This window comes from Pseudorca crassidens, chromosome 7 (genome assembly GCF_039906515.1).
Source record: "Pseudorca crassidens isolate mPseCra1 chromosome 7, mPseCra1.hap1, whole genome shotgun sequence".
In the NCBI taxonomy this organism is placed as follows: Eukaryota; Metazoa; Chordata; class Mammalia; order Artiodactyla; family Delphinidae; genus Pseudorca; species Pseudorca crassidens.
Genome location: NC_090302.1, coordinates 23,116,297 through 23,188,385, shown reverse-complemented (window position 1 = coordinate 23,188,385; position 72,089 = coordinate 23,116,297). Strand labels below are relative to the sequence as shown.

Below are 72,089 nucleotides of genomic sequence, written 5' to 3'. Positions count from 1 at the left end.
GCCCCTGTGCCACAACTACTGAAGCCCCCGCGCCTAGAGCCTGTGTTCCACAATAAGAGAAGCCACCGCAATGAGAAGCTTGCGCACTGCAGCAAAGAGTAGACCCCGCTCGCCACAACCAGAGAAAATGCCACGTGCAGCAATGAAGACCCAACGCAGCCAAAAATAAAAAAATAAACTTACAAAAAACCCCAAAGAATCATTGTAGTAACTTTTACTGGATTCACGTGAGGTCACCTTTGTTTTGCTCATAAAGGATATCTTTACTCCAATAAAGCACTTGGCATTTCCTCAATTCTACTTCACTGCTACTGTCCTGGTTCAGACCACTTCATCTCTTACCTGGACCACAGCCATACCGTCGTGACTCATCCCCCTTCTACCATGCTTGCTCCACTATGATCCATTCTTTACACATCAGTATGTACATCTGATGTACACATCACACCTCTGCTTGAAACCAACCCTTCAATGATCTTTTCATTGCTCCCTGAATAGAACGCAAATACTGCCTACGGTCACAAGAATGGAAAACAGACTTAGACGTGCAGCTCTGATCAGACCTTGTCAGGAGCCAAAATTCCTTGTAGAAATACAAGGACTGAGGAATAGGGGTTTTATCTGTACTTACTTCAAACCCCCTTTGTTTTCTTTTTTGATTGCAGAAACTAATAAATACTTTGTCGAATAACAAAGTGACCTGTTTTATGGTACCAGTTTCCATGGTAACACAATTTAGAAACAGTGGTAGAAACACTGAGCCTTTTCTCCCCTTCAATGTGTCCCTCTCGCAATTTACAGGAAGTTTATTTTAGTGTTACTCACACTTAGTCATTTTTTCTGGAAACACATTTAGAAAATCATTCGTTTTTCTAGTGAAATCTGATAACTTAAACATATAATCTAGCACAGCCCCATCTGCTGACCCCAAACCAAACAAACCAGTGTTTCAATACCATTTAATCTTTTTTTTTCACACCTTTATTGGAGAATAAATGTTTTGTTAGCTTCTGCTATACAACAAAGTGAATCAGCTACGTATATACATATATCCCCATATCCCCTCCCTCTTGAGCCTCCCTCCCACCCTCCCTATCCCATCCCTCTAGGTAGTCACAAAGCATTGAGTTGATCTTGTGCTATGCAGCAGCTTCCCACGAGCCAACCATTTTACATTTGGTAGTGTATATATGTCAATGCTACTCTCTCACTTCATCCCAGCTTCCCCTTCCCTCCCTGTGCCCTCAAGTCCGTTCTATACGTCTGCATCTTTATTCCTGCCCTGTCACTAGGTTCATCAGTACTGCTTTTTAAAATCCCACATATATGTGTTAGCATACGGTATTTGTTTTTCTCTTTCTGACTTACTTCACTCTGTATGACAGCTTCTAGGTCCATCCACATCACTACAAATAACTCAATTTCATTCCTTTTTATGGTTGAGTAATATTCCATTGTATACATGTGCCACATCTTCTTTATCCATTCATCTGTTGATGGACATTTAGGTTGCTTCCACGTCCTGGCTATTGTAAATAGTGCTGCAATGAAAATAGAACTACCATATGACCCAGCAACCCCACTACTCAGCATATACCCTGAGAAAACCATAATTCAATACCATTTGATCTTGAGTTCAGGGCAGGGTTTTGTGAAATAACACTTTCTGAACATTTTCTCAAAATTATTCATAGATCTCAAACAGATAACAATTATATTTAACTTTTAATCATTCCCACCTGAAAACAAGTCATGAACTCTTAGCGGAAATGTGGTCTGACCACCAAACACTTAAATATGAAGCAAAAAATGAACTGCAAGATGACTGAATTAAAAGGCACTTGAGGGACTTCCCTGCCGCTCCAGTGGTTGGGACTCCCCACTTCCACTGCAGGGGTACGGGTTCAATCCCTGATCAGGGAACTAAGATCCCACAAGCTGTGCAGTGCAGCCAAAACTAAAAAAATTAAAAAATAAAAGGCAGTTGGTCTTGTAAATTCTATGATTTTGGAAGAAATTATGCCCCTCAGGAAAAACAAAAACACAAAGAAGTGTGGTTCTGAGTTGCTTCTTTTGGTAAAGCTTCCCAGATTGCTTGGAAAGCAAATACAATATTATAATATTAGAACAAAATAATATTGTAGCCTTTCCATATTGGTTGCTTCCATATTGCTCTTCCCACAATGGCCACATGAGTCTCTAGGGCAAGTAGGAACATTCCTTTGATGGGGAGGAGACAGAGACAGGTGAGGTGATTTGCCTGAAGTTACAGCAGGAGACCCTGGATGAGACTCCACCCAACAGTGATCCAGAGATCCAAGGCCTTGGTCCGAGGCCTGGCTGTGACTATTCTTCATGCTGGACAGTCTCACACTTGCATGTGGAGGGAAAACCAATTGTACCACTTCAGCTCTGTCCCGAGTGACAGGAACACTCTGACCTTAGAAAAGGGAATTTGGCAATTCCAAGGGTAGGTCTGGCTTCAGTTATGACTTGCTGAAGGTTAAGTGATGTTACCAGGACCTAGTTTCTCTTTGATCTTCTGGCCTCTGACTGGCCCTATTTTCAGAAAAGCCTCTTCACTGTGGTAGCAGTTTGGTTGCTACAGTTCTAAACCTAACTTTCTAGCACTTCAAATTCAGTGAAAAAGAGCGAAAATGTTTTTTTCTCAGGAGTCCCAATCCAGGTTTTGTTGTGTCCGGTTGGCTCTGATTGAGTGGGCCAGTCAACATGGCCACGTACTGGGCCAGGATGAGGTCACATCCTCTACCCCTTTGGCTAGGCTGGGACAGGAAGGAGTAGAATCCTATAGAAGGAGCCTTCAGGGACCTCCTCAGCTTCTTCAGTAGAATGGCAGCCTTTGGTTTCACTGTGTCTCTTAGATTTCACATCATGTGGGAGCAATACTTTTCTATGTAGGAATCAGGGGATGACAGAAAAAAGGAATGGCTGCTGAATGTGAAAAAAAATTCACCACCCCTATGTTTTGGGAGCCTGTTCATGTTTGGAATTGTCAATTGTTAAGAGAATGTTTGCTTCATATTTGGCTTCCAGAGTCTTGCCAGCTGTCCCAGTTGTGAGGGAGTGAAGCTGAAAAAGGCTAGAGAGGCTGTGCCCAGCTTATAAGCACCATGTTCAACCTCAGCAAACGACCTATATCATCACTTAATAAGCCAGTAGCCCAAGCACCCCAGTGTCCCCTGGCATGTAGGCAGGGTAGCAAATGTCACCACCTAGAACCAAGATGCTTCTTTCATGATCTAGAGAAGGAAGGAGGGCAGTGTTTCCAGTCTATAACTATTAGTGTAATTAAATTGCTTTATTATACTACCCAATGACAACTGGTAAATTAGCATCAGCCCCCAATCCAAACAGAATCCAGACCATGAATATGTCTTATTCTGGGGACATAAGAAGGTTAATAGGAATACAGTTTAACTTAGGAGCCAGAAAGTATTAATAACGTTTTTCATGCTACAGGTTTTCATTGTATTCTTATTGCTAAACGTAGTAGTAGTGAGATTATGATATATGAAAATAGTTTCGTTTTATTAGTCAGGATAGGCTAAAAGATTGGAAAAGTCCTAGTAAGGGACTTCTGTCTGTTTATGCCAGAATTTTGTTATCCTTAATTTTAAAGTCATTGAACATTCCAGAATTGTTTCTATTTTACCCTTAGGTTAGTTGAAGCAGGAGGCATTGTTGGGAAATTCCTTAAGCCACTGACAAAGAAGAAGCTTGCCAAGCATCCTGTTCTAAGACCCAGACTTCAAAAGGCAGAATGGACTTGAGGATATGGGGAGGGGGAAGGGTAAGCTGTGACAAAGTGAGAGAGAGGCATGGACATATATACACTACCAAACGTAAAATAGATAGCTAGTGGGAAGTAGCCGCATAGCACAAGGAGATCAGCTCCGTGCTTTGTGAGATAGGGAGGGTGGGCGGGAGGGAGATGCAAGAGGGAAGAGATATGGGAACATGTGTATATGTATAACTGATTCACTTTGTTATAAAGCAGAAACTAACACACCATTGTAAAGCAATTATACTCCAATAAAGAAGTTAAAAAAAAAAAAAAGGCAGTATCATGCTACTTCTGCTTTAAAAATGTTCCATTCTCCCTTTGTGTTTCGTACTGACATCAATGCCAAAGGACAGGTTCACATTTTTGTAGTGGGTGTCGAGGTTTGTATTACCAGGGTTCAGAGTTGCGAGCAACCAAAGCTTACACGGTATGATTTATTTGCTCAGGATTTCTGGTCATGATGCAGAACTAGGCTTGGAAACTGAGCAGGAGCCAGGGAGGGAGATAAGCAGGCTGGACCACAACCCCAAAGAAGCCACAAAACCAGTCTGGTGAGGACCCTTCCTCCATTGCCACTGAACACGTGGTTGCCCCTGGAAACTGGATGCCGTTGGATTAGGGCTGTGGGATAAACGTAGGATGCCTAGTTAAAGTTGAATTTTAAACAAACAGTGCATAATTTTTTATGTATAAGTATGTCCTATGCAATATTTGGGACACACACTAAAAAAAAATTATACTAAGAACTATTTTTTTGAAACCTGAAATTTGAATTTAACTGGGTCTCTTGTATTTTCATTTGCTAAACCTGGCAACCCTACACTGGATGTACCATTGCTGGGGCCACTGATGTCCCTGGAAGCCTGCTACCACCTGCCATTCAAATGGATTTTCTAGGAGGTGCCTGGCTCTCTGCCTCAAGGTTCTGAAAAGAACCTGAGATAGTTCTGTGTGATCAGTGGAGCCTCAGTTACATGTCCCTGCTCTTGCCGAGAGAAAGTCAGAAAGCTGATGGTGTCTCCAACATTAACACGAAGTGGCCTCTGTCTTCTGTTAAATCTTGTTTTTCTTTTTTTAGAAGAAGGTGTCATTTTATTTATATTTATTTTTGGCTGTGTTGGGTCTTCGTTGCTGCGTGCAGGTTTTCTCTAGTTGCAGCGAGCGGGGGCTACACTTCGTTGCGGTGTGCAGGCTTCTCATTGCGGTGGCTTCTCTTGTGGCGGAGGATGGGCTTTAGGCGCGTGGGCTTCAGTAATTGTGGCTCATGGGCTCAGTAGTTGTGGCACGTGGGCTCAGTAGTTGTGGCATGCAGGCTCAGTTGCACCGTGGCATGTGGGATCTTCCTGGACCAGGGCTCGAACCCGTGTCCCCTGCATTGGCAGGCAGACTCTCAACTACTGGGCCACCAGGGAAGCCCTCCATCAAATCTTAAATTTCTCAGACATAGGGGTGGGGCAGCAGTGAGGCTCAGATATTGGGGGGAGGAAAAAAAAAGATAAATGCCTACCCTATTTTCTTTTTAACATACGTTCCTTCTTTTTCTCATCTAGTGGTCTGTGAGTTGGGAACCAGGCATGATAATATAATTCCCTTTGCCAGTTTGACTGGTCCAAGAACCCAGGTCTAAGCCAGTTAGCAGATAGAATCTGCTTGACCACCAGGGTCGTTTCAGGATTGGGAATGTGACCCAATCTGGGCTAAGGAGATGAGAGGAAAGTTTGCTAGAAGATTCTGGGGAAAGTTACATTATTCCTGAGATTTGCGTTAAGCAATGATCTCATTTTCCCTCCAGATACTGCTTTTTGTAGTCTTGAGGCCTGGAAATTCTGAGCCATCTTGCTTCCAGCCTGAGATGAAGTACATGGGGGAGAAAACAGGGCAGAAAGCATCATGGTAACTGCAGAGGAGGGCTAGAACCACTGGATGAAATCCCTCCCCACCACCGACACCTCTCCTGCATCTGGACACTCAGTCATGTGCATCAATACATTTTTGTCTGGCTTAAGCAACTTCAAGTTGGATGTTCTAGCACTTATAGCCAAAAACAACCTGACTGGGGAAAAGATTCATGAATATGTGAGCCATTTTTGTAAGCTTATCATCTGCTGAATTCTGAGAATTTAGTATAATGTGGTTTTTTTTTTTTTTTTAGTATAATGTGTTTTGATTGAACTAGGAATTGTTGCTCTTATGAAATTGTGAGGCAAAGATGAGATTTAAATGAATGCAACATAAACAACTAGAGATCTGCTTCATTAGGCCAGGGAAAGAAGTAGTTTATGATTATCACCAGACTCTTGCTCTTTTTGCATGAATGCCCCGAGAGGATGAGCCAGCCCCTCAGGGAGAGAGATACATTTAAATTCCTGGAAAGGCCTCCGGGACAAACATAAATAGTATTTTAGAAAACATTACCCTGCCTCCTTCTCCTTACTTCATGGAGGAGACAGCTGCTGCTTTGGCCTGTCTAGCAACCCTCCCCATTCCTTTGGGTAATGACACCCTGCTCTTCCTCTGGGTAACTCTCTCTCCTCCATTCCCTGTAATCCTGTTAGGACCTGCCCCACCACTAGGCCCAAGGGTGGGCAGCTGACTTCAGGCCAATCAAACTCTCTTAGAAGAGCTCAGCTCTCAAGGGGAGTGATGCAAGAGGGAAAATCATTGGAGTCATCCCTAAAGGGATTCCCCTTGGGTCCCTCCTCCTGAGATCCCTGGAAATGCCTGATTCCTGTCCTTCTTGAGGCTTGATTCTGGAAGCCTCCCCATTTGCTTAAGGTAGCCAGTGTGAATCTCTCTGGCAGGCTGACCCTCTCCACCCAATCAATCCTTGAACACAACCCAGCCTTCGTTTAGGAGTTACACTTTTAATTTTTACTAGGCATGTGTAAATATAAGCCTGTTTATAACAACCTCGATCATATGCCTAAATTGTCAGATAATCAATTATTAACAAAATCTTTACTGGGAACTAAAGTGTTAGAAATTCAAGTAGTTTTATGATTAAAGGGATATTTATAGCACTTACTGTGTCCAAGGCGTTGTTTATTTGTTTAATCATCATTATAATCGAGTGATGTAAATACCATCATTATCCCCATTTTATAGATTTTGAAACTGGAGCACAGAAAATTTAAGTAATGTGCTAAAGGTCACACAGCTAGTAGATGTAGAACTGCAATTCAAACTCTAATAGTCTGACTCCAGTCCCTCCACTGTGCAAACTCTGGCATCAATAGAATGCTGAGACTTTAACTAGAAAATCAACCTCTAATGAATAACATTAGTAATATGCAAAAGCATCTTAATGCTAGAATGTCTTCCAGTCCAGAAGCAAGAGAGAGAAACAGAGTTGGCTGAAGCCCCTGGGTTCCGACTCTCAATTTTGGAGCCAAAGGAGAACTGCTTAGGGTTTCCAGGGGAAAAAATCCTCATCTAATTAGTTAGCAAGCACAAACTAAGTCCAAACACCTGCTACTGTTTTTCTTTCATTGTTGCCAGGTGCTCCCTAAGCAGCCTTGGATCAATAAGTAATTATAATGGAAGCTGAGTATAACTAATTACATAACTTTAACTTATTAAGTTTATCTCCATTAAAATGCCCCATAAAACTGGGATATTTTAAAGGCTATTAAAGAAAAGGGGAGACTATAGGATTAAAGCCTGTTTCACATTTGACTCAGCTGTGAGTCATCTCCTCCCCAGTGTGAATTCTCTCATCTCACTATTATTAACTCTTGTAAATATCTGTGGAGTTATTCACACAATCATTCAACTAGGTGTGTTGAGTACCTGCTAGGTGCCCAGCACTGTCCCAGGCACTGGGATGATGGTGGTGAGCAAGCAGATGAAAATCCTTGCCCTCATGGTACTGGTGTTCTAGTGGGAGTTGTAATTTCCCAGCTGCACAGTTGAAAAAGCCTGAATTTCTCCCAGCTCCTGATTGTTTCCATTACTATAATGAATGAAAGAATGAGTTCATCTGAGGGCTGTGCCTAGTCTGTGCGACGTCAGCTGGCCTCGTCCTTCCAGAGGTGTCCAAGGAAGGACACTGAGGCTAAAGGGAAGGACACTGAGGCTAACGGCTGCCTGGCAGAGGCGGTCATTCCTGCCAGGAGATGATGATGCTTCATTATTGTGCGCCCAGGATTTTAGCTGAATAAACCATGCACTTTGGATTTTTGAACACAATTCTCACAACAACCTAAGATCTGAACGCAGTAGCATTTAGACCGCTGCCTTGGCCTCACGCTCTCTTCTTTTGGCCCCCTTCCCTTCACCCCACATCTTGGATGGGAACTTCCTGCCTGAGGACTGTGAAGACTAACTCGTTTGAAAACAGAAAACCAAGAACCAACAGATTCTTCCCAAATACCAAAACAGTCTGTTATTTCAGAGGAGTTAATTTCAGAAGGACAACAGATCAAGCTTGAAAAAACTTACATGGATCCTACTGGTAAAATAGGCACTTGGGAGACCGTGAAGCAGACAACCAGGAAAGGACAGTGGCAGTTTTCTCTGAGCTGCAAAGAAGTCTTCATTATAAGTGCATCGTCCTGGCGAAGGAAGCAGTTCCGACCACCAATGGGAGGCTAATGCCTAGAATTCTCTGCAGGTGTCGCAGATGGTAATGAGAGCCCAGAAGCAGCTGCTCTTCGGGAGCTAGAGGAAGAAACTGGCTCTAAAGGGTGATGGAATGTCACTCAGCCATAGGAAAGAATGAAATAATGCCATTTGCAGCAACATGGATGGACCTAGAGATTATCATACTAAGTGAAGTAAGTCAGACAGAGAAAGACAAATATCAATATGATATCACTTATATGTGGAATCTAAAGAAAAATGATACAAATGAACTTATTTACAAAACAGAAACAGACACATAGACTTTGAAAACAAACTTGTGCTTACCAAAGGGGAAACATGGTGGGGGAAGAGGGATAAATTAGGAGTTTGGGAATAACATATACACACTACTATATATAAAATAGGTAATCAACAAGGACCAACTGTATAGCACAGGGAACTCTATTCAATATTCAATATTCTGTAATAACCTATATGGGAAAGAATCTGAAAAAGAATGGATATATGTATATGCATAACTGAATCACTTAGCTGTACACCTGAAACTAACACAATATTGTATATCAACTATACTCCAATATAAAATAAAAATTAAATTAAAAAGAATTCCACAGGGCTTCCCTGGTGGCGCAGTGGTTGAGAGTCTGCCTGCCGATGCAGGGGACACGGGTTCATGCCCCGGTCCGGGAAGATCCCACATGCCGCGGAGCGGCTGGGCCCGTGAGCCATGGCTACTGAGCCTGCATGTCTGGAGCCTGTGCTCTGCAACGGGAGAGGCCACAACAGTGAGACGCCCGCATACCGCAAAAAAAAAAAAATTCTTTCTCATAGCTCTGGAGGCTGGAAGTCCAAGATCAGGGTGCAGACACAGTCGGGTAAGGGACCTCTCCTGGGCTGCAGACTTCTTTGTGTCCTCATGTGGCAGAAGAAAGCTCTGTGGGATCTCTTTTTATTAGACTGTTAATCCCTTTCATGAGGGCCCCACCATCAGGACACAATCACCCCCCAAAGGCCCTATCTCCTAATAACATTACCTTTGGGGGTTAGGATTTCAACATATGAACTGAGGACGGGGTTGGGGGAGGCGGAGCAGACATTCAGACCACAGCAATGGTCCTCTAGATTTGTAAATTATGATGTATAAAAAGATAGTTGAAACAAAGTTTATTTGCCTTTATACAAACATGTGGCATAGAGAGATGTATGCGATGAAGCGAGATCATACATATTAAACATACCTTAATTAACTCAAAGATGCATATTGTTTTCACTGAAATTATGGTATGTCTTAGAACTGAAGCATATCCCACACTAAGTGTCAGCATTTTTTTCTTTCTTCGTGATACATACTAACCTTCCCATTGGTAGTGTCTCAGAATCAGTGAAGTAAAGGGCACAAGTTCCTAGACAGGTATTGGGGTTTATACAATTTATTGAGGGTGCTCTATTCAAAAAATCCTGTGAGGGAGGGAATCAAGCATGAGAGGGACAGGGACGGAGCCAAACAAAATCTTAGGTCAGGACTAGCCTCTGGCGGATCCATTGGAAGTGGGCTCCGGAGTGCAAGCCCCACCGCAGTTTTACTCCCAAATTACTTATTGACTACGGGTTGCCTTTAGAGGGGTTATAACCACCTGGGCAAAGGGCTCCCATCAGCCACGGATAATTCTCAGGAGAAGTGGGGCAGCTGGTAGCCATTATCAGCCAATAACCACAACAACTGGGGTTTGGGGACCTCCACTTGGTGTAGGGGGTCTGGGGGGACATGACAGCATCTGCTATAGGACTCCTGCTCAGATTCATGGTTCACAGGGCCCAGAGAGTAAAACCCAGCTTCTCTCAAGAAGAATCATCATTCTCCTGTTACAGTGTGATTTCACAGGTCCTCAATAATATCCTTAGAGTAGACTCCTCACCAAAGGTCCTAGGGCTGTTTCTGCCGGGTCTCCTGAGGACAGGGCAACCAGATGCCGTCAGAAGCCACACATGCCACAGGCACAGAGCTCTTCTGATGTATGTGTGACAGACCCAGCTCCCAAGGTACTCCACAAACTGTTAATATCTGGGGTGGACGAGGGGCAGTAGCCCAGAGGTGAAACCATGAAGTGGGGCATATCTTCTCTGTCCCCTGCCCCACCTTTCTAGAATCTTGTCCCCCATCTTAGCATCCTTTCCTCTTACCCACTTCACCAACACACTTCCTCTAGCTGACCTCTAACTTTAAACTGTTCTCAGGATATTTCTTTCTTTTTTTCCCCCCAAAGAACTTACCTTAAAAAAAGTGTTAGGAATTTGATGTCTTACCACCTGGGTATATCCACATTTTAAAGACCACTGGGAGAGGATACTGTTTACCATAAGGAAATGAATAACTATTGGTGTAACTGAAGGCATCTGGAGTCCTTTAAATCATTCAGTATGGACAAGCTCCTCATACAAACTACACACATGGGGTGACTGAATAAGAAAACAGAGAAAAGTTGGGGAATATCGAATTCTGCTCTCATCAGTCTAGGCTGTTACTCTTAGCTGATTCTTCCTCTCCTTTCCTGTATCTTGGCTTTCTCTGCACAAAAGAGCAGCTGGGTGGGCATTGCCATGCTCAATCAAGGGCATAGACAAGGATGGAATAATTCCAATATATTAATTTTCCCCATTGCAGTTATAACAACAGTAACAGCAATGACACAACAACTACTGTATGTTTCCTAGGTGTCAGGCCCCTTTCAATCTCCAAGCCTTGTGAAAGAAGCTGTCAGTGGACTTCCTGGTTAATAAGAGGTAAACCTCAATCTTGGGATCCTTTGTTACCTGGATCAGCTTGAGTACACATTAGAGCTGACCTAGAAATGAATGTGAAAATGGTGAGAAAAAATAATTTGACCAATGCATTCTTTCACAGACTTAGACTCAGCATGGGGGGCGGGGGGTGGGTGGGACTCCGGATCAACTAAGGGAGATGTGGTGACAAAACAGAAGGCTAGGATCCTAAGGATACAGAGCTAAAAGGGAGCTTAGAGACCACACCATTCCAACCTTCTCATTGTACAGGTGAAAAAATTCCATCCCAGGTAAACTGTTCAAAGCCACAGAGTTCCAAGAAGATGATTGTGTGTGTGTGTGTGTGAGAGAGACATGGTTATAAAGGCAGGTGTCAATGAGGAATATGCTAGGTTTACGTGAAGGTATCTTAATATGGAAATACAAATTTAATGATAGCTATAGTTAAATGAAGCTAGGAATGACTAAGAATTAAGATTGGAGAAGGCATGGAGAAAAGTATGGAGGTTCCTTAAAAAACTAAAAATAGAACTACCATATGATCCAGCAATCCCACTACTGGGCATATACCCTGAGAAAACCATAATTCAAAAAGACACATGTGGGCTTCCCTGGTGGTGCAATGGTTGAGAATCTGCCTGCTAATGTAGGGGACACAGGTTCGAGCCCTCGTCTGGGAAGATCCCACATGCCGCGGAGCAACTAGGCCCGTGAGCCACAACTACTGAGCCTGCGCGTCTGGAGCCTGTGCTCCGCAACAAGAGAGGCCACAACAGTGAGAGGCCCGTGCATCACGATGAAGAGTGGCCCCCACTTGCCACAACTAGAGAAAGCCCTTGCATAGAAACGAAGACCCAACACAGCCAAAAAAAAAAAAAAAAAAAAAAAAAAAAAAGATACATGCACCCCAATGTTCATTGCAGCACTATTTACAATAGCCAGGTCATGGAAGCAACCTAAATGTCCACTGACAGATGAATGGATAAAGAAGATGTGGTACATATATACAATTGAATATTACTCTGCCATAAAAAGGAATGAAACTGGGTCATTTGTAGAGACGTGGATGGATCTAGAGACTGTCATACAGAGCGAAGTAAGTCAGAAAGAGAAAAACAAATACCATATGTTAACGCACATATGTGGAACCTAGAAAAATGGTATAGACGAACTGGTTTGCAGGGCAGAAATACAGACACAGATGTAGAGAACAAACATATGGACACCAAGGGGGGTAAAGTGGCAGGGGTGGTGGTGGTGGTATGATGAATTGGGAGATCAAGATTGACATATATACACTAATATGTATAAAATAGATAACTAATAAGAACCTGCTGTATAAAAAAATAAAATTCAAAGGAAATAAAACTAAAGAAAATTGAAACAAAAAAAAAAGAGTCATGTACCACAATGTTCACTGCAGCACTATTTACAATAGCCAGGTCATGGAAGCAACCTAGATGCCCATCAACAGACAAATGGATAAAGAAGATGTGGCACATATACACAATGGAATATTACTCTGCCATAAAAAGAAACGAAACTGAGTTATTTGCAGTGAGGTGGATGGACCTAGAATCTGCCATACAGAGTGAAGTAAGAAAGAGAAAAACAAATACCATATGCTAACACATATATATGGAATCTAAAAAAAAAAAAAGGTTCTGAAGAACCTAAGGGCAGGACAGGAATAAAGACGCAGACGTAGAGAATGGACTTGAGGACACGGGGAGGGGGAAGGGTAAGCTGGGACGAAGTGAGAGAGTAGCATGGACATATATACACTACCAAATGTAAAATAGCTAGTGGGAAGCAGCCGCATAGCACAGGGAGATCAGCTGGGTGCTTTGTGACCACCTAGAGGGATGGGATAGGGAGGGTGGGAGGGACACACAAGAGGGAGGGGATATGGGGATATATGTATACATGTAGCTGATTCACTTTGTTATACAGCAGAAACTAACATAACAATGTAAAGCAATTATACTCCAATAAAGATGTTAAAAAAAAAAGAAAACAAAAAAGATTGGAGAAGGCCTTTTAAATGGTAAGTATTCATTTGCTGAGAGTAGATTATCAATCATTCTGAACTCATTTTCCTGAGCAGCTGGTGAGAAGGGCAACCATCACCTCATAGAGGTATGTTCCGGATGGTGGGTACCTGTGATTAGGGCACACAATCCAATAGAACATCTTGGCAGGAAATGTGAGAATGGCAGTTTTTATGCGAAAACTGTTGTTTACTATTTTAAGAAGGACGTGCCTACTTCTTTATATCTCTAGTATTTCTTATCTGCCCAGACTTAGTCTGTCAAGGATTTATGAAAGACGATGTGCAGTCCACGAGTCACCTACAAAGGTTAATTTTTGGCCCTTCCCTACCCTACTGTGGTTAAACACTGTCAGATTTCTGAAAGGCCCTAAAACACTGAACATTTTAAAAACTTTGGTCTCTTTTGACGTCTCTAGGATGAAAAATCTTTATTGCATATGGTACTAGAGGCTGTTGGACCATACAAAAAAAAGTGAAAATAAAGAAATCAGTTCAATATGTTCAAAGAGATTCCATTCTGGCTGGAACAGTAGAAATAAAAACATCATCATCGTTATCCCCATCCTCACTGGAACACTTGCTGTGAACAGGTCCCATACAATCGCCTCATGTACACTATTCCATTTAATACTCACCTCAACCTTTGGGAGGTATCCACGATAGCCTAGTTTACAGATGAGAAAACTGAGCCCCAGCGAGGCCTCTGGCCTGGCAGTGGCTGAGTCATAACTGCAAATCCAGGTTTATCTGACTTTAGAGCCTGTGATTTCTTCCATCAGCACACACCGCCCTCACAGGAAGGCCTGAAAGCAAAACATGGTGATTCATTGCCTACCTGAATAATAGGGACAGAACTGGCCCTAACATGGAGTAGATTTGTTCTTGTCTGTGGCTACTATTCATCATGCCTGGCTTTGGATTCAGTAGACCAAGTTCTCACCCTCATAATGTGATCTGTGTGGGAGCCGACTATAGACCTGTAAAGGCTATAGAAACCAAGCCGTCTGTGACTTGTTTTTATATGTGTTGAAGACAAGCTAGAGAACAATGTAGACAGCTTCGCTCCTTCTAGTTTGTAGATTATGAATGTATGAGATTTGAGCACATTATCTTTCCCTCTTCCAAACCTGCATTTCTAGGCAGGAATAGAAATGTATTCCTGGCATTATTTGCAATCTTAGGGTTTCCTGTGTGAGTTTGGGCAGAAGTCATTCATGCCGCCATTTCTCCATCTAATAGTTACCAAGCTTCTACTAAGTGCTTGGTAATGTCCTTGGTGCTGCATGCACAGGGATGGAAAGCTACCACCCTTTTCCTAGGAAGCTAAGTCTCACGGGAGACAAACACAGGGTTGCTAGGTTTAGCAAATAAAAAATACAGGACACCCAGTTAAATACTACATGGGACATACTTACACTAAAAATTATCCTTTGTTTACCCGAAAGTCAAAGTTTACTAGGCACCGTGTATTTTATCTGGTACCCTAGGCAGATGTAAAAATCCATCACACCCCACAAAAGATGGTGGCTCTAGTGGTTGTGCACACACAGCTCCACAGACACCCAAGAGAAAGAACGCTCTCCCCATCTGGGATAGCCGAGGGGGGCTTCACATGACTGTGTGGGCCCATTTGAAGGAATGGTGTGTGTGCTGGGTGATCCTGAAGAAGATTTGACAGGCAGAGATGTGGGGAGGAAATTCCAGATGCAGGGAAGAGTACAGAGTTTGACATAATGATAATGCCTGGGGTCTGTGGGCAATGGCAGGAGGGCAAACATGAACATGAGGACCAGATCACGAACGGCTTTGGCAGAAAGATGAGTGATTCACAACTTCATTCTGCCATCAACAGGAAACCATCCCATCTCTGCTTTTTCCTCTTATTTTTTCATATAATCAGACGTTGGCTACGTTTTCACAAAATGGAAGCCATGGACCCATGTGACCACGAGAGGTAATTTCAGGTAGTAATTTCTGATGATTTGGGGTAGTATGGGGAATGCAGCATTAAATAGCCTTGACTCATTCAGGGAGAATGTTAGTCCTTTTTGTTGTTGTTCAATTTAAAACTCTTAATTTTATTTTTATGAGTACACTTAAAAAAATTAATAGGCTTTTTTTCTTAAGAGTTTTAGGTTTAAGAGATATTGAGCAGAAAGTACAGGGAGTTTCCATATACCCCCTCTTGATACCTTTTTTATTCTCTTTCAATACTGATCACTCAAGAAGAAAGTCTTAATTTGGTGCTATTCTATCTTTAACACCTCTCTAATAGTTGTTCATCCTGTTGGAAGAGAGAAAGAAAAGAGAGGAGGAGAGGGGAGGGGAGGGGAGAGTAAGCACTCAGCCTTTGAGTCTTTGACTGGCCACATACCAAATTTCATCATTGAATGATTTTGTTTCAATGTATTTGCTTATTAAGTTTTTTTTCCTTCTGAGAACAATACTGGTCTTCTATTTAAGGTATGCTGACATTGACAGATGGATAAAAAATGGATAATAGATAAAGAAGATGTGGTATGTAGTACACAATGGAATACTACTCAGCCATAAAAAAGAAGGAAATATTGCCATTTGCAGCAACATGGATGGACCTAGAGATTATCATACTAAGTGAAGTAAATCAGACAGAGAAAGACAAATACCATATGATATCACTTACATGTGGAATCTAAAAAAATGATACGAACAAAGTTATTTACAAAATGGAAATAGACTCACAGACATAGAAAACAAACTTATGGTTACCAAAGGGAAAAGGGTGGGGGAGGGATAAATTAGGAGTTTGGGATTAAAATATACACACACACACATATATATATACAGACATATAATAGATAACCAACAAGGACCTACTGTATAGCACAGGGAGTTATACTCAATATCTTGTAATAAATAACGTATAATGGAAGAGAATCTAAAAACGAATATATGTGTGTGTGTGTGTGTGTGTGTGTGTGTGTGTGTGTATCTGAATCACTGTGCTGTATACCTGAAACTAATATAAATCAACTATTTTTCAATAATAATTTTAGAAAACGGTGTGTTGATAAAAAGATTTGTTGCAAAATAAATGTATTCATATACAAGTAGTGAATAGGAGAAGTAAATGATAATTAAATTGGCAGGCAAATGACAAAAGCTTGGAAAATTTAGGGCTAAGGAATCCTGGCTGAGGTTGCGTTCTTACCTGGTGACAAGTTCCCACCCAGCCTTTTCCATATTGATGGAGGAGTTTTCTGGAGAAAAGCCCCATTGTTTTTAGGAGAATGAATAAGGCTCATCTGGGGGAGCAGTGGCTTTATAGAAATCCAGTACAGTCCGCCCTTCATATTCATGGGTTCTGCATCCACAGATAAAACCAGATACATACAGAAAATATTAAAAAAAAAATTCCAGAAAGTTCCGAACAGCAAGACTTGCATTTGCTGCATGAAAGCAACTATTTACACAGCATTTATGTTGTATTTACATCTATGTATATAATTTACATTGTTTTAGGTAATACAAGTAATCTAGACATGATTAGATACCCTTTGTACCCTGTCTGCAGGGTATATACAAAGTCCATGCCATTTTATACAAGGGACTTGAGCAGCCATGGATTTTGGTATCTGAGGGAGGTGTTGGAATTAATCCTCCATGGGTACCAAGGGGGCTGTTACTGATATCATAGGTTTGCTTGAGGATTAAATAAGATAGTGTGTGAAATTAATAAGCCTCATGACTGATCATAAGAGTTGCAAATTGTTTTTGTCATTCCTCTTTGGTTCTAATGCCTCACTGATGGTTTGTTTGTTTTTAGTGTTTCCTTGCTTTATTTAAAAACCATCATGGCAGGAACTTCCCTTGTGGTCCAGTGGTTAAGAATCTACCTTCCAATGCAAGAGACGCAGGTTTGATCCCTGGTCGAGGAACTAAGATCCCACATGCCATGGGATAACTGCATGCTTGCGCTCCACAACTAGAGAGCCCACACACCACAACTAGAGAGCCCACACACCACAACTAGAGAGCCCACACACCACGACTAGAGAGAAGCCCACGCACTGCAACTAAGACCTGACGCAGCCAAATAAATAAATATTAAAAAAAAAAACAAAAAACCATCACAGCAAACAAACAACAGGCTCAATTCCCTTTGGTTCTACAGTGACCATGGGTTTCCACTGAAATGCAGTTCAAATTTAGCAAAGTCATTTTGGTGTCCATCAGGTTAAAACAGAATTTCAGTTATCTTACAAGCTTGCTTTAAGGCTTAATTTGCATTTATAAAAGAAGTTTTAAAGCTTCCCATGAATGTTTGTGAAGTGATAAGAATTCTAGTTAACAAGATATTGTTGCCCACTTGGCACTCCATGGTTTTGCTTAGCTTAATGTTAAGAATCAATTAAAACCAAATTATTATCCAAGCAGGGACAATCCTAGGTTTTTCAGAGAGAAAAATGAGGATAAAAACATCAGCCTTCTCTGCCTCACAAGGTTATTTTTGGAAAGAAATGAAGTAATGCTGTGAACGGCTGCACAAAAACATTGCTGTGCCGTACAAAGTTTGATTATTACCCTCACTGTAGAGTTGGGCCTCACTCATGTTTGTAAAACAATCCTTTGATGGACTTTATCAGTGGTGCTCAAATGTGAGTGTGCGTCCAGTTGGTAGACTGGATTCCTCAGTCTACCAACAAGGTGGGAAGGCCTAGGCAAGATGCAGAGGAGTCAACATAAGTAACTCAGTGTCATTTCAAGGGTGCTGCTTCAAGGTGGGGATGTGCCTTCTGGGCTAAGAACAAGACTGCAGATTAGTGCTGGTCTCCATGGTCAGTGAGGTTAGCTAAATGTGATGTATTTAGTATGTGTACACCTTCTTGCAACAGCTACTTAATTAAATACAAAGTAGAAAATAAAAAGAATAATCTGGGGCTTCCCTGGTGGCGCAGTGGTTGAGAGTCCGCCTGCCGATGCAGGGGACACGGGTTCGTGCCCCGGTCCGGGAAGATCCCACATGCCGCGGATCGGCTGGGCCCGTGAGCCGTGGCCGCTGAGCCTGCGCGTCCGGAGCCTGTGCTCCGCAACGGGAGAGGCCACAACAGTGAGAGGCCCGCGTACTGCCAAAAAAAAAAAAAAAAGAATAATCTGGGTTCCTCCTATGACCGCCCCCCAACCTCACCCAGCTTTTGATTCAGGGTACCTAGAGGCGGGTGGGGGGTGTCTGAGAATGTGCATTTCTACCAAGTTCCCAGGTGATGCTCCTGGTCCCAGAACCTCACTTTGAGAACCCCTATACCTAGCCATCCCTGACAAAGATGAAACCCTTATAGCAATGGCTTTCAGTCATGCCTCGCCAGAACCCACGGTGAGAAATACATTTTACATTGTGACCCTAGTATAAACATACATGTAACTAAACGTGTTTCATGAAACAATACTCACCATTAATGCAGTAAATGTACTCCGATATGTTTTGTTTGGTTTTAAGAAAATGCCTACTACACTGCTTTTATGAACCATCATTGGGTCCTATCTCAGCTATAAAACACTGTTAGTGCTTGATAAATAAATATGGCACTGGTAAAAATGCACAATGCAGCCATTAGACAACGTGGCAGGAATTAAGTGATGTCCCATTCTCTATTCCTCTCAAAATAGAAAGGCCATTATCAAAGTATGGACCCTTCTTCTACATTTTTTCTTTTTTTTTTTTGTGGTACGCGGGCCTCTCACTGTTGTGGCCTCTCCCGTTGCGGAGCACAGGCTCCGGACGCGCAGGCTCAGCGGCCATGGCTCACGGGCCCAGCCGCTCCGTGGCATGTGGGATCTTCCCGGACCGGGGCACGAACCCGTGTCCCCTGCATCGGCAGGTGGACTCCCAACCACTGTGCCACCAGGGAAGCCCCTTTCTTCTACTCTTAAGCCAGAGAAATTATGTTGAGACCTTGGCTGCTGAAAGTGAGATGGAGAAGACTTTGGTTTCCAGGGAATTCTCTGGGACTCCGACACGTATCCTCTTTTACTGCTGACATGGAAGGCACGACTCAAATAACAATGAAGAAAATGAAACATCTTCTTGCTCCATCACGTACAGAGATGCTACAGAACGTGAAACGCTGGAGGCTGTCTGGGTGATTCCATCCATGGCACATCTGGGCATGGAATTCATCCTCCATCCTGCTTCTCTTCTCCAAAGACAATTTTGGGGGTGGCCTTTCCAGAGGCCAGTGACTTGCACAAGTTGACTGGTTACAGGTGGTCCTTGACTTTCATTGCTCCAACGTGCACACATTCCACGTTCATGCACAGAACTCCATCTTTCCACTGCCACCTGCCATAGAATGATTTCCCAGCCATCTTCCCTACAGTAGCCGGTGCTCTGGGGATGGGTGGAGGCCTTAGCCAAGGTGATGGGAATGAGATAGGCTGGGACCTGGGACCTTTTACTGGAGTGCTTGCATCTGGATAAATCTCTCCTTGAGCAACAAAATACAAAGAAACTATAAATAACTGCACGCATGTGCAGTTGGGGTAATTATGAACAATAAGGTACAGAAAGGCCACAAACCAACTGCCCTTTCTGAGGTGCGGAGAACAAAAGCAGGGCACTTCGCATCATGCCTGCACACAGCACCACCACGGAGGCAGGCAGACCGCCCAAGCTACCCCTCCTGCCCAACCCACCTTTCTGCCCCTACCCTCACTCCATTTAAGGAACCAGCTTCGGTTGCTACCCACTCCCAAGGGCACCTGTTTCTTATTTTTGCTCCCTCGTGCTGCAGCATGAGTCCCAGTAAAACCTTGCCTGAATTTCTCATCTGGCCTCATCAATTTCTATTGATTAAAGAGTCCAAGGACCCAGGTCGGTAACAGGAATATTCACTCTCCTGTACTAATGCCAGTGCTGGTCTAGGCCCAAGGGCCTCAGTCTGGCCCACAGCTCCCTGGCCACACTCTTTGACCTTCCAGCAGTCTGGCCCTTTAGAGCGGGCTAGCTCCAAGCTGAGATCCCTGGCATGGAAATCTCATCCGGCCCAGCCTCTGTCTAAGCCTTACTCACATATCACCTGGGCTCCATAGAATGGCATGTCTGGGGAATGCCGGAGAGTGACAGCTTCAGGCCCCACCAGGCTCTTGCTTTGGTGGAGAGAGGAACTCTTCTTCCTTTGTCCTGGTATATCTGGGCCCAAAGATTTAAAGTTTAGGAGCCATAAAACCTTCCATCCTCACCCCGGTGGTGAGGTCAGGCTAGTGGGAAACAGAAATGCCAGGCTTGATTCTGTTCAGGCAGACAAGCAGTGAGACCTGCCCGCAACCTCAAACAAGCCTTCAAGCCTTCATGAAGGCTTCCATCTGCCCCACAGAGGCGGGGTCTGGGCTGGAAAGTGGCGGCATTGTTACCAAAACAACTGGGTTAGCTGCCAAGAGACACAACCAAACGGAAGAGCAGGAGAAGGAAGGATTTCTTGCTCGCAGCAAGTCAGGAGAACACTGGGGATCTTTCCCAAAGCAGTGTCTCCCCAGCTGCAAAATTGGGAAAGTTTTAAGCTAAGGGTACATGCATATTTATGAAGGGGCTTGAGCTGAAGAGAATTCAACACAGAATTGGGGCAAAGGTTGACAGAGTCCAAGCTTTAGTTGAGTGAAGTCAGGAGGGTCAGCAGAGGTCACCATCCTCTTTCCTTAGGCCCCAACCAATCTGGGGTCTCAGCAGTTACATCCTCCACCTGGGTAGGGGTCTTAATTCCTGCAGAACTCAAAGCTCTGTATCAGATTGTGATGTATATTCCTTGAGGAGGAACTAGGACTCTATTTTATCTCTGAACTATTGTTTCTTGACTACTTTTCATTCCTTTGTTCCCTTAAGATCATTAATTACTGAGATCTAGTCAAGGGCAAGCATTATGGCCAGGCTTAGATCACAAAATGGTTTAGGCCTAAAATGGCTTCTCTTATGTCAAAAAGCTGTATCTGTATACTGTATCTCCCTACTGTATTGCACAGGGAACTAGATCCAATATGCTGGGACAAACCATAATGGAAAAGAACATGAAAAAGAATGTATATATATGTACAACGGAATCACTTTGCTTGTACAGCAGAAATTACACAACATTGTAAATGAGCGATACTTCAATAAAATAAATTTAAAAAAAGCTATATCTGGTTCTTTTCCTTTGGGGACGCCCTACTCTGCCTAAGGCATCACTAAAAATAATTAAGATTTTTTAGTTAAAAAGAAAAAAAAACTTTTTTGGAATCAAAACGATCTTCTAATCTCCAAGTCCCAGGCTTTTTAACCTTGTGACCTGTGATTTTCATAAAACACTTCCTCATTTTTAAGACATCAGGTCAACAGTCATTTCATGGGAAAGCACTCCCAGGTCACATCATGGTCAAGTAGGGATAACACGCGCTCACAAAACACTAGTGCTTCTCCCCTATAGCCACGTTACGGAGGCATCTTAAAAAATAAATTTTATATTTTGGAATAATTTTGGATTTACAGAAAAGCTGCAGAGAGAGTAAAGAGAGTTCCCATATACCTCGCACCCAGTCCCCTGATGTTAATAAATTATCATAGTATATGTCAAAACTAAGAAACCAACACTGGTATGTTACTGAGGACTAAACACCAGATTTTACTTGCACTTCACCATTTTTTCCCACTTATGCCCCTTTCTGCTCTAGGTTCCCATTCAGGGTTCCATATTGAATTTAGTTTCGTGTCTTCTGGATCTCCTCTGGTCTGCATTGGGCTGAATACCAGCAAATCAGAGATGAGAAAGAGAACATGCTCCCATCCTATGAGAGTGTTTCAGCTTAAACATCCTAAGGGTCAAGATAAGCAACTCAAGGTTAAAGAAAGGTCAAGAGAGCTGTACCCCTCCCTGCTCCCTGCGGGAGTCCTCCTCTGTTTGTCCTTTCCTTAGTGAGGCAAACATTGATTAACTGATACTTGCATTTTAAGGGACTGAGATCAATTTATCATTCAGAAGGAGTACAACAGCCTTTTTATGACAGTTTGCTTTTAACCTTTTGCTAGTTTTTTTTTTTTTTTTTCCGGTACACGGGCCTCTCACCGTTGTGGCCTCTCCCGCTGAGGAGCAGAGGCTCTGGATGCGCAGGCTCAGCAGCCATGGCTCACGGGCCCAGCCGCTCCACGGCATGTGGGATCCTCCTGCACCCGGGCACGAACCCGTGTTCCCTGCATCGGCAGGCGGACTCTCAGCCACTGCGCCACCAGGGAAGCCCCCAACCTTTTGCTCTTGAGCTAACATTTAATTGTGAGATCAAGGAGCTTGAATACTCCAGGTGCACATTATTTCACATTTTAACGTCTTTGAAATTGAGATGCCCCTGACAAGGAGTGGCATCTCACAATCACAGTGGACCAGGTGGCAGGTCTGACTTGGTTGTCACTGTCTGTGTGTGCACAGACTCAGCCGAAGCTATTCATGTGTGGTCACCTGAATCAATTTAGGAGCCTTGTTGATGCCCTATAGGTTGAGTTTAAAATGTCTTTTAAAAGAATACACTGTCAGTATTGAAATGAAAAGTTACTGTGGATGCAGAAAGGCCTGAACACACAGCAGGAGGATATACATTTGGGACCGGTAAAGGGACTAGTCATTGTTGGAGGCAAGACTGCAAATCCCTGTTTTCTCAGAATGCAGCAACCCAGTGCTTTACAGGACCCAGGAAAGGAAGTTGGATTACATTGTGTTACTGAGATATATGTAAATGAGACATTTCACCACATGCCAGGGCAGTGCTCCTGAAGGGAGAAGAAATTCCTATCAATCCCTTAGAAGAGATGAAAGAAATTTCAAAGCACTGGATTCTTCTGGGAAAATTTGGGCAAGTCATTTTGAAACAGGATGGAAGGGGGCAGGGCACAACCTTTAAAAGAATGACGTAGCCCGAGGACATGACATAAACTGATTAGAACCAAATGGGTCCAAGATGGCAGACGAGTCGATTTCCACTAGACCTTCAGCCTCAGTATTTGCACATTGTAACACATCAGCAAGCTAAATGACATACTCACAGGTGCCATGACAGTTCCAAGGCCAACCGTAAGGGTCAAAAAGTGGGCAGTCGCCCAATTCCTGAAAATCCCAATCCCTTCCCCCAAATAGTTGGAATACTCCTCCCACTCATTAGTCTATGAAATGACCCACCCCTATAAAAACTGACAACCCCATACCCTGGTGCCACTCTCGCCTTCTGAGATGGCCCACACTCTGTCTGGGGAGTGTATTTCTCTCTAAATAAATCCACTTCTTACCTATCACTTCGTCTCTCACTGAATTATTTCTGCAATGAGACATCAAGAACCTGAAATTGATTAAGTTCTGAGGCCAGGTGTGCGATCTCAGTTAACATGGGTTTAAGTCCCAATCTGGGTTTTGGCTGGGTTTGAGTCCTGGTCCGTGGGTTCAATTCCCAATCTGAGTTGCACGGTTTCAATTTAACTAGATTGTGTCTTCTATTCTCTGTAAGAAGAGAGGGATAAAAGTAGTACCTCATTTGTAGGTACTGGTGTCCTGGATCTAAATCTTAAGCAGCTCACGAGAGCCTATTAGGCCCATCTTTTCCCAGCTCCATGTTTAGTGACATCATTTGGTAGCTTGAAATCTACCAAGTACTTACACCAACGAAATTGGCATCACTACAAACTGGAACTTTTTTCTTCCCAGAGAGCCAATTAAACATTTATTAGTACATGGCTACTTACAGGATTGTTGCAAAGGTTAAACAGGGTGATGGACGCAAAAGGCTTGAAACTGAGCAGGATCCTGTGAGCCTCCTGGGCACAAAAGCCTTTCTGTGTTCCGTTTCTTGTTTGTAGGAAATAAGCTTCATTCAGCCTCCATGACCTTCCCTGAGTTCCAAGGGGCAGGTTCAAATAGTTGCTAATCAGGGAAGGGAGGGGATGCGGAGACAAGGGAGGAGGAGTCAAGAAACCATAGTGCGAGGCTTCCCTGGTGGTGCAGTGGTTGAGAGTCTGGCTGCCGATGCAGGGGACGCGGGTTCATGCCCCCGTCCGTGCAGATCCCACATGCTGCGGAGCGGTTGGGCCCGTGAGCCATGGCCGCTGAGCCTGCGCGTCTGTGCTCCGCAACAGGAGAGGCCACAACACTGAGAGGCCCACGTACCGCAAAAAACAAAAACAAACAAACAAAAAAAACAATAGTGTGGCCTTGGGACGAGTTCCCGGTTCCCGCTCAAGGGATATATATAACAATATCCATGAGCTGTTTTGCAGATACAGTAAGTCCCTTACATACGAATGAGTTCCATTCCGAAAGTGTGTTCCTAAGTCCACTTTTGTTCATAGGTCCAACAAAGTTAGCCTTGGTACCCAACTAACACAACTGGCTTTAGAATACTGTACTGTAATAGGTTTATAATACTTTTCACACAAATAATACATAACAAACACAAAAATAAAGAAAACGTTTAATCTTACAGTACAGTACCTTGAAAATTAAAGTAGTACCAGCTACATCACCACTGCTTTTATGCTTGCTTCTGGACATCCTGGGCTTGAAATAAAGATACTGTACTACTGTACTCTATACAGTACTGTAAAGTACACAAAAACACAACCCCTTGTAGAGGAGGCACGCACGTGACAATGTACGCCAGACACGTGAACTAACTTACGTGACTGCACATGCGAACTCACGTTTGCATCTTTGAAAGTTCACAACTTGAAGGTTCGTATGTAAGGGACTTACTGTACCGAAACCGCCACCAGGTGGAAGAAGTTTACTGTATGCTGCCCACAAGCATGCAGACCCCAGAGCACCTGGAATCAGAAGGTTGATGCTACTGGCTCCCAGTCACCTCACCACCAACCAGTCAGAAGAATGTCCACGAGCTGATCGCGCCCTCCTCTTTGAACCATTTACTATAGAACTCCTCACTACCCCCTCCAGGTCAGGACACACAGTTTTGAGGGCATTAGCCCACTGTGGCCCCCTTTGCCCAGCAAAGCAGTAAACCAATTCTTTTCTACTTCATCCAAAACTGTCTCCAAGATTCCACTCAGTATCAGTGTACAGAGGCTGAATTTCGGCTACAGGCTTGGCATATTGCCTAGCATGTAATAAGTTTTTATATATGTAAGCATAGCTGTTTATATGTGCTTTTATCCAATGGCACATTTCTAATATAAGGTGATAACTGGAGAATTTGGTACTACAAACAATGACTCAATGGGGAAGAGGCCTCTATGTATTTGGAGTGCACCAGGCCAATAAGACAGTTATTTGTTTCTTCATTGCTGAGGTGGATCCCATCTTCCACAGTCTCTGGAAAACTTTCTCACCGAGCTGGTATTACTTAGCTGTGCAGGGCCTCTGCTGTGAAGGACGCTGCGTAAGGAATGTGCTCAGAGTAAGTGGAAAGGCCAAGTGAGAGAATGCAAATGCCACAATCTCTGATAGCACAAGAGTTCCAACAATTTTTGCAGTGAGATGGCAATATGGGATTCAACCTGTAAAGCATTAGGAGAGAGATCAATAGAACACTACAATGTTTGCTGGAAATAAAAACACAAACACAATCACGGTGGCCTTTTAAAACGTTGCAAGTATGTCTTGTCTTGGAGATCAGCTTACATTAGTTCTCGAATCTTTTCTTCCAGTTTTTTAGCATCAGTTCCACAAAGTTCAAAAATCTGTTCACAGATACACAAAGGTGAAATAGTTATTGGTTCAAACATGGCAAAGATGAAGCTTTGAGGAATTTTGTTCCTGGTTATAAACTTATCCTCTACTCATTTCCATCATCTGCAAGATACTTTAAACATACATTAAACACATTAAATTTCTGATGTTTTAATTATTTGGCACCTTTTCAAAATTGTTTATGCTAATATGTTGCCAGATTTATATAATTCTCCACGATGTTCCTCTAAATTAAGATCTAAAACATATCATGTTGTTGGAAATGAGGAAACCCAATCACTGAAACTTCTCAGAGCGTTTATACACTGATCTTGAGGGCTTGTTAATTCATATACATGATCCCCTGAAATCAAATGGCTTGTGATTTCCCATGCCCTGACCTTAGCCCAGGTAATAGTAGTTTAATTAACTGATTCATAGAAGCACATTTTCTTTTCAAATTCTCACATCTCTGAATCAGGATGCATTTCACAGGGGATGGTATATTTTATTTGGAACACTTTTCAGTAGGAGATAAAATAAGGGTGCCTCTGTCAATGCACATCTTATGTTTGATGAAATATGGAAGTTAGAGACCCTTAACTATTCATGATCAGTTTAGTACCAGTTGTATGAGGTGGGTGGAGAGAAGGAAGAGTGTGGGTAAAATGAGGCTGAGATTGGGTGAAGACTTGAGTTTCCAGTGAGGGAGGTTTCAGCAGCCAGAAATGGTGTTAGGACATTGGGGGCAGGGGTTAGAAAAGTCTAGAACTAACTTCAGTGCTCAGTGTGCAGCAGAGAAGAAACTATGCCCACATCTAATGATTCTGCTTCCCCTTATAGCAGCATGGTGCCTGTGGGCATCATGGTTTGTTCTGTTCCTTGAAGGTAAATCCCACTCTTGTGCGTCTGTCTTGATCCCGTTTCACTTACCGGCTCGCTCAGGGATCCACTTCTATAACAGCAAATTGCTCTTTTGATTCTTGAGAATAGGGTTACCTAAGTGGGTGGAGAATTTCATGATTTATCTGGGTTGTCTGGTTTGTAGCCATCTCCTCTATAAATAGTTCTCTTGGCCTTGGCCACCAGGGGAGGAAGGTGTCAGAAAGGATCTGCAAAAGGCTCTTTCTTAAGAGTCAGTGGCAGCGGGACGGTGCCTCTAGGGTATGAAGGGAGTTTCATACTCCTCTCAGGCTAGAGCATGTACCAAGACAAGAAGTCCTGGCAATAACATAGGCAGGGCTTGGCCACCTGAATGACCAGACTTGGCTGGGGACAGGAAAAGGATGCTAAGCTTAGCCAACTGACTAAAGTATTGAACCCATTGCCAGGAAACTCCTGACCAAGGTGAGGCAAAGGAAGACTTGGCATCCTCCATGAGGCTGGAGGTTGGGAGCTTGGGCATACTTTTTTCGCTTGGGGGTATTAGGACTTTCTAGACAGCTCGGTCTGGTTGGAAAGGAACTTTGTCCCTTGTCTCTAACCAATGCTGGGGTGGAATGCAGGGTGGGAGAGGCTTGGGGTTCACCCCAGTCTCAGTCTGTCTTTCTCCATGGGAGCTGGAAAGGTACTATGTTTGCAGTGGTTCCCGTTTATCCTTCCTTGTGCCCTCTGTCCAAGATTCCTCCTGAGTCTCTATCCTCTACTCCTCTGCTTCAGGAGTGGCTTGACTCCAGTGAAGGGCACACGTACTAGGTGAGCAGAAGAAAGGCACTGGCAAAGAAGGGATGAGAAGTTCCCAAGGTGTGTCTGTTCCCCACGACCACCGCCATGTAATTCTAGACAGTCCCCCCCCCCTCAGTGGTCTAGAAGATGATATTTTTGTCATTCTTATGGCAATAACTCTAGTGGATCTGATTATGCCTCCTTATCTTAGGATCTCTCCCACTGCCAAAAAGCATTGTGGAACCAAAGAGAGATTGGGGGCCCCTAAAGATGGGCATCTCTCCTTGGAGGACACTGCCCTGCACAGAGGGCTGGCACAATCTATGAGTGTATTAGAAATAGGAAGGCACAGGCCCGAAGGGAGATTTCCAGGGAGGGGTGATTTCCATGACCACGGGGTTGTGGCATGCCTGTGCTGTGACTTGGGCAGCCAGAAGCCACAAGTGCACTAAGAGCCTTGGCTACTGTTGAATGTGACTCCTCTTCCTTTTAGATACACTGAGCCTAGTACAGGGCACCATCACCCACCCTCGTACCTGAGCCAGGAAACTGAGGTCACTTAAAACATTCATATATATTCAGAACATTGCACACATGTCAGCATACAGTTTGGGGAGTTATTACAAAAGACAGCCCACTTGTGTAACCATGTCCAGATCAAGATGCAGATAGAGCTTTAGTCCCTCGCTCCCAGTCATCACCCTGTGCCCCAAGCCAAACACTGTTCTGGATTTTTCACCATAACTGAGCTTAGTCCGTTTTTGAACTTTTATAAATGGAATTCTGCGGTATGTTGTGCGTATTCCTCTGTGTCTGGCTTCTTTCACTCAACGTGATGTTTCTGAGATTCACCTGTGTAATGGCCATACATTCATTTTTCAGTGTCGATTTTTAGTACTCTGTTGCACGACTATAACACAGTTTATCCATTTTGGCTGTGACCAAGAGTGCTGCTAGGAAAATCCTTTTCCACAACTTTGTGGGGACATCTCTGGGGGCAAATGAGCACCCATTTTGTTGGGTTCTGTTGTCTACCTGAAAGGGGGACTACTGAGTTCAGCTTTAGTAGGAGATATCCAACAGTTTTTCGAAGTGATTGCATCAATGTACACTCCACCAGCAGGGGATGAGGGTTCTGGTTGTTCCACATGCTTGACAACACTTGGTATTGCCAGTCTTTTTCATGCTAGGCATTCGGGTGGCTTTAGGTGACATTAAATTTGTCTCTGAATTCCATGGATTTTTACCCCATCAACTTCCCTCTGGGTTTTAGTAACAGCTTACAAATTGGTTTCTTTCTCCAGTCTGTGCCCCTGAGGTCTCTTCTCCCCCTTGAAGCTCAAAAACACACATCCCATCATGCTTTCTATGGAAATTCTTGAGTGTTTCTCCATCATCATAAAATCCAAGCTTTTTTTTTGCAGTACGCAGGCCTCTCACCGTTGTGGCCTCTCCCGTTGCGGAGCTCCACAGGCTCCGGACGCTCAGGCTCAGCAGCCATGGCTCACGGGCCCAGCCGCTCCACGGCATGTGGGATCCTCCCGGACCGGGGCACGAACCCACGTCCCCTGCATCGGCAGGCGGACTCTCAACCACGGCGCCATCAGGGAAGCCCAAAATCCAAGCTTTTTACCAGAATTCCTCGACCTTGTCCTTTCTAGCTCCACTGTCACTATCTACCGTAAACTCTGGACTCTAGTAACACTTTATAGTTGGATTTATTTATTCATTTAATAAATACTTAGTGAGTGCCTACCATAAGCCAGACATACGGTGAACAAAACAAGACAAAAGCCCCTCACAGAGCTCACGTTCTAGTGATAATTTTACAATTTTATACTACTGGTGTATATGATTATCAAATAATTCCTGACCCGTACCTGTGACATTTTTTAACTCTCTGCTTCTTCCCAGCTTTAAATCACTTGCTAATCTTAAGCATCCTTTAAGATTGAACTCATGAAGACTTCCCTGAAGTCCTTCTCTGTCATCTCATAGTATCCACTATTCTAGTACATTCCACGATTAAAGAGTTGATTTTGTTATCTGTCTTCCCCACTAGACCAAGGATGGGGACTGTACTTTATTTTCCCGCCCATAGTTTTAGTATCTAGCCCAGAACCTTACCCAGAGTAGGTGCTCTATTAATGGTGTTAGGCCTGAAATGAGCTGAACTATGCTGATTTCTGGTCACTGAGGTCCGGGTCCAAGATTCTGTGTTAAGTTTCGGGGATTAGGTGTTATCTATTTCATTCTTTCTTTGTCCAATTTGCCAAAGACAAATTTTATATTTGTGTCTCCCTGTCTAGCATGGGCCTTTGCATATAGGAGTTTAATAAAAGTAGTTAATATATAAGGAAAAGCTTACGGATAAGAGCTTATTTTATACGTAACTTTCTTTGGAAAGGATATATATGCAAGGCCGTTAGCATACAATTTCTGCTCAAAATATTTTCTCATTTTAACCTGAATGTTTGGCTGTACCTCTCAAGCACATGCTCCACTCTGAAGCATTAGGAAGCAGTGTTTACCTTGTTCTTCTCAATGCCTTCATTTTTCATGTACGGCTGCCACCCTAGCAATGACTGCTAATGAAAATTACAAGCTCCAGTTTGCAAAGACCAGTGGAATATGGAGTGGCTGTTCCAGCATTAGAGAACCAACTATAGCCAACGATCAGTTAAAAAAAAAAAAAAACCCTGAAGTTTTATCATGGACATTTTCAAACATACACAAAAACAGAATAATAAAATGAAACCCATCCTCTGATTACCCACCACCCAGGTGCAACCAGAGGCATTTCTGTATGCCAGAGACATTCAATCACCTACAAAGAGTTTATTCCTGCCGCTGGGAAAATGCAAAGGGGCTGGAGAGACAGTGACTTCTGAGAACATAAATTAAGGAGTCTGGCTAGTGATGTCCTCATAGAATAACTATAAAATGTGTTGGCCAGTTGACGTGCAATTTAGTTGAGTCAACACTGAAGTTATGTTTGGACCAGGTGTATGAGAGCTCAACAATTTTCAGACCTCTGTAGTGAGTTAAAAACAACAACAGCAGCAACAAAATTCTCCAAGCAATAGCGACCATCACAACACGAACCAAAAAACCCAGCAACCAACCCACACAAGATACTTCTTGGAGGATGGCTGTGGAAGTATATGTATGTACAAGTTTATAATGTGAAATAGTATGATGTTCTTTTTCTTTAGGAAGGGTTTATTAAGACATTAAAACTGATGAATAAGATGAAAAGGATATGTCCAACAAGAGAACGTTTAAAAGTACCTCAACCTTCTGCTGAGAGGGGGACAGTGTTAATCACCGTTTGTTCCTATCTTGGCTTCCTTCTCTGACTCCATCCACACCCGTTCCTTCCCTAGAACATTCTGCATCACATTGCAGGTATTTGTACACCTCCTCTTGGACTTTCACAACACCCAGGGCAGACTCTGCAAATGCAAGGAGGTCAGTTAAGGTTTCTGGAGTCGAGCAAAATCCAACCAAGATGACACAGTCCCTTCGAAATAGTCTGTTTCAAACAGCTTGAATTTGTATGTACTTGCATTTAAGAAAAGAGCATATAAAGCAATCTGTTCACTCACTTTTCCCTAATCTATGCTGGCCTTTTTCTCAACTTGTTCCAGTTGTGAGACTTCAGGAACATATACTAATCCACTTTCATTTTCCCATAGCAGATTTAGAAACTGCCTATGCATCTGTTTCTTGGCACACTGGCAGCGTAAATAAGGACTAAAGTGCTTTTTTCTTCTATGTTAGGAGTTGACAAACTTTTTTTGTAAGGGGCCTGATAATACCCACTTTAGGTTTTGTAGGCCATATCGTTTCTGTCAAAACTACTCAAATCAACTCTCTGTACTATCTGCAACTTTTACGTAAATCTAAGTTTTTTCTATATAAGTCTATAAATTATATAATAACATTAAAAATATAGTCCATTTTTTATAATGATAATGCAGCCATAAACTTCCTTTTATAAAAAAAAAGAAGTCTACCCAAGTTGTTAGAGGAACCACTGACCAAAACCGTCCGTCCTGGCCAGGCACGACAGTAACCACTTGCATGAGTTATCTTACAACAGGAGGTCCTGGTAAGGAACGTGGAACTAACAAGCTACCACCAACTGGAAGAATTCGGGAAAGGTCGAAAGGAGAGAGCAGACGCCAGTCCATATGAGCTACCAACCTGCCAGAATCCTTCTCACTGGAATCCATCGTGGCTGAGCGATGTGCACATCACCAGGAAGGACCCTGAGTCAGAATGATTGGCCGGAGACAACCCGGAAACTAACCCCATTACCATAAAGCCTGAGACTGTGAGCCACGTGGCAGAGCAGTTCTCCTGGGTACCCTTACCCTGCCGCTCTCCACCCGGGCTCCCCTTCCCAATAAAGTCTCTTGCTTTGTCAGCACGTGTGTCTCCTTGGACAATTCATTTCCAAGCGTTAGACAAGAGCCCACTCTCGGGCCCTGGAAGGGGTTCCCCCTTCCTGCGACAAAATCAGCTATTGTAGTGCGAAGGCAACTGCAGGTAATTAGTTAAATGGGCATGGCTGTGTCCCAGTAAAACTGAGAGTCAGATTTGGCCCCGGGGCCATAGTTTGCCAACCCTTATTCTATGCCATCAACTGAAGCTGCCTGAGAGTTAGTCACTCAGGACGATGTGGCTTTCTGTTGAAGGGAATAAGAGGCATGAGTCTAATGTTGTGGGAATTCATCTCAAGCTACACTGAGAATAGGACAAGTGATTTTGGACTCTGGCCAGGTTAGATGTCATCCTGCCCATTACTGCAAGTGTGGGATGGAATTTTGTTCTTCGGGATAAAAATACTTTTGGAGCCATTCCTTTCAATGGCATATACTCTAGTTCTCAGGCCTCCATTAGACCTTCTGCTTAACTGTCTATTATTGGGAAAATATACCTGTTTCCTATATCCCTTCACTTCTCCCCAAGTTCAAAGGCGTGCTTATCAGCTGAGCCTAGACAAAGGCATGAGCTCATGCCTATCCTCCTCTCCCTTTTTGGGAGTGTTTGCTCGAGGGACAGGTCTGTCCTTCTGCAAAGCACATTTGAAGTGAGCCTAACATCTGCCTTCTAAAGATAGCTCTGGAAAGCTATGACCCTCTGTCCTCCCTTTTTGGGGCTAAATAGTTATGAAAAGCAGCAGTATCTCCTCCACCTGGGTGGGGAAGTTTGTCCTCTGCAGCCCTAGATTCTACTGTAGGGGGGGGTGTCATCTCAAGATCTAGGCTACAAGTGGGAAATCTTTTGACATGGATCCAAGCCATGTTCTTCAATTACTACAATTTAGCACTACTGCTACTTTTTTTTTTTTTTGCGGTTTGCGGGCCTCTCACTGTTGTGGCCTCTCCCGTTGCGGAGCACAGGCTCCAGACGCGCAGGCTCAGTGGCCATGGCTCACGGGCCCAGCCACTCTGCGGCATGTGGGATCTTCCCGGACCAGGGCATGAACCTGCATCCCCTGCATCGGCAGGCGGACTCTCAACCACGGTGCCACTAGGGAAGCCCTACTGCTACTTTTAATAAAGGTGACATTTTGATTTTCCACATGAATCCATGTGAGAAAAAAGTTAATGTAGCAGGTGTGGTTGCTTATTCCTGGCGTGTCTCCAAGAGAACCACGATTGATCCATCACCAACCCCTGGGTAATGTGGTCCTCCAAGTGTTCCTCGTGTTAGTGATGGATGATTTGGTTACATGTATCTGGAGCAATGGACTATGCCATTGCTGGCTTGCCAAGTTGTTTTGCATAAACGTCAATAATGATGATGTGCACCTAGTTTTATTGTTGGGGTCCTGAGTTTCCATTGTCATGGCTGGTTGTGTAGCTATGGTTGCTCAGCAAGATATATCTATGTGACCAGTCCCCACATAAAAAAACTCAGACCCAGAGAACCAAGAAGGCATCCCTAGGCAGAGACATTCCACACATGTCCCTGAAGTTCACTGCCAGGGAGAACACTCTTCTAAGTATCCCTGGACAAGGAAGGGCATCAGAATTCTGTGCTGGACCTTTCTAGACTCCAACAACACCCTTCTTTCTTCCCTGCTGCTTTAACTCTGTGTTTATTGCTGTAATAAATCTTAGCTAGGAATATAACATGCTGTTGAGTCTTGTTAATCCTTCTGTGAATCACTGAATGAAACACTCCTTTAGTTCAACAATTTAAAATTCAGAGAAGAACAGGGCTGGGACTAGGGTGGAAAATTTAAGGGATGCCAAAAACTTAGTAATTACGATAAATAATATCTTAATAAATATTTTAAAAAGTATTAACATTGAATGCAAAAAAACCATGATAAACGAAACATCAAAAATTCAAATAGGGCTTCCCTGGTGGCGCAGTGGTTGGGAGTCCGCCTGCCGATGCGGGGGACGCGGGTTCGTGCCCCGGTCCGGGAGGATCCCATGTGCCGCGGAGCGGCTGGGCCCATGAGCCGTGGCCACTGGGCCTATGCGTCCGGAGCCTGTGCTCCGCAGCGGGAGAGGCCACAGCGGTGAGAGGCCCGCGTACAGAAAAAAAAAAAAAAAATTCAAATAAAGACAGGTTTCCACCCTACACCTGCAATATCTTGCCTCACTTGCCTCACCCAAATCCCTGCCCTGGAGAAAAGAGGTACACAATTACTGCCTGTACGTTGCTAAAGCTGAGCGCTGCATCTTTAGCTATGGTGCTAAAGGTTGCTAAATGGTGATAAATAGTTGCTGTACTTCTCTGCCTTTCCCTTCATGTCACTTAGTTCTTGCCTCCTCCAGTCAATTAATCTCTGATAATGTATCAGCTGCTTATGGGGCTGATATATAACCCCTTTTGGGGATCTGCACCCCTCAGAGCCCTGAAGACTATGTGAGAATTCTTTTCTTTTCCTCCTCATGCAGAAGCCCTCTGTAACTAAAACAATCCATTAAGGTTGAATACTATTGGTAGGTGACTCCTGAATGCTAAGATAACTTAGCTTAAATGCATACTATGGTTACTCAAAAGAGCTTTACAGGTCGCTGGTAACCTTCATTTCTAAACTTCTATTTACCCAGACATTTTCAGGAAGATAGGTGCACAGTTAGATCCTGGGGCTCTAATAATAGCTACATTTTATAGTATGTACAAAGACTAGTGCTGGGCACTTTATTTACATTATCACAAATTTTTATGACAATAGTTCAAAGACACATGATACTGTCTCTGTTTCACAAAGAATGAAACTGAGCCTTAAGGTGGTTAAGACACATTCCCAAGGTCCCCCACTAATAAGAAGCAGACCTGGAATTCAACCTACAATCATCTGACTCCAGACATGGCAAAAGCCAGCCGCAGACACTCTTTTGCGGGTGTGTGTGAGTGTGTGTGTGTGTGTGTGTGTGTGTGTCTGTGTGTCAAACCTTGTTTTTTATGCACTTGAACAAAGAGCATTTGGGAGGGTGATTCTCCAGGGACCACCTCCTCCTCACTTCCTACTGTGTCACCTATTGTCCCTGCCTGGCCCTTGAAGACACTGCGTACGGGACCTCTGCTTCCAAGCCTGTCCTCTTTCTAGCACTAGATGGTGTCACCTACTTTGGATTCCTTTTATCTCTGTACCAACTTCAAGGAGGGTGCTTGCTGGAAATGACTTCCATGACCTCAGCTGGAGCCCTGCGATTCATACACATAAAAGGGCAAGAGCTTCTTCTCACTCCATATGAGAGCTCAGTTCTTCTGAATTACTCATTTTTTAATAGCTCATGTATTAGCATCTATGTACTCATATCCCATCACTGCCATCTTTCCTAACTGCTTTAGGAAACCATCTTACGCTCATATCAAAAAATGAAAAGAGGGAGGCAACTTTTGAGAGTTGGCCCATATTTAAGCAGTTGGCCAAGACTTGCTAAATCTTTTTTAGTCTTCCTTTCCTCTACATAGACATACCAACTTTCGCTAGAAGCAACGTAATGCACGTAGAGGATCTACTGATGGGCTTCAGAGGCTCATTGAATACCCTAGGCATTACATGCACATTTCAGTTTATACGTATATTTTTCTGGAGAGAGAGTTTATAGTCTCCACTGGATTTTAAGAGGGTCTACAGATTTTAAGAGGGCCTATAAACCAAATTTATGAACTACTCATAATAGCATATAGTGTATTATTCTGGTTACAAAAATCAGCCAAGGTTTTGGATGCCCCATCTGACAGACACCACAGGAATGCACATTTTGTTTTCTTTTTCTTTTGTTTTCTTTTTTTAACCACAATGAATCTTACTAGAACATGCTGTGATGTCCTAGATGAAAACACTAAGGAATACAGCAGGAAAGAACAAACCCACCTTATTTATTACCTAGAATTTGTTTTGGCTGTCCTTTGCCCTAAAACTGTGAAATAATTATAGCTGTTGTTTATAGCGCATCCCAGCCAGATGTTCATCTAACCCCTTCATGAAAACTTCCAGCATCAGGGAAGGCCCATCATCCACCATGACCCTAGGTCATGATTATGTAGCTTCATTTGTTTTAGGTTTTTAATGTTTTATTTTGTTTATAGTCTATGTATTTTGCGAATATTTGAAATGAGCTAGACTCAAGGCCAAGATAAAATAACAGAACCATTAAAGGATGATCCAGTGTGGAGACGGCAGTTAGGAAATGCCAGGAAACTGCACGTAAGGGGGCTATTGCATTTGAGTAGAGGAGGTAATCCTGAGATTTTTGGCAACGATGGAAACAGAAACCCAAGGGATTCCCTAAGTCTTCGGATCTAATGAGAGGAAGCTGATCATATTTTCAAGGGAGGCAAACATTCTCCTAACGCTACATTCTCCTAACTCTATGTCCTATAAGGAATTATATAAGGCTTTTTAGACAGTGTACATTTTAAAAGGCATTAATGGACAGTGGCTTGTTGCCAGATGCTTTACCATAAATGTAAAGACATTTTTTATAACATTACTCCATCGAAGCTAGATTCTAGGGTTTTTTTTAATACTAGATAAATAGTATTTAACTGCTTCAATAAGCCAATTTTCAGTTGTGCCATCCCAGAAGAAAGAGAGGAGCACGTTTATAGAAGTGCTCTCAAAGAAGTATATTTAGTTTTTCTCTATTCCCAGGGAAACAGTGAACGTCACTGGCAGCCTTCATAGTCAATTCTATTGAGAGAGGAGGGAAATTCACAGGGACTAGTCTTTTGGCCTGGCCACCCCAAACTTCCTCTGGTTCCAATGATTTTCCAGTGCAGACCACTAACAGGTAGAGCCTGAGGGGAATTTCAGAGGTCTCATAGTTCGCCTGCAGCTCTGGATGTAATGGTTAGAAATGGGGACCTTGCAGAAGCCCTACAGGGCTGTTCAGCTACCCAATTCTGGGGGTGGAGTCCAAAGAGGGAAAAGATTTGTAATACTGTGTCTTTATTACCTCTCCCACCTCCTTTTTTTGTGCCTTTGTCTTTTGCACTGAAGATTGATATTCTTTGTCAAATGGAACAACCATTACAAATCTTTTCCACAGGTTTTCAAATGATATCTAAATTGATCCAGGTATGAATCCTTCTGGAGATATGATTACATATAACTACAAATGAAATTTAGAAGTAGACTCATTTGATATTATGACATAAATAATCTCAAGTTTTCTTTTTTTAAAAAAAAATTAACTATAACCGCCATGCTAAGTTAATGCTATTCAACGAAAAATTCCATTCTCAAGAAAATTTCTTGGGACATGGATATCCATGTTATAGTTAGAGGCTTGCTGGATGACTCTGGAATTAGACTACAGGGAGGTAGATCAGTTTAATGGACATTGTCATCAATTCAGTTGATTTTATTTTCCATTAGCTAGTTGGCATAAAATTCCAATTTGAGATCCTTAATGATCCCTAGAATACAGGCATTGTGTTCCATTCATTCAAAAGGATCCATACCCTGTAGACACAAGTTCAGAAATACTTGATTATAGGAGGTCTCTCCACCTACAAGTGAGGGCTCTTACACCTCCAGAGAGAACCGAGACTAAGCCGGGCCAAGCCTTATATCAAAAGCATAGCTATGGATTTGCTCGAGAGCCTAGACACATAATCAACTGAGAACACAAAGTTTTGTTTCCTAAAACAGAGAACAACCTTTGAGCCATTAAGCAGTATCTTCTGCAGAAAGGATGAAACCAGAAAGCTATTCTGAGCTGGACAGAAATTTCCTCTGAGTCAGATTAATACGAGGACAAAATCGGAAGGGGAGGCAAAGCTGCGGGGGGATGCAGGGGAAAGACAGAAGGCTTCACTTGTTTGCTCATTCATTCATTTGTTCACTTCCTCATTAGTCAAACACAAAATAAATATTTTCTATTGACAGGGGATTCTCCTAGGCCCTGGGGTTTCAAATCAGACATGAACAACTCCAAGTGCTTAGAAGAATATGAGACAACTACATGAAGTTAAGATCTGAGTCAAACAAAAATGGGCTTGGAAAGGTAGATTGGATCAAAATTAGGGAGAAATTTTAAAGTCAGACTTGAATACAAGGGCCTAGTCTTGATTCTGAAGGCAATGGAGGGGGACAGGTATCAACTTTTAAATAAGGGAATGACATACATGGAGCAAGGATTTATTTGGAAAAGAGAACAAAGCTTTGGCGTGAACTTGGGGGTGAGGAGGGCTATTATTTAAGTTAAAGGTATTCACAGCTAGAACTAGAAGTGGGGGTGAAATTACTAAGGGAGAGAGGTAAAATGGAAAAAAGACAGAGCCCTGGGAAACACTTATATTTGAGAACGGCAGGAGACAAAGAAGCCAGAAGAACTTGGGGATGAATCAGCAATAGAAGCCAAAAAAGGAGGAAGTTTCCAGAATACAGAAGTTGATTAGTTAATGACACTTGTGTAATCAAGGAAGAGCAGGATTGAGAAATGGCTTTTTAAACTAGGTGCTGGAAGGTTCTTAGTGACTTTCAAGAGTGGGTGAAGGAATGAGTAGAAAATGAGAATTGGAAGCAGTAAATATATCCAATTTCACGAATTAGACCACAAAATAAAAGAGAGCAGGGCTTCCCTGGTGGCGCAGTGGTTGAGAGTCCTCCTGCCGATGCAGGGGACACGGGTTCGTGTCCCGGTCCGGGAAGATCCCACATGCCATGGAGTGGCTGGGCCCGTGAGCCATGGCCGCTGAGCCTGTGTGTCCGGAGCCAGTGCTCCGCAACGGGAGAGGCCACAACAGTGGCAGGCCCGTGTACCGAAAAAAAGTAAAATAAAATAAAATAAAATAAAATAAAATAAATAAAAGAGAGCAGTCTGAGAGAACATCAGATATATTCATTAGAAATGTTTTGGTTGCAACAAGCCTCTTAGACAGTCTCATCCACCAGAGGACAGACAGCAGAAGCAAGAAGAACTACAGTCCTGCAGCCTGTGGAACAAAAACCACATTCACAGAAAAACAGACAAGATGAAAAGGCAGAGGGCTATGTACCATATGAAGGAACAAGATAAACCCCCAGAAAAACAACAAAATGAAGTGGAGATAGGCAACCTTCCAGAAAAAGAATTCAGAATAATGATAGTGAAGATGATCCAGGACCTCAGAAAAACAATGGAGGCAAAGATGGAGAAGATGCAAGAAATGTTTAACAAAGACCTAGACGAATTAAAGAACAAACAGAGATGAACAATACAATAACTGAAATGAAAACTACACTAGAAGGAATCAATAGCAGAATAACTGAGGCAGAAGAACGAATAAGTGATCTGGAAGACAGAATGGTGGAATTCACTGCTGCAGAACAGAATAAAGAAAAAAGAATGAAAAGAAATGAGGACAGCCTGAAAGACCTCTGGGACAACATTAAACGTAACAACATTCACATTATAGGGGTCCCAGAAGGAGATGAGAGAGAGAAAGGACCAGAGAAAATATTTGAAGAGATTATAGTAGAAAACTTCCTTAACACGGGAAAAGAAATAGCCACCCAAGTCGAGGAAGCACAGCGAGTCCCATACAGGATAAACCCAAGGAAAACACGCCGAGACACATAGTAATCAAATTGGCAACGATTAAAGACAAAGAAAAATTATTGAAAGCAGCAAGGGGAAAATGACAAATAACATACAAGGGAACTCCCATAAGGTTAACAGTTGATTTCTCAGCAGAAACTCTACAAGCCAGAAGGGAGTGGCATGATATACTTAAAGAGATGAAAGGGAATAACCTACAACCAAGATTACTCAACCCGGCAAGGATCTCATTCAGATTCTATGGAGAAATCAAAAGCTTTACAGACAGGCAAAAGCTAAGAGAATTCAGCGCCACCACACCAGCTCTACAACAAATGCTAAAGGCACTTCTCTAAGTAGGAAACACAAGAGAAGAAAAGGACCTACAAAAACCAACCCAAAACAATTAAGAAAATGGTCTTAGGAACATACATATCGAGAACTACCTTAAACGTGAACGGATTAAATGCTCCAACCAAAAGACACAGGCCTGCTGAATGGATACGAAAACAAGACCCATATATATGTTGTCTACAAGAGACCCATTTCAGACCTAGGGACACATACAGACTGAAAGTGAAGGGATAGAAAAAGATATTCTAGGCAAATGGAAATCAAAAGAAAGCTGGAGTAGCAATACTCATATCACATAAAATAGACTTTAAAATAAAGAATGTTACAAGAGACAAGGACACTACATAATGATCAAGGGATTAAACCAAGAAGAAGATACAACAATTATAAATATATATGCACCCAATATAGGAGCACCTCAATACATAAGGCAACTGCTAACAGCTGTAAAAGAGGAAATCGACAGTAACACAATAATAGTGGGGGACTTTAACACCTCATATACACCAATGGACTGATCACCCAAAATGAAAATAAATAAGGAAACAGAAGCTTTAAATGACACAGTAGACCAGATAGATTTAATTATATTTATAGGACATTTCATCCAAAAACAGCAGATTACACTTTCTTCTCAAGTGCGCATGGAACATTCTCCAGGACAGATCACATCTTGGGTCACAAATCAAGCCTCAGTAAATTTAAGAAAACTGAAATCATATCAAGCATCTTTGCTGACCACGACACTATGAGATTAGAAATGAATTACAGGGGAAAAAAAAGTAAAAAACACAAACACATGGAGGCTAAACACTACGTTACTAAATAACCAACAGACCACTGAAGAAATCAAAGAGGAAATAAAAAAATACCTAGAGGCAAATGACAATGAAAACATGACGATCCAAAACCTGTGGGATGCAGCAAAAGCAGTTCTAAGAGGGAAGTTTATAGCTATACAAGCCTACATCAAGAAACAAGAAAAATCTCAAATAAATAATCTAACCTTACACCTAAAGGAACTAGAGAAAGAAGAACAAACAAAACCCAAAGTTAGCAGAAGGAAAGAAAACATAAAGATCAGAGCAGAAATAAATGAAATAGAAACAAAGAAAACAATAGCAAAGATCAATAAAACTAAAAGCTGGTTCTTTGAGAAGATAAACAAAATTCTTAGAATTTTATTCTTAGAAGATAAACAATTAGCCAGACTCATCAAGAAAAAGAGGGAGAAGACTCAAATCAATAAAATTAGAAATGAAAAAGGAGAAGTTACAACAGACACCACAGATATACAAAGCATCCTAAGAGACTACTACAAGCAACTCTATGCCAATAAAATGGCCAACCTGGAAGAAATGGACAAATTCTTAGAAAGGTATAACCTTCCAAGACTGAAACAGAAAGAAACAGAAAATATGAACAGACCAATCACAAGTAATGAAATTGAAACTATGAATAAAAATCTTCCAACAAACAGAAGTCCAGGACCAGACGGCTTCACAGGTGAATTCTATCAAATATTTAGAGAAGAGCTAACACCCATCCTTCTCAAACTCTTCCAAAAAATTGCGGAGGAAGGAACACTCCCAAACTCATTCTATGAGGCCATCATCATCCTGATACCAAAACCAGACAAAGATACTACAAAAAAATAAAATTACAGACCAATATCACTGATGAATGTAGATGCAAAAATCTTCAACAAAATACTGGCAAACAGAATCCAACAACACATTAAAAGGATCATACACCATGATCAAGTGAGATTTATCCCAGGGATGCAAGGATTCTTCAATATATGTAAATCAATCAATTTGATACACCATATTAACAAATTGAAGAAGAAAAACCATATGATCATCTCAATAGATGCAGAAAAAGCTTTTGACAAAATTCAACACCCATTTATGATAAAAAACTCTCCAGAAAGTGGGCATAGAGGGAACCTACCTCAACATAATAAAGGCCATATACAACAAACCCACAGCAAACATCATTCTCAATGGTGAAAAACTGAAAGCATTTCCTCTAAGATCAGGAACAACACAAGAATGTCCACTCTCACCACTATTATTCAACATAGTTTTGGAAGTCCTAGCCTCGGCAATCAGAGAAGAAAAAGAAATAAAAGGAATACAAATTGTAAAAGAAGTAAAACTGTCACTGTTTGCAGATGACATGATACTATACATAGAGAATCCTAAAGATGCCACCAGAAAACTACTAGAGCTAAGCAATGAATTTGGTAAAGTTGCAGGATACAAAATTAATGCACAGAAATCTCTGGCATTCCTATACACTAATGATGAAATATCTGAAAGAGAAATTAAGGAAACACTCCCAATTACCATTGTAACAAAAAGAATAAAATACCTAGGAATAAACCTACCTAGGGAGACAAAAGACCTGTATGCAGAAAACTATAAGACACTGATGAAAGAAATTAAAGATGGTACCAACAGATGGAGAGATATACCATGTTCTTGGATTGGAAGAATCAATACTGTGAAAATGACTCTACTACTCAAAGCAATCTACAGATTGAATGCAATCCCTATCAAATTACCAATGGTATTTTTTATGGAACTAGGACAACAAATCTTAAAATCTGTATGGAGACACAGAAGACCCCAGATAGCCAAAGCAGTCTTGAGGGAAAAAAACGGAGCAGGAGGAATCAGACTCCCTGACTTCAGACTACACTACAAAGCTACAGTAATCAAGATAATATGGTACTGGCACAAAAACAGAAACATAGGTCAATGGAACAAGACAGAAAGTCCAGAGGTAAACCCACGCACCTACAGTCAACTAATCTTGACGAAGGAGGCAAGGATATACAACGGAGAAAAGAGAGTCTCTTCAATAAGTGGTCCTGGGAAAACTGGACAGCTACATATAAAAGAATGAAATTAGAACACTCCCTAACACCATACACTAAAATAAACTCAAAATGGATTTGAGACGTAAATGTAAGACTGGGCACTATAAAACTCTTAGAAGAAAACATAGGAAGAACACTCTTTGACAGAAATCACAGCAAGATGTTTTTTGATCCACCTCCTAGAGTAATGGAAATAAAAACAAAAATCAACAAATGGGACCTAATGAAACTTAAAAGCTTTTGCACAGCAAAGGAAACCATACACAAGACGAAAAGACAACCCTCAGAATGGGCGAAAGTATTTGCAAACGAATCAACGGACAAAGGATTAATCTCCAAAATTTATAAACAGCTCATGCAGCTCGATATTCAAAGAACAAACAACCCAATCCAAAAACGGGCAGAAGACCTAAATAGACATTTCTCCAAAGAAGACATACAGATGGCCAAGAAGCACATAAAAAGCTGCTCAACATCATTAATTGTTAGAGAAATGCAAATCAAAACTACAATAAGGTATCACCTCACACCGGTTAGAATGGGCTTCATCAGAAAATCTACAAACAACAAATGCTGCAGAGGGTGTGGAGAAAAGGGAACCCTCTTGCACTGTTGGTGGGAATGTAAACTGATACAACCACTATGGAGAACAGTATGGAGGTTCCTTAAAAAACTAAAAATAGAATTACCATAAGATCCAGCAATCCCACTACTGGGCATATACCCAGAGAAAACCACAATTCAAAAAGACACATGCACTCCAGTGTTCACTGCAGCTCTATTTGCAGTAGGCATGTCATGGAAGCAAACTAAATGCCCATCGACAGACGAGTGGATAAAGAAGATGTGGCTCATATTACAATTGAATATTACTCAGCCATAAAAAGGAACGAAATTGGGTCATTTGTAGAGACGTGGATGGATCTAGAGACTGTCATACAGAGTGAAGTAAGTCAGAAAGAGAAAAACAAATATCGTATATTAATGCATATATGTGGAACCTAGAAAAATGATACAAATGAACCGGATTTCAGGGTAGAAATTGAGACACAGATGTAGAGAACAAACGTGTGGACACCAAGGGGGGAAAGCTGTGGGGGGGTTGTGGTGGTGGTGTGATGAATTGGGCAATTGGGGTTGACATGTGTACACCTATGTGTATAAAATTGATGACTAATAAGAAACTGCTGTATTAAAAAAAAAAAAAAAGTGCTTTGTACCAGAATGATTACTGTGTGTTGTAGGGGGAGGAGGCTACTTGATAATTTTATGTTGTTTTCCATTATTCTTTGGAATTTTCTTTCTAAAATAGATGAATTTCCTTTAGGAATTCCAGAAAGCCTTTAGAGAAATATTCATAAAATTGTTTGCTTTACAAATGTATGTTATTTTATTGAGAAATAAGATTAAAATCATCTTTCTGATTTTAAGGAAAAAAAAAAAAGAAATGGTTTGGTTGCAAAAGACAGAAAAAGCAACCCAAAGTTTACATAACTGCAGAATTTATGGGGGTAGTTCAGACTTCAGGCATGGATAGATTCAGGGTTCAATCAATGCCATGGGCACCAGTTGGCCTGACTCTGCTTTCCTCTATATGGGGCTTTCATTTTTAGGTTCCCTATGGTGGCAAGCCAGCTATGTAATAGCTTGAGCATCATATCTTTCCAAGTTCAAGTTTAGTACAATCAAAAGATTGTACTAGCTGCTTAAGCAAAGCCCTGGAATTAGCTCTGGTTGGGCTTGGATTGGCTTGAATGGAATGAAGGGCCCATTCTTGATGGGGATGGAGTTCACTGATTTGTCTAGACCTAGAGATAGAACCCTAGGAAGTACATGGACTAAGAACTAGAAAGGGCTTGGTTCCCTGGAGGAAAATCAGAGAACTACTAATAGGGAATGGTAGCTTGGGTGGCAAAAACAACAAGGGTCGAAACACCAGGTTTGAAAAAGGATCAATGAAGAATAAAGGCCTGGCACAGAAGGGAGGGATGCAGTCAAGAGATGGATGGAATTGACTTCAAACGAGGAAGCATCTTCATTTCTCTGATGGAAGAGAAGGAGAAGATAATAAAAGATGACACGCAAACCATTTGACCATGTAGGTGGAGGTAGTTAAAAATGCATATGTTGGAGACCTTCAATATGGTGGAAGAGTAAGATGTGGAGAGCACCTTCCTCCCCACAAATATATCAGAAATACATCTACATGTGGAACGACTCCTACAGAACACCTACTGAATGCTGGCAGAAGACCTCAGACTTCCCCAAATGCAAGAAACTCCCCACGTACCTGGGTAGGGCAAAAGAAAAAACAGAGACAAAAGAATAGGGACGGGACCTGCACCTCGGGGAGGGAGCTGTGAAGGAGGAAAAGTTTCCATACACTAGGAAGCCCCTTCACTGGTGGAGACGGGGGGGTGGCGGCGGGGGGAAGCTTCGGAGCCACGGAGGACGGCGCAGCAACAGGGGTGCGGAGGGCAAAGCGGAGAGATTCCCGTACAGACGATCCTTGCCGACCAGCACTTACCAGCCCGAGGGGCTTGTCTGCTCACCCGCTGGGGTGGGCGGGGGCTGGGAGCTGAGGCTCGGGCTTCGGAGGTCAGACCCCAGGGAGAGGACTGGGGTTGGCCGTGTGAACACAGCCTGAAAGGGCTAGTGCACAACGGCTAGCCGGGAGGGAGCACAGGAAAAAGTCTGGAGCTGCCTAAGAGGCAAGAGACCATTGTTTCAGTGTGCCTGAGGAGAGGGGATTCAGAGCACCGCTTAAAGGAGCTCCAGAGACGGGTGTGAGCCACGGCTATCAGCACAGACCCCAGAGATGGGCATGAGACGCTAAGGCTGCTGCTGCAGCCACCAAGAAGCCTGTGTGCAACCACAGGACACTATCCACACCTCCCCTCCCAGGAGCCTGTGCAGCCCGCCACTGCCAGGGTCCCGTGATCCAGGGACAACTTCCCTGGGACAACACACGGCGCCTCAGGCTGTTGCAACGTCATGCTGGTCTCTGCCGCCACAGGCTCGCCCCACACTCCGTACCCCTCCCTCCCCCCAGCCTGAGTGAGCCAGAGCCCCTGAATCAGCTGCTCCTTTAACCCCGTCTTGTCTGAGCAAAGAACAGACGCACTCAGGGGACCTACATGCAGAGGAGGGGTCAAATCCAGTGCTGGACCCCAGGAGCTGCGCAAACAGAAGAGAAAGGGAAATCTCTCCCAGCAGCCTCAGGAGCAGCATATTAAAACTCCACAATCAACGTGATGTACCCTGCATCTCTGGAATATCTGAATAGACAACGAATCATCCCAAATTGATGCAGTGGACTTGGGGAGCAATGATATAGATATATTTTTCCTTTTTCTCTTTTTGTGAGGGTGTATGTGTATGCATCTTTGTGTGATTTTGCCTGTATAGCTTTGCTTTTACCATTTGTCCTAGGGTTCTGTCTGTCAGTTTTTTGTTTTTCTTTAGTATAGTTTTTAGCGCTTGTTATCATTGGTGGATTTGTTTTTGGTTTGGTTGCTCTCTCTTTCCTTTTTTTTCTTCTTTTTTTAAATTACTTTTTAACTGTTTATTTTTAATAATTATTTTTTATTTTAATAACTTTATTTTATTTTATTATTTTCTTTCTTTCTTTTTTCCCCTTTCTTCTGAACCCTGTGGCTGACAGGGTCTTGGTGCTCCAGCCGGGTGTCAGGCCTGTGCCTCTGAGGTGGGAGAGCCGAGTTCAGGACACTGATGCACCAGAGACCTCCCAGTTCCACGTAATATCAAGTGGCGAAAGCTCTCCCAGAGATCTCTATCTCAATGCTAAGACCCAGCTCCACTCAACGACCAGCAAGGTACAGTGTTGGACACCCCATGCCAAACAACTAGCAAGATAGGAACACAACCCCACCCATTAGCAGAGAGGCTGCCTAAAATCATAATAAGGTCACAGGCACCCCAAAATACACCACCAGACATGGACCTGCCAACCAGAAAGACAAGATCCAGCCTCATCCACCAGAACACAGGCACTAGTCCCCTCTACCAGGAAGCCTACACAACCCACTGAAACAACCTTAGCCACTGGGGGCAGACACCAAAAACAAAGGAAATATGAATGTGCAGCCTACAAAAAGGAGACCCCAAACACAGTAAGGTAAGCAAAATGAGAAGACAGAGAAACACACAGCAGATGAAGGAGCAAGGTAAAAACCCACCAGACCAAACAAATGAAGAGGAAATAGGCAGCCTACCTGAAAAAGAATTCAGAGGAATGACAGTAAAGATGATCCATAATCTTGGAAATGGAGACAATACAAGAAACGTTTAACAAGGACCTAGAAGAACTAACGAGCAAACAAACAATGATGAACAACACAATAAATGAAATTAAAAGTTCTCTAGAAGGAATCAACAGCAGAATAACTGAGGCAGAAGAATGGAAAAGTGACCCGGAAGATAAAATAGTGGAAATAACTACTGCAGAGGAGAATAAAGAAAAAAGAATGAAAAGAATTGAGGACAGTCTCAGAGACCTCTGGGACAACATTAAATGCACCAACATGCAAATTATAGGGGTCCCAGAAGAAGAGAAAAAAAAGGGACTGAGAAAATATTTGAAGAGATTTCAGTTCAAAACTTCCCTAATATGGGAAAGGAAATAGTTAATCAAGTCCAGGAAGTGCAGAGAGTCCGATACAGGATAAACCCAAGGAGAAGCACGCCAAGACACGTATTAATCAAACTATCAAAAATTAAATACAAAGAGAAAATATTAAAAGCAGCAAGGGAAAAACAACAAATAACACACAAGGGAATCCCCATAAGGTTAACAGCTGATCTTTCAGCAGAAACTCTGCAAGCCACAAGGGAGTGGCAGGACATATTTAAAGTGATGAAAGGGAAAAGCCTACAACCAAGATTACTCTACTCAGCAAGGATCTCATTCAGATTTGACAGAGAAATTAAAACCTTTACAGACAAGCAAAAGCTAAGAGAATTCAGCACCATGAAACCAGCTTTACAACAAATGCTAAAGGAACTTTACTAGGCAGGAAACACAAGAGAAGGAAAAGACCTACAATAACAAACCCCAAACAATTAAGAAAATGGTAATAGGAACATACATATCGATAACTACCTTAAATGTAAATGGCTTAAATGCTCCAACCAAGAGACATAGACTGGCTGAATGGATGCAAAAACAAGACCAGTATATATGCTGTCTACAAGAGACCCATTTCAGACCTAGGGACACATACAGACTGAAACTGAGGGGATGGAAAAAGATATTCCATGCAAATGGAAATCAAAAGAAAGCTGAAGTAGCAATTCTCATACCAGAGAAAATAGATTTTAAATAAAGACTATTACAAGAGGTAAAGAAGGACACTACATAATAATCAAGGGATCAATCCAAGAAGAAGATATAACAATGGTAAACATTTATGCACCCAAAAAAGGAGCACCTCAATACATAAGGGAAATGCTAACAGCCATAAAGGGGGAAATCGACAGTGACACAATCATAGTAGGGGACTTTAACACCCCACTTTCACCAATGGACAGATCATCCATAATGAAAATAAATAAGGAAACACAAGCTTTAAATGACAATAAGATGGACTTAATTGATATTTATAGGACATTCCACCTAAAAACAACAGAATACACTTTCTTCTCAAGTGCTCATGGTACATTCTCCAGGATAGATCATATCTTGGGTCACAAATCAAGCCTTGGGAAGTTCACAAGAATTGAAATCATATCAAGTATCTTTTCTGACCACAATGCTATGAGACTAGATATAAATTACAGGAAAAAAATCTGTAAAAATTACAAGCACATGGAGGCTAAACAATATGCTACTGAATAACCAAGAGATCACTGAAGAAATCAAAAAGTTCCTAGAAACAAATGACAATGAAAACACAACGACCCAAAACCTATGGATTGCAGCAAAAGCAGTTCTAAGGCGGAAGTTTACAGCAATACAATCCTACCTTAAGAAACAAGAAACATCTCTAATAAACAACCTAACCTTACACCTAACAATTAGAGAAAGAACAAAAAAACCCCGAAGTTAGCAGAAGGAAAGAAATCATAAAGATCAGATCAGAAATAAATGAAAATGAAATGAAGGAAATGATAACAAAGATCAATAAAATTAAAATCTGGTTCTTTGAGAAGATAAACAAAATTAATAAACGATTAGCCAGACTCATCAAGAAAAAAAGGGAGAAGACTCAAATCAACAGAATTAGAAATGAAAAAGGAGAAGTAACAACTGACCCTGCAGAAATACAAAGGATCATGAGTGATTACTAGAAGCAACTACATACCAATAAAATGGACAACCTGGAAGAAATGGACAAATTCTCTGCAAAGCACAACCTTCCGAGACTGAACCAGGAAGAAACAGAAAATATAAACAGACCAATCGCATGCACTGAAATTGAGACTGTGATTAAAAATCTTCTAACAAACAAAAGCCCAGGGCCAGATGGCTTCACTGGAGATTTCTATCAAACATTCAGAGAGGAGCTAACACCTATACTTCTCAAACTCTTCCAAAATATAGCAGAAGGAGGAACACTCCCAAACTCATTCTATGAGGCCACCATCACCCTGATACCAAAACCAGACAAACATGTCACAAAGAAAGAAAACTATAGGCCAATATCCCTGATGAACATAGATGCAAAAATCCTCAACAAAATACTAGCCAACAGAATCCAACAGCACATTAAAAGGATCATACACCATGATCAAGTGGGGTTTGTCCCAGGAATGCAAGGATTCTTCAATATACACAAATCAATCAATGTGATACACCATATTAACAAAGTGAAGGAGAAAAACCATATGATCATCTCAATAGATGCAGAAAAAGCTTTTGACAAAATTCAACACCCATTTATGATAAAACCCTCCAGAAAGTAGGCATAGAGGGAAATTACCTCAACATAATAAAGGCCATATATGACAAACCCACAGCCAACATCATTCTCAACGGTGAAAAACTGAAACCACTTCCACTAAGATCAGCAACAAGACAAGGTTGCCCACTTTCACCATTATTATTCAACATAGTTTTGGAAGTTTTAGCCACAGCAATCAGAGAAGAAAAAGAAATAAAAGGAATCCAAATCGGAAAAGAAGAAGTAAAGCTGTCACTGTTTGCATATGACATGATACTATACATAGAGAATCCTAAAGACGTTACCAGAAAACTACTAGACCTTATCAATGAATTCGGTAAAGTAGCAGGATACGAAATGAATGCACAGAAATCTCTTACATTCCTATACATTAATGATAAAAAATCTGAAAGAGAAATTAAGGAAAAACTCCCATGTACCATTGCAACAAAAAGAATAAAAGACCTAGGAATAAACCTACCTAAGGAGACAAAAGACCTGTATGCAAAAATCTATAAGACACTGATGAAAGAAACTAAAGATGATACCAACAGATGGAGAGATATACCATGTTCTTGGATTGGAAGAATCAACATTGTGAAAATGACTATACTACCCAAAGCAATCTACAGATTCAATGCAATCCCTATCAAACTACCAATGGCATTTTTCACAGAACAAGAACAAAAAATTTCACAATTTGTATGGAAACACAAAAGACCCCAAATAGCCAAAGTAATCTTGAGCAAGAAAAATGGAGCAGGAGGAAACAGGCTCCTGACTTCAGACTGTACTACAAAGCTACAGTAATCAAGACAGTATGGTACTGGCACAAAAACAGAAATATAGATCAATGGAACAGGATAGATAGCACAGAGATAACCCACTCACATATCGTCACCTTATCTTTGATAAAGGAGGCAAGAATATACAATGGAAATATGACAGCCTCTTCAATAAGTGGTGCTGGGAAAACTGGACAGCTACATGTCAAAGAATGAAATTAGAACACTCCCTAACACCATACACAAAAGTAAACTCAAAATAGATTAAAGACCTAAATGTAGGGCCAGACACTATAAAACTCTTAGAGGAAAACATATGCAGAACACTCTATGACATAAATCACAGCATGATCCTTTTTGATCCACCTCCTAGATAAATGGAAATAAAAACAAATGGGACCTAATGAAACTTAAAAGCTTTTGCACAGCAAAGGAAACCATACACAAGATGAAAGGACAATGCTCAGAATGGGAGAAAATATTTGCAAATGAAGCAACTGACAAAGGATTAATCTCCAAAATTTATAAGCAGGTCATGCAGCTCGATATTCAAAAAAACAAACAACCCAATCCAAAAATGGGCAGAAGATCTAAACAGACATTTCTCCAAAGAAGATATACAGATTGCCAACAAACACATGAAAGAATGCTCAACATCACTAATCATTAGAGAAATGCAAATCAAAACAAAAATGAGGTATCACCTCACACCAGTCAGAATGGCCATCATCAAAAAATCTACAAACAATAAATGCTGGAGAGGGTATGGAGAAAAGGGAAGCCTCTTGCACTGTTGGTGGGAAAGTAAATTGATAGAGCCACTATGGAGAACAGTACGGAGGTTCCTTAAAAAACGAAAAATAGAACTACCATACGACCAAGCAATCCCACTACTGGGCATATACCCTGAGAAAACCATAATTCAAAAAGAGTCATATACCACAATGTTCACTGCAGCTCTATTTACAATAACCAGCTCATGGAAACAGCCTAAGTGTCCGTCGACAGATGAATGGATAAAGAAGATGTGGCACATATATACAATGGAATATTACTCAGCCATAAAAAGAAACGAAATTGAGTTATTTGTAGTGAGGTGGATGGATCTAGAGTCTGTCATACAGAGTGAAGTAAGTCAGAAAGAGAATAACAAATACCGTATGCTAACACATATACATGGAATCTAAAAAAAAAAAAAAGAGAATGGACTTGAGGACACGGGGACGAGAAAGGGTATGCTGGGACAAAGTGAGAGAGTGGCGTGGACTTATATATACTACCAAATGTAAAATAGATAGCTAGTGGGAAGCAGCTGCATAGCACAGGGGGATCTGCTGGGTGCTTTGTGACCACCTAGAAGGGTGGGATAGGGAGGGTGGAAGGGAGATGTAAGAGGGTGGAGATATGGGGATATACGTATATGTATAGCTGATTCACTTTGTTATAAAGCAGAAAATAACACAGCATTGTAAAGCAATTATACTGCAATAAAGTTGTTAAAAAAAAAAGAATGCACACATTAAACGGTTTCAATTTTCAAGTAAAACCTCAAGAGAGGAAATAGGTAGTGTCATTTTTTGGGGGAAAAATTATTTAAATCTATTGCTTTGGGACTTCCATGGTGGCACAGTGGTTAAGAATCCACCTGCCAATGCAGGGGACACGGGTTTGATTCCTGGTCCGGGAAGTTGCCACATGCCACGGAGCAATTAAGCCCGTGAGCCACAACTACTGAAACTGCGTTCTAGAGCCCACAAGCCACAACTACTGAGCCCACATGCCACAACTACTGAAGTCCGCGTGCCTAGAGCCCGTGCTCCGCAACAAGAGAAACCACCACGATGAGAGGCCACGCAACGCAACAGAGTAGGCTCCGCTCATGGCAACTAGAGAAAGCCCGCGTGCAGCAACAAAGACCCAACGCAGCCAAAAAAAATCTATTGCTTCAATTATGTTACAGCAAATACACACAAATAGAAAACGAAGATAAAATTCTACAGCTAGCATATCAAATGCTCTCATTCTCTGTACTGCAGACTTACGTAATCTTTACAAAGTTTAAGTATGAATTTTTTTTACTTTACATATATTCTTCATAACTCTTTTTATTTATTTATTTAATCTTTTAGCTCAATCATTTAAAACAATTAAAAACATTTTTTACAATTTTGAAAGGTTACTTTCCATTTATAATTATTACACAATATTGGCTATATTCCCCACGTTGTACATACATCCTTGAGCCTGTCACAACCAATAGTTTGTACCTCCCACTCCCCCACCCCTATACTGCTTCCCCCACCACCAGTAGTTTGTTTTCTGTATCTGTGAATCTGCTTCTTTTCTGTCCATAACCTTTTTAATTGCATACTGTTTCATAGACTAGATGCATCATAAATCACTTAGCCACTCTACTAAGAAAAACCATTTACCTTGCTTCCACATTTTGTTAGAAATAATGCTACAATTACTATGCACTTAGCCATTTATTTTTCCATGAGGTATTTCATTAGCAAAAATTCCCAAGAATGGGATAATGTGTGAAAGGGAATGAACAGTTTGTTCGTCTTAAGTGTGTTGCAAAATCACCTTTCAAAAGGTACACACAAGTGTCCGTGCTCCCAGCCATATATGTAGTTACTAGTTTCATCACACACCAAGTATTTGAGGCATTCCATTCCATTAATATCTTCGAGGTAATTAACATAACATACTCATGTGTGTCAGGATGGGTCTAAAAAGTTTAGTCATGTTAATTCATTTCATTTTCACTAAGGAGGGGGAAACTTTTTACGATCCACGTTTTTACAGATAGGCAAACTAAGATACCAAGAGGTTATTAAGTAAACTGCTGGGAAGTGGAAGAACTGGTTTTTGAACCAAAGAAATCAGCCCAGAACCTGCCTGGTCAACCACTGGGCTATTTAACCTTGTAATAGCTTTTGATTGATGTTTGCCCAAGTGTGAAAAACGTGTATATATTTGTGAGAGAATTTCATCATGCCCCTTGTTATAAGGTTCTTTTTTGATGGTTCTGCCCCAGAGAGGGATAATAGTGGGGTATGTCATATGGATTGGGACACCTCAAATGGTCTGAATGGGGAGATTTATCACGATTCATGCTTTTTTTTTACCCCTTGCCAATATGTAAAGTTCAGAAACTAAGAATTACATTGCTAAGATTGAAAATAAATACAGTTGTTTCGTCCATCCAGGACACCCCAGGCCTTTTTTTTTTTTAAGACTCTGATGGCTCTATAATCTATTTCAATCTGCCAGTTACCATAGAAACATACCTTCTGGGCTTGCTTGAACATCTGAAATGTGGGCATTGCTTTGATGTGATAAATTTGGGCCAACTCCTGGAAAATGAAAGAAGTAGCATGAAGTCACAGTTTTGGTATCCTCTCTCTGGACCAACAGTGGTACTTGGTGACGTCTCAGGAGGCATGTCTGAGAGCCCAGGGACAGCTGATACATTACAGATTCTCTTGCCAAGAACTTTTCTAATATATCCTCAAAGCTTCCAGGAATGTTACAGTAGAAAAAATGACTGTTTCCAGCATTCCTGAGCTTTCTCATTCAAGAGCTCTAGGAGACGGGTGAGAGATGGGGGCCAAAACAGAATGGACTGAAGGACAAAATGAGCTCTATTTAAAAGAGCTTGTGAAAGACGGCAGAAGGGAGCCAGTGGAATCCAATATGGAAAGAGCATATTGTAAAAAATAAGAACGGGTAAAGGTCTCTTTATAACTCACACTTGAGACATGGGGTGATATAATGTCTTGCATTTTAAGTAAAGCTTGCATATTTCTTTCTTTTAAGCCTTATGCCTCTTCACTGCCCATCTTTGTGAAAGATTTGGAGCCAAGAGACAAGAAAATATGTTAGCACTCCAATTGCTCTAATCCATTACAATCTGATTTCAAATACCACTTTCCGTTTATTTTGTTTGAGTCAAAAGAAAATTAGCCACCCACAGGATCAAAACCTCTCCCCTGCCACCCCCACTACATTATCATTTTCATGACCACAGCAATGACAACAATGAATACATTACTATTAGAAAAGAAAATTGTGCATTTTGTTTCACCTTAAGAGACAAAGAGCTGTAATCAAAAAAGAAAATAACACATGTTGCTGAGGGTATGGAGAAATCAGAACCCTCATACATCGCTGGTGGGAATGTAAAATAGTGCAGCTGTTTCGAAGACAATTTGTCAGTTCCTCGATAAGTTAAATAAAGAGTTACCATATGACCCAACAATTCCATGTCTAGATATATAGCCAAAAGAAACGAAAATGTATACATAAATGTTTATGCCAGTATTAGACATAATAGCGAAAAGTTGCAAACAACCCGAATGTCCATCGTAGGATGAATGGATAAAAAAAGGTAATATATTATTCAGCAATAAAAGGGAATGGAGTACTGATACATGCCCCATCGTGGATGAACCCTGCAAGCTTATGGTAAGTGAAAGAAGCCCATCACAAAAGAACACATATTCTATAATTCCATGTATATGAAATGGCTAGAATAAGCAAATCTAGAGACAATGTAGACTTATGGTTGCTTAGGGTTGAGGTGGTGGATGGAGGGATCGGGGCAGGGAGGTGACTGCTAAAGGGAACAGTGTTTCTTTCCGGAGTTGTGAACACTTTCTAAAATTGACTGTAGTGACAGGTGCACAACTCTGTGAATATGAAAAAGACAAAGAGATAATAACCCTAGCTGTGTACTCTGAATGCATAGTATATGATTCATCTTAAAGGACAATCACACACTGTCATACTTTAATGAAAGTTGAAGGAAATGGAAAAATGGAACTTTTTTTATGTTCTGGGTAGTATGTCATATATGTTGTGCCTTTTATCTTACCATACTCCGTTAATTATTACCTTGTTTCACATACAGAGAAAGTGAAGTTTATAGAGGTTAACTGATAAGAGGTCACAAAACTATTAAAGGGCAGGATGGGTGAATAGTAGATTTTTTAAATTCTAAAGCTCAAATTCAATCCAATGTATGCATAGGCCACTTGTTATCGGTACTTTTCCTCATTATAAGTGAACAAATGTTAGGAAGAAAAATTTTGTAGACACATTGTGTGTATCAGTAAGCACATTTTGATTGAGGACACGGGCTGATTATATTTGCGGGGGGGGGTGAGGAAGAAAGGCTCTAGGGAGGTAAGGGAAGGATTTCCTGGAATTCCTTGTGGTGTTTAAAAAACCCCACAAAAAGCATAAGCTATAGCAAGGGGAAAGCAAGTTATGTTAAAATGTCTGTAATGCATTGAGTTAGGTTTTAGAAATTGAATAATAATCTATTATAGGGGTGAAAATCAGTTTTCACTCTGAGCCCAACTTCAACCAACTGGTATTGGCTGTCTAGAGCAACTCTACTGAGCAGGATTGTGGGGCAGAGTCCAGAGCAAGTGGTGAAGAATATTAGGCTTGATTAGTGAATTCTGCCATAGTATGGGAAGGCAGGGGGCAGCAGGAGAGCCACATATCTATTGTCTTTTTAAAAAAAATACAAAATATACAAGAACGTTATGAGGGAGTTTACTACAGTTCATCACACTTATATATATATATTTTTGTTTGTTTGTTTTTGCGGTACGCGGGCCTCTCACTGTTGTGGCCTCTCCCCTTGCGGAGCACAGGCTCCGGACGCACAGGCTCAGCGGCCATGGCTCACGGGCCCAGCCGCTCCGCGGCATGTGAGATCCTCCCGGACCGGGACGTGAACCCGTGTGCCCTGCACCGGCAGGCAGACTCTCAACCACTGCGCCACCAGGGAAGCCCGTTCATCACACTTTAAATTGCTTATATAGTCACTGAGACAGCACTCTCAATGACACTGCGTTGGATTTTACACATCTACAAGGAAGGATTTAAGATTCTTACCCGAGCATCGTCCACATCCACACTAGCAAACAGGACGTTTCGGTATTGCACAGACATTTCCTTCAAAGTAAAAGAGTAAAAAATTCCTCATTAGCTTAATGTTAATATTAAATCACACACTAGCAATGTCTTTTAGCAAAAACAAAACCGAACAAAAAGGTTGATCAAGAGAGCTAAGCATCATTCTGGCATTGCACTACTGCCTAGAACCTCAAGCACGAAAGTCAAAGTTGGATGCTGCCAAGGTCAAGCAAAGATCAACGGCAGAACCAGAGTCTAAAGTCTGTGTCCTGCTATGTATCAAAACTAGATTTTCCAGAATCCTCTGCCAGCTGTCTTCCTGTTAGGTTCTGCCAGTGGGAAGCATTTGCAGGAAAATGGAAAATGGGAGGAGGGAAAAACAACTCTCCTGCTTCTGTTCCAGATGTTCTGGAAGCATCTTTGACAGCGGTGGTGACAGTGGTGTTGGTAATGGGTATGGGGTAGTGGATGCAGAAGCAGCCTGTAAATGTCAGCTCCTGGGATTTTCTTTTTTCCCAACAGCTAGGTTCATTCTTTAAGGGCACTTAATAGCATACTGATTTGTTTGCATTAACATCATATCTCAAGCATTTCCATTGACCTGTTTCAAATGAAACCTCTCTTCAATGGTGGTATGAAGTGTCCAGACTTTGGCCAAGTGGAGACAACAACGGATGGAGCTGTCACTGGTGGCTGCTCCCGTGGGCAAGCAGGAAGCAGCATGACATGGACTGATTAGGTGGACATTAGGTGCAGAGTTCTGTTGTAGGGATTCTCTCCGGTTGTTTGTCCATGAAATGTGCCCTAAGTGGGAGTTCTTTCTTCAGTGGCTCATCAAGATGATGAAATTGGGGGAAAACTCTTGGATAATAAACACGAAGGTCTTTGGTATCTTAGAGTACTTTGCAGATAAAAAAAAGATGCTGATTTTGACTGGCAGCATCTCCACGCCTGGCAGGAAGGTGGTGTTGCCCAAGAATTCTGGGGAAATTGACTTGCACTTTTCAAGTTTCAAGATACATGGGTGTTCTCCAGTAGCAGTCAGGTGGGGCAATGGGTTTGACTTATGTGGACATCTGATTTCAGGGTCAGGTTCTATTTAGGAAGTTTTCAGAGTCTCCCAAGTCTGACAGGAAATGGACAGGGTTATAGTAGTTTTGTATTGAGTAGTAGTCAGAAGACATGGTACAGATGGTACAGGTTCCTTGCTAGACTGGGGTTCCCTTGTGAACACTGCCTTCCCTCACTATCCCACTCCATCTACCTAGGACCCTCCTCTGCCCTCAACAAAAATTCTTCCTTCTGCTCTGTTCTTCCTCCCATATAATCTGTTACCATCTGGTCACCTGTTCTGTTTGCTCTTAACTCTAAACTGTCTCCTGAATTTGACCTTTCCTTTTTTCTCCCCAAATCACTGCCCTAGTTTTGGTAAACTCATCATTGATATTGTTGTTCACCTTGGGTTACCTGCCTCAGTCTTTCCAACCCATTCTTATACAACACTGCCAAAAGTATTTTCCAAAAACCCACATTTGATCATGGCAAAACCTTTTTAAACATTCTTCTGTTTTGACTCTAGAGCAACTCATTAAGTTATAACACAAGGGCCTTCTCCATCTGGGCTCAGCTTCCTTTTCAAGGCTCGTGTGTTGCTACTTCCACTGTATACACTGTAAGTTAGCCTCACAGAGTACTTGCCTTCCCACGATCACACCATGCAATTTCTCAACAAATTTATAACCTCCTCTTTTCCAGAAATGTCCTTTTTGGGGTTCTATGCCAGGTAATCCTCTTAGCCCAGAGTCATCAAACTTTGCCCTATAGACCAAATCCAGATCTCCACGTGGTCTCATAAATAAAGTTTTATTGGAACATGTTTGCCCATTCGTGTATTGCCATTGCCTGCTTTTGTGCTACAAGATCAAAGCTGAGTATATATGACATAGACCATATAACCTGCAAACCTGAAAATACTGACTGTCTTTAACCTTTACAGAAAAGGTTCCTGACCCCTGCTCTTAATCATCAAGGCCCAGATCAAATGGGACTGTGGAATTTACTCAAGACTTAAAGTTTTAAATCACTTCTTAAAATCCACATTTGCTTATGATTTACTTTTTTTCTTCTTGCCATACATCCTTTAGCAGAGACTCTGGGTTGTCAACTTTTAGTTTTTGTGTGTCTGAAAAGGTCTTTTTTTAAAAAAATTAATTAATTAAATTTTATTTATTTATGGCTGTGTTGGGTCTTCGTTGCGGTGCGCTGGCTTCTCATTGTGGTGGCTTCTCTTGTTGCAGAGCACAGGCTTCTAGGCACACAGGCTTCAGTAGTTGTGGCACAGGCTCAGTAGTTGTGGTGCACTGGCTTAGTTGCTCTGCAGCATGTGGGATCTTCCCAGACCAGGGCTCGAACCCCTGTCCCCTGCATTGGCAGGCGGATTCTTAACCACTGTGTCACCAGGGAAGCCCCTGAAAATGTCTTGAACTCTTCCCCACCTAGAGTAATGGTATAGCCGGCTCACTTGCATTCCACCTTCCTGCAGAACCTGGAAAAGGGAAAAGGTAAAGTTTCCTTGGATTCCCTTGCAGCTAGAGTTCTGGATGCAAATTGGTTTCACCAGTGAGATGCATGAAGGCAAGACTTGGAAGGCAGAAGTGAGACAGGGCTACTTTCTTTTCATCTTTGGATGTCCTGCTGGAAAGCATGACTGGGGTGTGGGAGGGTAATCGTGCTGGAGGCAGCAGCTATGCTGAGGGATCCAGTGCCCCGACATCAGCTTCTGGATTCTGATTCTAACTCTCTGACTGCTGTTTTTCTGTTTGTTTGTTTTCTCCCAGTAGTGGCTTCCCACCTCTTCTCACATCTGATATTGGTAAAGGTAGGATCCCCTCAAGTGGGTCTGTTGTGCTTTTGAGTCATTCATGGGGTTCCCGTCTGGAGCCCATTCATCCAGTCTTGTAATGATTTTATGAGCATTTAACTCCTCGTATTAAAATCCTTTTCAGTCTAATTTGGTTTCTGTTTCTACTTTGATCTCCGACAAAGTGCCCTAGAGTAAGAAAAGTGTTTCCTCCAACTCCATTATGTACAATGAGTTTTTAATAAATGACACATGATGAATACCTTCTCTTGAAAAAGTTCAAACATTACAAGAAAAATAAAGCAAAGCATGGACTTTTCCCATTCTCAATCCTCCCCCAATTTTCACTCCCTCTCACAGAAAAAAAAAAAAAAAACTTGTTTGATCTGCATCTTCTGCTCCCCTTTGTCTACATATAATATATATGTATATATGTTGATATATACATACACACATATATATGTATATATGTTGATATATACATACACACATATGTATATGTATCTCTGTTTTACATAAATGGGACCGTACTGTATACATTTTCCTATATTGTTCTCTTTTTTCTTAATTCTATTGTTGTCTTGGAGGTAATTCCTTCATTATGTGTGGGTCTACTGGATTCTTTTTATCATCTGAATAGTATTTCACAGTGTGGATACACCCAACTTTAAAAACTGTGTGTGCGTTAGTCTGGATCCCAACAGAAAACAGATGGCACATTCAAATTAGGATAACTTAGGGACATTTATCACCAAAGGGCTAACTATAAATAACTGTAAATTTAGGGATGGGTGTTGAGGAGCTGTGAGAGTCTTCACACAACAGTAGCAGAGCCCTTACCACCCTCAGGGCCCCGAAGGTATGAAGGGAGAAAGGGGTTACCAAGCCCGAGATTAAAATGCCTCATGAGCCATTGAAATTTGATCAGCTTTGACTTTGTGGCAGGTGAGGTAGTTATACTCCTGAAGCTAAACTTTGGAGACTCTAAGTTTAAGTGTCTGAATAGAGGGGCCTGCCAGATATGAAAATGTTCCCTGTGGATATTCTAAGAATTTTAGGCAGAGAATAGATGTTGAGATGTCATGTAGCCAATTTCTCTATTTGAATATGTTTCTTTTAAAATTAAATATCAAAGGTTGTGATTGTGGTTAGAATGAATTCAGGTAGATTGAAGAGTTTAAGTCAAAAAAGTTGAAATGTTAGAAATCTTGCTGAAAATAAACCAGAGTATTTTCAGTTGTGTAGAGAAATCCAAATTTTATATTTGAAGGAATAGATTTCATAAAATGGTCCATAAATGTGAAACATCTGTGCAATAAGGAGAAATGAAAAGAAAATGCCCTGAGTTTCTTTCTGCCACACGTTATATACCTCCCTCCCCATCCCTCAATGGTGAAAACTCTTAAAGGGGTAATAGGAAAATTAACTAGATGAAACATTGTATAGACATGAAAATTATAATCTGGAAACTTGATAAAAACATGAACAAATGTGTATATGGAAAAAGATCTGAATATAAGTATATGATTACAACTAAGTGGAATATTTTACTAAGATATTTTATAAAGGAGTTCAGATATGAAAGGAATATGTGAGACATAGGATTTGTTCTGATAATAGGGTGGAAGGATTGGGAGCAGTTTATTCTTTTATATTATAGTTAAAAACAAGTATCATGTTCATCTGTAATCTATTCCAATATTTGGAAGTTCTGAATTCTGGAACTTAGGTAAAATGTCATTATTATGAATAATCCATTCCTTTGTACAATTGTACTCTTTCGCACCTTTTGATGATCCTTGCAGAATTATCCATAGACAAGTAACATTAATTTTCTGGTGTGTATACTAATGATCTAATTAGATCTCACTATATTATATTCAGGTTAACCAGGATGCTTCAAAAAACTATGATTCTGTGCAAAATATTTTAAGTTTAATTAGGTCCCATTTGTTTATTTTTGTTTTTACTTCCATTACTTTAGGAGACGGATCTAAAAATATACTGCTGTGATTTATGTCAAAGAGTGTTCTGCCTATGTTTTCCTCTAGAAGTTTTATAATATCTGGTCTTACATTTAGGTCTTTAATCCATTCTGAGTTTATTTTTGTATATGGTGCTAGTGAATGTTCTAATTTCATTCTTTTAAATGTGGCTGTCCAGTTTTCCCAGCACCATTTACTAAAAGGACGGTCTTTTCTCCGTTGTATATTCTTGCCTCCTTTGTCATAGATTAATTGACCATAGGGGCGTGGGTTTATTTCTGGGCTTTCTATCTTGTTCGATTGATCTACATATGTCTGTTTTTGTGCCAGTACCATACTGCTTTGATTACTGTGGCTTTGTTAGTGAGGTCTGAAGTCAGGGAGCCTGATTCCTCCAACTCTGTTTTTCTTCCTCAAGATTGCTATTGGTTAGTTGTGTTTCCATACAAATGAAAAAAAAATTTGTTCTGGTTCTGTGAAAAAAGCCATTAGTAATTTGATGAGGATTGCACTGAATCTATAGATTGCCTTGGATAGTACAGTCATTTTAAAACAAACTTATGGTTACTAAAGGGGAAAGGGGGGTAGGGATAAATTAGGAGGTTGCTATTAACACATACACACTGCTATACATAAAACAGTTAACCAACAAGGACCTACTGTGTAGCATAGGGAACTATACTCAATATTTTGTAACTTGTAAGGGAAAAGAATCTGAAAAAGAATATCTCTATCCCTATCAATCTATCTATCTATCCGTCCAAATCATTGTGCTGTATGCCTGAAACTAACACAACATTGTAAATCAACTATACTTAAATAAAATTGAAAATTTTTAAAAATAATAATAAAAAAAGAAGTAGGCACCAAGTGGGGGGGAAGCTGTGATTCCATAATGGCTCATAAAGGCAAAACTTTTAAGATTTATTGGGAAAACTATTTAAGAACTTTAAATTCCTTCTAAAATTGTGAAATAGACATTGATGATACTTACATGAAAAAGAGGATAAATTCTTTTGCAAGGACCACACCATTTTGCTGAAAATTCAATTACTACAAGTTTGTTTTCGGCAGATTTCAAAAGTGCTTTTAATTCATCCTGAGACCAGAGCATAAATGAGGAAATGTGCACAATCACTGAATCTCATAATGTCTTGCAGGGAATAAAATGACAGCTTAGTTATGGTGCCCCACCCCATTGTTCTCCAGGGGATCCAACCTTTCCTAAATGTCCCTGAGGGCACATATATATATATTTATCTTTCTAAGTATACATAAGTGATGATATACCCACACAAAAAGGTTAGGATTCTATTTACCAGATGGGTTGGTAATGGTGGTTGGTAATGGTTGGATACCTCTGGGGAGAGGCTGAGATTAGATAGTGAGAGATGAGGGGTGGAAGGTGGGGATGAATGGGTGTTCAAGGTGGACATCTATATTTGATTTTTTAAACAAGGACCTAAACATGCATTAACAGAGAAATCTAAAGGAGAGCTAACCTAATACCTTGAATCATTTCTTGATTTTGTTTTGTTTGGTTTGGGGGGGGGGTGGGCTGATCATTATTAAAGATATAGTTAAAACCATATATTTAAGGATTAGACATGCTTCTTGCTGAATGTCTTAAGTGAATTTTTTCTACCAACTGTCTGTATCATCTAAGTAAAGTAAGATTTTCCCTCCTGGGACCTCAGATCATGGTATCTATGCTTGATTGCTTTGTGAACAATGTCCTACACTAGTTATTTCATGCACGGCTTGTCTTTCCAACACGTCCCTACAGAACTCAATCCTGACTCACTTCTGTGCCTCCATGGCCCCTAATTGGCACATGGTAAGTGCTCATGGAGCATTTAGTTGATGAATGAATGATCTGCTAATACACAGTGCTCTGTTCAAGATTTACTTTTCCTTTTCTCACTGGAATTCTACCAAGAGTATCTAATTTACTCTGCGCTTGGTATTCTCTTCCTTAATCTCTACAACCACCCTATGCAGTGGATATTATTATTATCCCAATTTCACAGATGAAAAAACTAACATGTATTAACTTTCTCATAGTCAACCAGCTGGTGAGTGGTGTAGTTGGGATAGCTAACCTAGTGAGCTTGACCCCAGAGTCCATTTCCTTAACCACTAGACAAAATCGTCTCCTGAGTTCTTTATAGTAACGGGGCTCACTCTTCCTCTCTCTGGCCCAAATGCCATCATGCGCTTATACCTGGACCACTAATTAATATGGAGGGATGGGATCACTAATTGAGTTAAATCAATCAGGGCCTATCACTGGAAAGAGGGATGGGGTTTATTCCATACAGATGGCATATACTTTATAATAGGGGAGTCTTGACAATTACATTGCCATTTGATTTACTTTCAATAAGTGAAACGGATGACTCAAAGAAGACATGCTCTTCCTTTACCAATATTCCTCCAAGAGAGGGGGGACTAACTTTTCAAAAAGCCACGCCAAGCCTCCACTTCTCAGTTGCTTCTGAAGTTATAAGGTAGATGCCATCCTCTAAAGCATACATGTCTTCTCTTCTCAGTAGTTGTTAGGGTGTAAAATGGACTACCTGGTCCAATGAATTTGACTTGGCTAAGTTCTCTGAAGGTAATACTCCCATGGTATGCATAGTGATCCCACATGTACCTATTGAGGCCGACTCTATGCCAGCTACTGGACACGCTGCTAGGATATAGCATAGACAAAAAACAAAACATTCCACCCACTGCCTTCATGGAGCTTACATTTGGTGGGGAAGCCAATGGTAAGATTAATAAGTAAAATATATAGTAAATTTGTGATCATTGCTAATAAAGAAAAAAGGAGAAGAATAAAACAGGAGGGAAGGATGGGCACTGGATGACAATCACAGTTGGGGTGGCCAAGGTCCACCTCGATGTGACATTTGAATAAAGACATAAAGGAGACAGTAGGCCCTCAGAATAGGTCTCTGAGGAGGAGATGGAGAGGGCTTCTCAGAGGATGAGTGAGACTCCAAGCTACTCTATGAGAGTCCCAGAAAACCAAAAAAAGAAGAATTACCAAAATCATTAGCAAGTGTGTGCTATTTCTAAAACATTTTTTTATGTCAAAGGTACATGGCAATGCCTTCTTTCAATCTGGTCGCTCTCATATTTGTGATCTTACATGCAGGCACATTTGGGGAAAGTGTCAAAAGTCTAATTCTGAGGGTGCTAGTGGAGGGAAGACCCAGTCCCTATGTGTCCCTCTTCCCTCCAGCTCCTGGTCCTCCTGTAATGTGGTCACATCAGAATGTCTGGATGCTAAATGCCTGCTCTACCTCTAAATGATGTAGGCCCTTAACCACTCTTTTAGAGGCAATTTTCTTTACATAAAGAATTATCCCTGGCCCATATATGTATTGAGATTTGTTGTGGCAGTACCATTGGACAATGGATAGAAAGTGATTTTATGAAATACCACCTAAACACTTGTTAATGCCCCTGGTCCATTCTATAAGCATGTCTAGGGGTTCTGTTCTCTTTCCTGGGATAAAAGAAATATGTGGACTATTTTACTTCCATAAAATTTTCCAGGTACAACTAAGGTAAAATTGGTGGGATCAGGTACAGGATGGGCTATGTTAGGAGCTGGCCTGGATCCAGCTAGAGTCAGAGCAAGAAATGAGATGGAGGAAGGGATAAAACTCTTTTTGATCAATTTTTCTCTTGGCTACTCTCTAGAGAGTGCCGTCCCTCAAGAAACAACATGAAGAACAAGCATTAAAAAAGAAAAATCTCCTCTTGCTACAGAGCAATGAAGGAGTACTGGATGGAGGAAATATTCCTTAAAGTTGATCAAATCTGCTCTCCAGGTGTCTCTTTTGAAACACTCCTTGAAGCCACATAAATACTTGCCATGTCTCTAATATTCTGCACCATGACTTACACCTGGGAATTGCGGACAAAACTCTCCTGTTGGTTCAGTTGGCTGACTGTAGCTGTCTCCTATCAACTATAGGATCCTAGCTGGAATATAAGGGTACCTTCTCTATGACATCATTGAACATGACATCTTAGAATCTGGAACTTTGGCAGACATGGAGCTAATTTCATTTTGATGCTATGACTAGTTAGTCAGTGTGTGGTCAGCCAAAAATCAGTCAACTGCTGGCCTTGTGGGCAGAGTCAAAAACGTGTCTGTCTCTTGTTAACCTTCTACTACCTATTTCCATGCACCCCCTCCCTTCCCCAGCCCTGGCAACCACCAAATGAGAAACAAGCAAAGTAATATTAAATAGATGAAAGTTATTTTCATTTAGGATTTTGAAGGGATTAGTTTGCAGTTGAGAAAGATACTAAAGCCTAATCCTATAATAATGTTTCTTGTACATTTGGTTTTATGAGTCACAGATTCCCTAAACTTTGTTATTTTTGCTCTACTTATTTAGGAAGTAATGAAACTTCACTTTCACGGACTGGACCAGGGTTTGGCCAACTTTTTCTGTCAAGAACCAGGTAATATTGGGGGCTTTATGGACCACATGCAGTCTTTGGTTCATATTCTTTGTTTTTAAATCTTTTTAAAAAGTAAACATTTTTAGCTGCTGGGCCTTACAAAGATAGCAGCAGCTTGCCAAACTCTGCACAGGATGATTTGTTATTTTTCAGAATTTAAGGTCAGAAGAAAACCCAAACATGGCCAGGACCAATGTTCCTCAGACCTTCCTCAGAGCAACACCACCAGCCATCACCACAAAGTAAGAAACTGCAGAATTCTACAATAAAACAAAACCAGCAAAATCATTCTTTCGGTTTTTTCCACTCCTCCATTCAGGTCTCTCAGGAACGAATTATCTGCCTTTCTTTTTAGTGTGTGTTAGATGAAGAGCTATGAATATTTCTTGTACAGCCTCGGCCAAGTTGTTTTTTGTTGCTTCCCAGCACCCATTTCTTCCACTTTCTACCAAAAATACACGGATTTTTCTGTGGGTGAATTTATCCCTCCTCCATTTTACAGCAGCTATGCGGTTTGTATGGGATTCATCTAAGTCCAGGGCTCCACCCTGATGATCTTAATCCAACCAACAATCCTATCTTTAGGCCAAGGGTTAAGCACGAGAGAACGAGAAAGCAAGAGAAAGCAATTCCTAGCCCTTGTGACAGTTACTGAAATTTCCTCTTTCTTCATCTGAATGTAAACAAGATGCTGGCTGGCAGCTGTTATAAAACACACAGGAACCCAGTCTTTAAGACCAATGTTTCAGAAAGCAGTGAGGCGACAGAGAGGAAACCTGGGTTTTTGGTTTGGTCCCCTGGATGAAATGTTGCTGGAAGTGCTATCTAAGCCTGACATTTGTTTCCACAGACAGCAAATTCCTTTACAGCTGAAACTGAATTAAGCTGGAATTTCTAATACTTACCTGGTAAACACTCAGATACAGTATTACAGAAATTTCTCCACTTGGGTCAAACCGCAAGAACTATGACTCAACATGGTCACTGGTGTTTAAAAATCTCTCAAACAAGGCACACAATAGTAGAGCAAAATCTAACTTCAGGATTGAGGAATCTAATTTCTGGCCTGCAATGTGTCCAGACTCAAAATACTCATTAATGCTCTGAAATAACTATTTACCAACTGGCATTCCAGTCATCTAAGTTCCTTTCTGAGCCTCCCTAACTGCTTAATATTTATCAAGGGAGAAGGTGGAAGGAAAATGAGCTTTAGACTCAGACAAATGTTATTATGCCACTTTACGGTATATGAGAGGCACTAAACTTGGATAAAACAACTTGGTGTCAAACCTGAGTGCTGCTACTGTGAGCTCTTGAGCAAATTACTGCTTATCTAATCTTCTATTTCCTCATCTGTGAAATGGAGACAGCGCTCACCTCTTAGGGATATGATGATAATTAACAGATATAAAGAAGTCTAGTGAAGTGTGTACAGCTCCTAGCTGAAGCCAGTAAAGGCATGCACCATTCTGGCTTCCCAAGTTTCTACTTCTGAAAGGGTTTTCTTACCTCTTAGCGAACAGAAAGCAAACCGCAACCCAATGTGCTCCCTTCTGAGCTGACAGAGCTCTAAAAAGGAGAAGCAACATAGGTTGTAACCTAATGTCCACAAGCCTCTGATGGCCCACTATGTTGATCGTACCATAGGGTTGGCCAACATTGGTAAAATGGAATATTTTAGGAATCAACAGAGCCTCTTACTTATCTTGCAAAGAGTCCTAAGATTTGGCAATGCTGGGCCTTTCATTTTGTGTCACATGATGACTGTCAGGTGGAGAGCAGTGGCTGCCCCTCTGCAGGGGGCATTGCCCTTTCCAGCTGAGTCCCGTCCCCATCATCTTCCATTGCTTCCAGAACCCAAGGTGGAGTGGCAAGAAGCCATTTTTCTTGTGGGTGTGCAGCTATTTATCTTCTACCACGATAATAGATATTTGAAGCATTTCTATTGTCTTGCCACTGTCTGTTGTATTCTTTTTTCTTTGTCCCTGGGGTGCTTTGCTTATTAATATTACTTGCCCGGCTTCTACTGGCATTTGAGTTTGAGCCTGCTGATTTTGATGCTTCTACCATCACAGCCAGGAATTTTATTCATGGTTATCCACTGAAGATCCTATCATTGCCTCTCCTTCTTCTTTTCTGTCTTTTTCATTCAAGAAGGAAAGGCAGATGTTGATGCATATTGAACATCTTCCAAGCCCTAGGTTGAGAACCAGTTTTGAAGTGTGGGCTCCATTCTTGGCATCAATGTCATTTATGTTATTTTGCAAATACCCTGTTAGTTAAGGTGATTGTGTTCACTCTACAGATGAGATAATCGAGGTGCAGCCAGCTTAGATAACTTATCCTAGCCGGAATCAATTTAGAATTCAAGTCTGGGTCACCTGTCAGATAAGGAGGAACACAGGGTCAGCTGGAATCTGCAGGTCCCTTAGAAAGCTACTTAGTACTGGATGAACTGAATGCAGTGCATTCCTTTTTTTCCTCTGCATCAGAAGCTATCCATCATCTCTACTATTCTTTTCCTTATGGAATATAGATCTTCTTGAACTTCTCTCCACTGCATTTGGAAAGGAGATGGTACAGAATTAACTCTCAGGCACAGCTACTTAACCAACAAACTCCTGCCATGTCCCTGGGTTCCCAGAAGTGGAGCAAGCCTGGGCCAGGATTTCTGCCTTCCGGCACTAGGGCTTGTAGACTTTTCCACAGAATTAGCTGCTAAGCAGCTTGCCCAGCCCACGGGCAGGGAGGGTACAAGCCGATGGATCACAGAAGTCTGTTTATATCCAACTGGAATCAAGTGCTATTAAAGTCCAGGAAAAGCGTTATTAAAGTCCAGGAAATGACCAAGTTCATAAAAACAGACATCTTTTTTATGTTTTGCAGAGAAAGTGCTTAGTTGGTAAGCAGGGCAATTTCTAGTCCTGGATAAAAGCTCCTAGTCAAGTATTTTCTAGAAAAGCGCACTCGAGCCTTTCCTTTTACACTTGACTGCTTTCTTTGTTTCCCCGACACGCACTCACACGTAATTTTCCTAGACTCATTTCTGATCTCATTGTTGGAATCATGAAGCTCCAAAACAGTCTGGGTGGAGTCTCTTTTTGAGAAGTCAGGGTTGCATTAAAAAAAAAAATTATTCAGGGGTGGAATCCGGAGAGTGGGTTGGGAATTTGAAATCTTGAAGACACTGGCAAGAAAAAAACAGAGAGTGGGAAGAAAAGTAAAGAGAGAAAGGGAGAAAACAAAGCGGGAGAGAGGACGAGCAAAAGAGGCCAAGTGAAAACCATTTTTAAAAGAATAACTAAAAAATAAGAATAAAGAGATAAATCATTCACACACATGACTTGTAATCCACCTCAGAACTTACAGAGACACGCCAAAATGTGAAGGACCATGGAAGCAGCTAGAGAACGATTTAGTACAAAACGCAGATCATTATTAGTCTTATCCTAAAGAAAAAAAGCCAGTTTATTCTCTCTTACCAAAGACTCCGGTGGGTGATATCTTCCTCTTCCTGTCAGTTTAGGCTTTAGTTGAGCGGTGAGAGGGGGAAGTTCGAGGATTCGTATGAGAGGAAGAAGGGGCTGTTCTGAAGTGCTCTGCCACCGAGGTCTAGAATTACAGCCACTACGAGGTGTTGCTACTTAGTAAGCTCACAGATAACAGTATCAGCATCACCTGCGAATTCGTTAAAAGAAAAAAATGAAAGAAGCTACAGGAACTACAACAGCAGCAAAGAATAAGAAATGAAAGAAGGAGGTCGAGAAGGGAACTGTATACAGAGAGAATAAAGGATTTATAAGGAAGACTTTCATTATGTGGATGAGAAGCACGAATTCCCTTTAGAAGACCTTGTTATTCAAGGTCATAGATAGTGGAATCACCTGGGGGCTTGAGAGAAAAGCAGAATTTCAGGCTTTCTCCCAGAATTTCAGGCTCTATCCCAGATGCACTGAGTAAGAATCTGTATTATAAGATTCCCCAGGTGATTCTTACGCATACGGGTGTTTGAGAAGTGCTGCTCTAGAGATCGTTTCTATCAGGAGCTGCCTGTGGAACAGAGGACTGGGAGCTTCAGCTTCAGCCTCGCCTGGGAATTGTGAGAAACGCAAATTCTCAGGCCCCATCCTGGACCTCCTGAATCAGAATCTCTGAGGGCGGGGCCCAGAGGTGCGCGTTTAAACTAGCCCTCCAGGTGATTCTGCTGGGCGTTCACGTTAGAGAACCGCAAGGCAAGAAGTTTTTTTGCTAACAACCGGATTGATTTATGTCGGATTGATTTATGTCAGTCTGGTGTATCACGCCTTCAACACCATAATGATGCAGGAGCATCGATCAAAATAGCTCCCACACTGGGAATTCCCTGGCGGTCCAGTAGTTAGGACTCTGCGCTTTCACTGCTGAGGGCCCTGGTTCAATCCCTGGTCGGGGAACTAACATCCCACAAGCCGTGTGGTGTGGCCAAAAACAAAAAACCAAAAAACCCAAAACCAACTCACACCCTGAGTGACGTGGGCACTGATCGGTCCAAATGGACAGCAGCTGTGCATCAGCTCAGCTGGGTGCCTGGCCCGGTATTAACCCTTCCAGTTGCTAGATTGGGGGAGATCCAGGGTGTCCAAGGGGAAGGACTGGGACAGCCTCAATGAGGTGGGACATGAGGGCAGAGGCTACGTATCAGCCATTATACATTCCCCTAATTTAACAGCTGGTTCAACTGGCCACACCTGCACGTATCGGCTGAAGATCAGCCTTGTGATATTGATGAAAAATGCAAAAACTGCTCTTCCCAGACATCAAGGGCAACTGCAACATTCAGAAGTGAGTCATTTACCAGGAAAAATGCTTATTCAAAATAAACAAGCACATCTGCTTGGCATTTCAGCATTGAGATGGAAATATAACCTTCAGTGATCCCTTTACTAGTAGGAAGCAAAATTCTGCTAGGTCCCTGGGTCGACGGCTAGTCTATGGGACAGAGCAGGAAGGAGCTCTACTATTTGAAAGGCACTTGGCACTGGCTCAAGGTTATGGGGGAGGAGTCACAACGGCGTGTAGTATGAATAGTACACAGCTCAGATAGTGGGGAGAAAAAGAAAGGCAAGAGGCCAAGGACTCACAGAAAGACCAAAAGAGAAAAGGGCCATCCTCAAGCATCACCCAATCCCTACAACACGCCTTCAGGGAAGTGAATGAAACTGTATGTATCAAAATCTGTGCCAAGGGCAAAGTGTTTACAAAAGGTAAATTATCTAGTATTATGGCAATTATAGCCATCATGGGGCAATTTCTGCCAGCCTGGGGCAAACTCACGCCTCTGGCTTTTGTGGGCTGTGGCTGCAGTGAGATACGTATGCACTGTGGTAATAGTAAGGAAAAGTACGTACATCGTTACCCCAAACTTCTTAGATCCGGATCCTAAAAGTCCTTGGATTTTCCTTCAGGCATGGAAAGAGCTGGAACACAGACTGAGGTCAGGGAAATGCCTGTCACTTGGAGTGAGGGAGATGTTACATGTGAGTCAGTTTAGAAAACGATCTGCTTGAATCAGCAAACATTCTGTAAACACAGAAAAAGGACCTCAGCGCGCCCTCTGATAAACTGAGGCTCAGGGAAGCACCAAGGAGAATTGACTAAATTCCTACTGAAAGGTCCCTTTGTTTTCTTTATATTAGAAGACACTTGAGTCTTCATTTACTTCTCTCATGGCCCCAGGTGGCTTACAGTCCCCCCCAAGCCTCCAAGGCTTCTTGTAAAAAATCTATAGTTAATTGTGTCTTCCTGATTGCTTTTATTATAAAAACATTTCAAAATACTGAGAACAGGAACGTAGAAAAATAATTAACTGAGATACTATTTCCAAGACTGTATTATCACCACTGTTTATATTTTGATGTTATACACACACAGATGTAATTCAGTTTAAGCAAATCACCATTTTATTACTACATGATCTTGCATTTTGCTCCCTCCCTTAATGTTATGCCAGGGGCATTTTCCCATTATCTACTGAACTCAGACCCACGTGATTTGTAATTGTTGCATACCATTCTATCATTTGGGTGCATTGTGTTTTAACTGGCTTTTTTCTCATGCTCTTTACAAACGCAGTCACAAAACAACATCACAGAAAACTGATGCGTGTCTCTCCAATAAGTAATTGTGGAAACTCTTATTTTCTGAGAGTAACTTCCTAGGAATTTACTCTTTTTAGTGATCTTGATGCAAACTTCCTTCTTGAGTGCTTGTGCCAACTTACAGACACCAGCACATCCTTGAACTTGCTCACCTTGCCATACCATCACCAGCGTTAGCACTGATTTTTAT

At 41.6% G+C, this 72,089-nt stretch overlaps 1 protein-coding gene and 1 long non-coding RNA gene across 3 annotated transcripts; both read right to left on the bottom strand.

The window, feature by feature from the left end:
- Nucleotides 1–13,774: 13,774 nt before the first annotated feature.
- Nucleotides 13,775–20,149, bottom strand: LOC137227578 (uncharacterized). The gene is made up of 3 exons (XR_010944910.1): nucleotides 19,156–20,149; nucleotides 16,414–16,566; nucleotides 13,775–14,026 (listed from the first exon to the last, which is right to left on the bottom strand). It is a non-coding gene; the product is annotated as an uncharacterized lncRNA (long non-coding RNA).
- Nucleotides 20,150–24,386: 4,237 nt separating this feature from the next.
- TXNDC8 (thioredoxin domain containing 8) lies at nucleotides 24,387–65,186 on the bottom strand. Of its 2 annotated transcripts, XM_067742398.1 has the most exons (7): nucleotides 65,163–65,186; nucleotides 62,269–62,373; nucleotides 56,409–56,468; nucleotides 53,789–53,854; nucleotides 26,825–26,890; nucleotides 25,844–25,902; nucleotides 24,387–25,719 (listed from the first exon to the last, which is right to left on the bottom strand). In XM_067742398.1, the coding sequence occupies exons 1-7, from the start codon at nucleotides 65,184–65,186 to the stop codon at nucleotides 25,566–25,568; spliced, it is 534 nt and encodes a 177-aa protein (XP_067598499.1). In that variant the 3' UTR covers nucleotides 24,387–25,565. The 2 variants fall into 2 exon arrangements, with proteins under 2 accessions (XP_067598499.1, XP_067598501.1); XM_067742400.1 differs by lacking the exons at nucleotides 24,387–25,719; nucleotides 25,844–25,902 and adding an exon at nucleotides 25,991–26,014.
- Nucleotides 65,187–72,089: the final 6,903 nt, after the last annotated feature.

Coding starts and splice junctions, on each gene's coding strand:
- TXNDC8 (XM_067742398.1), bottom strand. CDS start 65,186: ATGGTGCAGAATATTAGAGACATG. Junction 56,469..62,268: donor GAATTTATCCTCTTTTTCAT/GTAAGTATCATC, acceptor TTTACTTTGAAG/GAAATGTCTGTGCAATACCG. Junction 26,891..53,788: donor TGTTCAAGCAAGCCCAGAAG/GTATGTTTCTAT, acceptor CCACCCACTTAG/GTAACCCTATTCTCAAGAAT.